This window comes from Rhinoraja longicauda, chromosome 32, assembly GCF_053455715.1.
Source record: "Rhinoraja longicauda isolate Sanriku21f chromosome 32, sRhiLon1.1, whole genome shotgun sequence".
Classification (NCBI taxonomy): Eukaryota; Metazoa; Chordata; class Chondrichthyes; order Rajiformes; family Arhynchobatidae; genus Rhinoraja; species Rhinoraja longicauda.
Genome location: NC_135984.1, coordinates 38,612 through 110,700, shown reverse-complemented (window position 1 = coordinate 110,700; position 72,089 = coordinate 38,612). Strand labels below are relative to the sequence as shown.

At 43.2% G+C, this 72,089-nt stretch overlaps 1 protein-coding gene and 1 non-coding gene across 3 annotated transcripts; one reads left to right on the top strand and one right to left on the bottom strand.

Moving 5' to 3' along the window:
* The first annotated feature begins 17,001 nt into the window (after positions 1–17,001).
* Positions 17,002–17,106, top strand: LOC144608843 (U6 spliceosomal RNA). The gene has a single exon (XR_013549242.1). It is a non-coding gene; the product is annotated as a U6 spliceosomal RNA (small nuclear RNA).
* A 13,756-nt stretch (positions 17,107–30,862) lies between these two features.
* zw10 (zw10 kinetochore protein) lies at positions 30,863–61,459 on the bottom strand. Of its 2 annotated transcripts, none has more exons than XM_078426715.1 (16): positions 61,323–61,459; positions 60,087–60,221; positions 56,990–57,091; positions 53,824–53,901; positions 52,890–53,061; positions 48,023–48,172; positions 46,650–46,841; positions 46,317–46,480; positions 45,205–45,387; positions 43,441–43,679; positions 41,173–41,244; positions 40,063–40,232; positions 37,546–37,676; positions 35,326–35,457; positions 34,631–34,833; positions 30,863–33,660 (listed from the first exon to the last, which is right to left on the bottom strand). In XM_078426715.1, exons 1-16 carry the CDS (start codon positions 61,440–61,442, stop codon positions 33,540–33,542), a joined length of 2,364 nt encoding a protein of 787 aa, XP_078282841.1. In that variant the 5' UTR covers positions 61,443–61,459; the 3' UTR covers positions 30,863–33,539. The 2 variants fall into 2 exon arrangements, with proteins under 2 accessions (XP_078282841.1, XP_078282842.1); XM_078426716.1 differs by having other exon boundaries at positions 30,865–33,660; positions 61,338–61,459.
* Between the last annotated feature and the right edge of the window lie 10,630 nt (positions 61,460–72,089).

The window sequence follows — 72,089 nt, the reverse complement described above, 5'->3', positions numbered from 1 at the left end:
CAGCTTTCCAGCAGCTGCTGTTCTGCTTTATTTTGAAAATCTTCTGCTTGGTTTGCATCAGAAATAAAGGCACATAGCTTCTCCCATCTAGGCTGTTGGCTAGAAATTGGGGAACCTGAACATCAGGTTCATTTTCATGGCTTCATCATTCCAGCTCTGAAAATAAAGTCATTCTCTTCTGTTAATCACTATCTGCATCATCTCCAAGCTCAATGTTTTCAATATCATTCCTTCATCAGCAACCAGCAACCTGCACTGATAGAGCACCTCGGACATAGTGAAATGTCTGATAATGCTTGAGAGGTTGTGATGACAGCTGAACAAAAGCTTTGGAAGCATTAAAGGCTCTTAAAGGATGAAAGAGAGGCAAAGAGAATCCAGAGTTTGTAGACAATAGACAATAGGTGCAGGAGGAGGCCATTCGGCCCTTCGAACCAGCATCGCCATTCACTGTGATCATGGCTGATCATCCACAATCAGTACCCCGTTCCTGCCTTCTCTCCTTATCCCTTGACTCCGCTACCTTTAAGAGCTTTATCTAACTCTCTCTTGAAAGCATCCAGAGTATTGGCCTCCACTGCCTTCCGAGGCAGAGAATTCCACAGATTCACAACTGTCTGGGTGAAAAGGTTTTTCCTCATCTCTCTTCTAAATAGCCTACCACTTATTCTTAAACTGTGGCCCCTGGTTCTGGACTCCCCCAACATCGGGAACATGTTTCCTGCCTCAAGCGTGTCCAATCCCTTAATAATCTTATATGATTCAATAAGATCCCCTCTCATCCTTCTAAATTCCAGTGTATACAAGCCCAGTTGCTCCATTCTTTCAACATATGACAGTCCAGCCATCCAGGGAATTAAGGGTGCAGAAAATGACTGCCAGTGGTAGAGTATTGAAAACAGCTACGTAGCTGGAGTTGGAGAATAATGTCAGGAGAGTTATACATCTGCAAGAGGTTACATAAATAGCAAAGAGAAAAAGCCTTTGAAAATAAAAACTATTAAAAAAATATAATGATATGATCTCAAACAAAAGTCAATCAGAGGTCATTCTGGCTGAGATTTCTGAGTTGTTGTTAAATATAAGTGAGGTGTCAGAAGAGAGGCAAATGTTGTGCCTCTATTCAAGAAGAGCTGCAGGCAAAAGCCTGAGAATCCCGATACGAATCATCATCTATCCATGTCCTCCAGAGGTGATTGCGTATCCCACCAAGTTATTCCAGCACTTTGTGTTCTAGTGAGTGTTGGAAGAAGAAATCATTCAGAGTTGAAGTAAATAGGCTTCACAAGCATTAGAAGTGTCAGATCTGAACTAAATATTCTCTTAGCCTCTCAAAATGTAAACATCTGCTGAGGGCTGGAGATTGTGTTTTTTTCCTGCTGTTATTTATTTCCTTAGTCTTTCGGGCAGTGGTGGGGGGGTTGGAAATCATTGCATTATTACATGACTTCAACATAAATCAAAAAGAAATCTTTCATTTTATGTGCAAATGAACAGAAAACCATTTTGACAACACGATTTATCCATTTTCTGTTGCTTCTGGAAGCATCAAAATGATAAATTGCTCATCATTCCCAATACGGGTACACCTGGCTTTGTAAGACAGAGATGCTAATGTGTCTCTCTGATAATTTCAAAAGCTGACCTGCTGCGGAAGGACCTTTATCCTTACATATGTAACTTGGGGAGGGGAGGGGGGGGAGGGGGAGAGAGGAGTGGAGGGAGAGATGTGTGGGGGGGGTGAGAGGTGTGGGGGGGAGAGAGTGGGGGAGGTGCTGTACCAATACAGGAGAGGCAACCCTGGGGGGAAGGGGAGTGGGGAAAGAGGGGGGAGGGGGGAGAGGGAGGGGCAGGGGGAGGGGTGGGGGCAGGGGAGGGTGAGGGGGAGAGAGGAGTGGGGGGGGGAGAGTGGGGGAGGTGCTGTACCAATACAGGAGAGGCAACCCTGGGGGGAAGGGGGAGTGGGTAAAGAGGGGGGAGGGGGAGAGGGAGGGGCAGGGGGAGGGGTAGGGGGTGGGGGGGAGGGGAGGAAGAGGGGGAGGGGAGAGAGGAGTGGGGGGGGAGAGTGGGGGAGGTGTTGTACCAATACAGGAGAGGCAACCCTAGAGAGGAGGGGGGAGGGGGGAAAGAGGGGGGAGGGGGAGAGGGAGGGGCAGGGGAGGGGGTGGGGGGGAGGGGAGGAAGAGGGGGAGTGGGAGGGGGAGGGGAGGGGAGGGGGAGGGGGGAAGGAGAGGGCGGAGGGAGGAGAGGGGAGGGGGGAGTGTGGGAGGAGAGAGTGGTTTGGGCCCAACGGGTCCACTTGGTCTAGTATTAAATAAATATACAAATGTAGAAGTAGTTACCACACAGCCAATAAGGATAATGTTGCCCATGTTGCTCAGAACTGTGGAGAACCACTCTGTAATCATGTTTTGAGGTTACCAGCAGAGAAATCCTCATCATAGATGTCTTCTGCCTTCTATTCTCTACCTTACAATATTCCTTATTTCTCAATAAAATTGCTCATTGCTTCCCACATTACAACAAATACCCTTCAGATGTTGGCTTTAGTATACAATGGGGAATTCCTACGTTGTGAAAATCCATGTAAATGCAAATCTTGCCATTTTTTCCCCAAGCTCGAGGCAGATACAATACTGGCGCTTACCAAGCTTTGCAATAAGTGCATGGATATGCAGGGAATGGAAGCATATAGAACACTTGCAGGTAGAGGAGATTGGTTTAACTTGACATCCTGTTCAACACTGACATTATGGGTCGAAGGGCCTGTTCCTGTGCTGCACTATTTTATGAATGAACTATCTAATAGTTTTTTCCCCATGTCCTTAATGTGCGGGGATCAAGGTTGGTCCCAGCCTGTTCATAAGACTTCAGGCATATGGTCCTCCTCACTTCTCTCCATTTCAAAATTTAAGTGGGATGAAACGGAGGCATCCAAAGGATACCCACGGGGTCACATGGAGAATGTTTAAACTTCCCACAGACAGCGCCTGAGGTCAGGGTCAAACCAGGGTGTCTGGTGCTGTGAGGGAGCAGCTCGACCAGCAGCACCCTGAATCATGAGGCTTGCAGTTTATAATGCAGATGTGTACCATCCAACAATCACTCCTCAACGTCACACCTCTTCTCAGCTTTGCCCTGTGGAATTCAGCCAAAATAGACTACAGTAAAGATTAAGATAATAACAACCAACTTAAGTGCTATAATCTTTCCGTTTTCCTCCTACACTCCCAGATTCAAGGAGCAAAATACATTGTGAATTATATTATTCAGAATCTTTTATGCCAAATAAAAAACACAAAATGACTTAATAAAAGCCAAAAGATGTGACTTCAGATGACTTATCGTGTGATCAAGGTCGGCTCAAAGTTCACTCCCACCGCTTAACCCTGAAATATGATGACAGAGATGTCATTGTAAAGTTGAGGTGCAGTCACTGTGGACGCAGGGCAGTTGATCTAGACCCAACATGGTCACAGCAGGAACACAGTGACATCTATCATTTAATTTGAAGCACTAATGTTGACTGACAGACAAATATTGGCCTGGAAACTGGTACCCTGCTCTTTGAAATGTTGTCATGAGAATACATATACTCACCTGAGAGGGCAGGCAGGGACTGTAAACATACTTTCCAAAATTACATCTTAATAGTATGACAGAGATTGATATTAGTGCCCTGTCAGATCATTCAGCATCATGTCAGACCCCATTGTCTGCATTGAATTACATTGAAAATCAGTGATTCTTATGAAGACAAAAATATCCATCCACAATCCGAAGATAGACACAAAAAGCTGAAGTAACTCAACGGGACTGGCAGAATCTCCAGAGAGTAGGAATGGATGACTTTTTGGGTCCAGACCCTTCTTCAGACCGTCCTCAAACCACTTTCTGCTGGCCAGATGGTACAGAAGCCCATAATCCCCACAATACCAGGTTCAGGAGCAGCTACTTTCCTACAACCATCAGTTTCTTGAACTGACATGCACAACTCTAATCCTATTTCCTCTCCCCCCCCCCCCCCCCCCTCCCTCCCTTCTACCTATTTCTCCCCTCCCCCTCCACCTACATTCCTTCCTGTAGCTTCACAATTTAAAACATTTAAATTATTTTCACACCTTCTGTCTTTTCATCTCTGGCCTTTGCAAAACCATCTGCCTATCAATAACCTCCCTCACCTGCATCGACATATTACCTGCCCCTCCTCTCTTCCAACTTTCTACCTCCACCTCCCCTCCAGGCCAACAATCTGTCTGAAGAAGGATCCTAATTCGAAACATCACCTATCCATGTTCTCCGAAGATGCTGCCTGACCCATTGACTTATCCAGCCTTTTTTTGTAAATAAACATCTGCAGTACCTTAGATAGACACAAAATGCTGGAGTAACAGCAGGACAGGCAGCATCTCTGGGGAGAAGGAATGGGTGACGTTTCTTCGATCTGAAGAAGGGTCTCAACCTGAAACGTCAGAGATGCTGCCTCCTGTTGAGTTACTCCAGAATTTTGTGTCTATCTTCGATTTAAACCAGCATCTGCAGATCTTTCCTACACATCTGCAGTATCTTGTTTGTACTCTAATTCCATCTTGGCAATTGAACTGCAGACCTGTTTTTGCACTAACATGGACTTCTTTTTTTCTAATTGTATTTTGCACTCATGTCTTGCTTTTATGTAATTTGTTTTTTATTTTTACTGTCTTGCAGAATTTGTGTGATTTATCTATAATTTATGTGTTTGTATGTTGAGTCTATGTGCCTTTGGTGTTGTTGCAAGCACATTTTTAATTGTACCTGTACCTCACTGTACTTGTGCACATGACAATAAACACGACTTAACCAGAATCAAAATAGTCATGACGTCACATAGCATAGAAACAGGTCCTTCAGCATAACTTTCCCATGCCAACAAAGATGCCCCATGTGCATTAGTCCTTCCTGCCAGTGTGTGGCCTATATCCTACTAAACCTTTCTTATACATGTACCCATCCAAATGTCGTTTAATTGTTGTTATATGACCTGCCTCAACTACCTTCCCTGGCAGCTCGTTCCATATACCCACCAGTTCTCTACGATACAGAGAAACATAGAAAATAGGTGCAGGAGTAGGTCATTTGGCCCTTCGAGCCAGCATCGCCATTCAATATGATCATGGCTGATCATCCAAAATCTGTACCTCGTTCCGGCTTTTTCCCTATATCCCTTGATTCCGTTACCCCGAAGAGCTAAATCTAACTCGCTCTTGAAAGCATCCAGAGAATTGGCCTCCACTGCCTTCTGAGGCAGAGAATTCCACAGATTCACAACTCTCTGTGTGAAAAAGTTTTTCCTCATCTCAGTACTAAATGGCCGACTCCTTATTCTTAAACTGTGACCCCTGGTTCTGGACTCCCCCAACATCGGGAACATGTTTCCTGCATCTAGCCTGTCCAATCCCTTAAGAATGTTATATGTTTCAATAAGATCTCCTCTCATCCTTCCAAATTCCAGTGAATACAAGCCCAGTCGGCCCATTCTTTCCTCCTATGAAAAAGTTGCTCCTCAAGTTCCAACCAAATCTTTATGCTCTAAATTTAAACCTTTGCCCTCTGGTTCTTAATTCCCCTACCCTGGATAAAAAGATGGTGCATTTATCCTATCTCTATACAACTCATGATTTTATACACCTCTATAAGATCAACTCTCAGCCTCCTGTGCTCCAAGGAATGAAGTTCTAGCCTGCTCAACCTCCCCTTATAGCCCTGGCCATGAATGTCCTGGCAACATCTATGTAAATCTTCTCTGCACTCTTTCCAGCTTAATGGCATCCTCCATGAGTGACCAGTTAAGCTGTTTTGGGTAGTCATAGTCATACAGTGTTGAAACAGGCCCAACGGCCCAACACAATAAATCTTTCAATACTTTCACCCAAACTTCTGTTGTTATTTTCTATTAGAAAGTAAAGTGTCCTCTATTGCTCTTGTTTCCAAGAACAAACGTTAAAGCTCATTTATTTCACTAATCCACAATTTAGTTGGAACCAGGAATTTTAGCTGTCATAGAGATCGACCAACTGAGGATTAGAGGGAAATGGCAGAGAAATGAAACCTCAGCTCCCTCTACAGACAATTCAAGACGCTGCAGGCATGAATAGGAACGAACAGAAGTAAAGAGTACAGGCATGAATAGGAACAAACAGAAGTAAAGAGGATGGAGAAAGTTCTGTGTTTTCATTTATAATATAATACATGAATGTAGAGAATAAAAATTAATGAATCAAAATCTGCAAAGTTTTAAACAGAGTGAAAGTTAAAATGTGCGTAAAATTGGGGGGTATTGCATTCCAGCTAGGAAGGACTGAATCAACTGCCTCAAGTTTCCCACCAGATTTATATTGGGCGGTAACTACCTCTCTATCCCTGATAAATCCTAAAGGAATTGTCACTTGGTGTTGGTTCCAAAAATGGCTGTTATAATGCTGAAGAACACTTGCATGTCATCGCTGTTAGTGAGTTATCAAGCCTTCTGCATTCTCTTGGTCCTCTGCTTTTAGGTACCTCCTAGAAAAGGGTGGACCCATTGGGCCCAAACCTCTCCTGCATTGGACTAGCACCCTCCCCTCCCTCACTCCCACCTCCGTCCCCTTCCCCTCCCCCCCATCCCCCCCTCCCGTCCCCCTCCCCCTCACTCACCCATTCCATCCCTCCTCAATCCCCCTTATCCCCTCCTCCTCCTCCCCCCCCACCCCATCGCAAAGTCGAAACATCGTACGTTGGTCCCCAACTGCGCAGGCACGGACCTGTTGGGTCCCCATTGTGACATTATGACGTCGAACACGGAGGTATTACTGCACAGGCGTGGCTGACAGGCAGGGCAAGTGGGAAAGGGGTTTATTAAAGTTTAAAACGTGATTATTAAAGTTTAAAAAGTGAATAACTTAAAATATAACAACCATTTGAACCGCAGGCCAATGGTGAGTAAGGTGAGCCAAAAATTGTTGCGCTGCTGTGTACCGTTGTGACTGTATTTTGGTTATAAATATATTTACGAATGAACAAACACACAAACAAGCAAGATGATAGTTTTAGTAATATACTAGACAAAGTGGACCCGTTGGGCCCAAACCTCTCCTGCATTGGTGCAGCTCCCTCTCCTCGCCCCCCTCCCCTCTCGCTCCCTCCCTCCTACCCCTCCCCCCCTCCCTCCACCACCCCTCTCCTCCCCTCCTCCTCCCCCTTTCCCTCCCCCCACTCCACCCCCCCCTTATCCTCCCTCCTCCCCCCCTCCCTTCATCCCCCCTCACTCCCTCCCTCCTCCCTCCCTCCCTAGGAAATAGATTTAAACTTTAAAATGTGAATAACTTTAAAAATGTATCAATTTCAATAAAACTACTTCAATTACCAATAAAGTGACGACTGTGAGTAAGGTGGGCCTAAAATTGTCGCGCTATCGTGTACCGTTTTGGCTGTAGTTCGATTACAAACAAACGAGAGTTTTAGTATATAGATATGCTAGACCAAGTGGACCGTTGGGTCCAAACCTCTCCTGCATTGGTGCAGCACCCCCTCCTTCCCTCCCCTTCACCCCCCCATCGCTCTCCCCAATCCCCTTCCTCCCCTCTCCCCCCACCCACTCCCCATCCCCTTCACCCGTTCCCCTCCCTCCCCTCATCCCCCCGACCCTCTCCCCATCCCCTTCACCCCTCCCCCATCCCTGCCGCCCCACCTCCCTCCCCTCTCCCCCCTCCCTACCCTTCTTCCCCCCTCCTCCCCCCCCCTCGGCCCAACCCTGGACCCGTTGCCGGTCGGGGAGTGCCCCCGAGGCTGCGTGCGGGCAAGGGGGGAGAGGGAAAAGGCACTGACCTCGTCCCTGTTTCTCCTGCGGGCCTCTCCTTTGTGGAGCCGAAGCGTTTCCTGCAGCTCGGCTGCAATCTATGGCAGCAAACGCTGACGATGGCATGGAGCCATAGCCGGGCGGGGTCGTGGGTGGGTGGGCAAGAGTGGATAGGGAGAAGGGACTGACCATTTCTCCTGCTGGCCGGGCGTGGAGCCGAAGCCTCTCCTGCTGCTCGGCTGCGATTGGCGGGGAATGGATGGGACAGCCATCTAGAGATAGAGGAGAGGTGGAACTTCCAATCCAAATGTACCTTCTATTTGCAGTTAATTGGCCTCCTGGTTGGTGAGAGTTAGATGTAACTCTTAGGGCTAACGAAATCAAGGGATATGGGGGAAAAAGCAGGAACGGTGCTGACTCAAAGGGCCGAATGGCTAACTCCTGCAACTATTTTTATGTTTCATCATACTAATGATGCTTCTCCTTGTTAGGGAAGCCAAGAGTGTCTTCACGTGTTAATTATGCCTATTTTCAGGCCAGCCAATAAGCATTGCACCTCCTCTGGGCCGCTTCAAATGGGGGATTGTACGGAAAGAGTCACATTTATGGGTCCTTCAGAGGTCCAGCATTAGTCTTCATACCAATTGGTTTTGTAATATGGTGAGAATCTGTATTCTAACTAGTTATCAATACCACAAAGGAAGGATTTCCATAGGAGTTTGTTGCTCTCTTGTCCTTGATTAGAGCTGCAGATTATTTGATTCGGAAGATAGAGCCAAAATGCTGGAGTAACTCAGCGGGGCAGGCAGCATCTTTGGAGAGAAGGAATGGGTGTTTCGGGTATTACTTGATACCACCAAATCTCTGGTGTTAATGCTATTATCAAAAAATATTAAAAATTTGACATGACCGAACTACGCCTCAAATCAATTTACCAAACTTTTTTCATATTGTGATTCTGATTCTTTGATTCCTTTTATCTCATGTGTTATAGAAATTAATGACAAAAGTGTATTTCATAGACCTGTTCTGAAGACCTCATCTGAAAAACCCACACCACAACTTGACAACCCCAGCTCAGACAATCGATAGAGCTGCATTTATTGCTCATTTGTGGTTGTCCACTATTTATAAGTGAATGGTTTACCAGACAAATTGAGAATGTGTCCGTGGCACTGGAGTCATGGTCAGAGAAAGGACAATAGCTTTCTTTTCCCATAAAGAAAATCAGTTTTTATTGCCAATCCAAAAATAAAGTGATTTTTACTGATAGTTCAGATTTATTTTCAAAGCTAATTCCTAGTTTTAAAATAGTGGAGTTTAAACCTGCTCCCTGGATGATTGGTCTCAGATTACTTTGTGATTAATTATACAAATATACACCAGTATGCAATGTGAATGCAGCCCAGTCCATCACACAAACTAGGCTCTCCCACATTGACTCAGTCTACATTTCACATTGCCTCGGGAAAGCAGCCGACACTATCAAGGATAAACTACACCCCGGCCATTCCTTCTTCATCCTTTTCCCATTGGGCAGATGATACAGAAGCTTGGAAACATGTACCACCAGATTCAGGAACAGCTTCATCCCCGTTGTCATCAGACTACCGAATAAACTTCTCAACTGCTCAAACTGCATTCCCAATCTCCCAACTTATCTAAGGCAGGCATAGAGTCATAGAGTCATGCAACGTGGAAACAGGTCTTTCGGCTGAACTTGCCCATACTGACCAACATGCCCAGCTACATTAGTCCCACCCACCTGCATTTGTCCCATATCCCTCCAAACCTGTCCCTATCCATGTAGTCCTCACACTTTTTTAAACTGCAGTTTCTCTGTGACTGTAACGCTATAATCCTGTAACACCATTTTCTGCACTCTGGTACATTGTCTCTTTGCACTGTCTGTTGTCCGAGTTAGGGTTGATTCTATTTATGTATAGTATGATTTAACTAGATAGCATACAAACAAGTTGTTCACGGTAAATGAGTACAGTTGACAATAATAAACCAAAACCAATACCAATACAATTTATGGAGCTCAGGTTAGCACAGCCACCTCACCATTTTAATCCACTTCCATTTAACCCGAGATAAGAAAAAACTGCTCATTAATATTCTAGCATTTGAGCATCTTCCAGTGCTCGGAGTGGCTCCAGAAACCTGAAGGTAAGTAGTCCGTACAATGCAATTTTCACCAAATCTTGGCTGGTGTGGCGATCTAAATAATAGCAAAGAAGAGGTGCTATTTACTTTCTTGTACTTTAGCACCTCTAAAGGTGCTGCACTCTTCCTGCACTTTACATTCCACCAGCCCTGATCTTCTCTGTATCCTCTTCTATCAGAGGACCACTGGCAAATGTCTTAACTCCAAACTTTGCGGTTGTCTTTCTAAACCTCCTCCTTTCATACTCCTTTTGATTTAAGTGCTTTGTTTCCTTTCTCCTCCTTTCAGTTTAACATCCATTTTGAAAATTTGCCCTTCTTTGATGCTCTTTTAGGTATTTTTCTTAAAGATATATAAAGGCAAACTCTTGCACTAAATTGCAGATAAAAATATGAATAATGTTCATGCACTGGATACTAATTAAAATTCAGGAAATTATAATCTTTCTAAAACGTGCAATAGGAACACTGACCTTAATATCATGTTGACAAATGACTTTTATCTACTTTAATATGGGTATGTTAATGAATGTTAAGCAAATAACTGTTGTGATTGACTGATAGATTTATCTTAATAAGCCTGGCTGGTGTGAGTAATGTAGATATTTGTGCTTGTAGTCAGGTTCAATTGTTGACAAGAGAATCTCTGTCTAATGTAATACCATTGAATTGGCACTCGTGACATACAATACAATACAAACTTTATTGTCATTGTGCAGTGTACAAGTACAGAGACAACGAAATGCAGTTAGCATCTTAACCAGAGTGCATGCGATGGAATAGTAAAACATATAATATATACAGTAATTCAGTAGCGGTAGTGGAAATTCCGGTGAGCGAGATCAGTCACTGATGGGAGGAGTGTCCGAGGGGGGGTTGGGGGGGGGGGGGGGGGGATGGCAGCAATCACCGAAGGCACAGGCACGATGGAGGTGGTTTTAAGACTCGTAGGGACAGCTGCTTGGGCAAGTGACAAGTTGAAGATGTCAGTCCAAACATCTGTCAGCTGCGCAGCACAGACCCTGAGGACGCACCCGGGGATACCATCAGGGCCAGCAGCTTTCCGTGCATTAATCCTGCTCAATGCCGTACACACGTCGGTGGGGGTGAGTGTGAGGTGCTGATGATCAGCAGGGAGCACAGCCTTGATGGCCACCTCTTGATTGTCCCTGTCAAAGCGGCCATAAAAGTGATTAAGCTCCTCAAGGAAAGAGGCGTCGCTGGATGTGGGGATCGAGTTGGTGGGTTTGTAATCCGTGATGGCCTAGATGCCTTGCCACACACGTCAGGAGTCGGAGTTGTTCTTGAAGTGCTCCTCGATCTTTAGCTTGTAGCTGTGCTTGGCCTTCTTGATGCCCCTCTTCAGGTTAGCCCTGGAAGAACTGTAGGCCCGAGCCTCACCTGACCTGTAAGCGGTGTCACGTGCTTTCAGCAGTAGTCTGACCTCACTATTCATCCATGGCTTCTGATTCGGGAATATGGTCATCCGTTTGAGGGTGGTGACACTGTTAATGGTGGAATTGATAAAATCCAGAACGGAGGAGGTATAAGAGTCAATGTCCGTGTGGGAGTCGAGGGTGGCCTGAGCTGCAAACACACTCCAGTCAGCGTTGACATGCCACTGATTTTATGAAAACTCGGATGGTATCCTGCACCACCTCTTCTTGCACAATGTGCAAGGAGGGTACAAGGGAGGATGATAATTGTGGTCTCTGCACTTGAGGAAGAATGTGATGGCACCATAGAGGGTGCAGAGAAAACCATCATGGGTTGGGCTGTATAATTATGGTTACGAGGGGAGACTTGTTCAGATGGACAAGTCTACAGAGATCCGAACTATTTATCTAGAGATATGTGTTCAAATACCCTACACAGTTGGGAATTTTAACTCAATTAATAACACGCTGTGATTATCAATATTATGAGAATGCTATTCACTAATGCCCTTCAGAGGAGGGAATCAGACAACCTTGCTGAAGTCTAGTCAGGCTGATCCTAGTTCTGTACTGGTTTGTATACACCTGAGTGGTTTGTATACACCTGAGTGGTTTGTATACACCTGAGTGGTTTGTATACACCTGAGTGGTTTGTATACACCTGAGCACACACAACAGTGAGAAACTATAATAGAGAAGATGTCCTCCATAGTTAAGTTTCAAGCAGGTTTGTTAAAACTGATATAACAGTGTCAATTGGCTTTTGGAGTGGAAAGAAAACTGTAATTTTTCCCTTCTTGAAAGCCACTTTAATATATTACAATTGAATCTCAAGTAGGTCATATTTAATTGATTTAATTTCAATTCCTCTACTTTCTTCAAAGTTTAAAGAGATTTGGCATGTCTCTGAATAATCTAACATACTTCTACAGATGTAGTATAGCAAATATCTTGACTAGATGCATCACTGCCTGGGATAGCAATTCCAACCCATAGCAATACAAGAGGTCACAGAGAGTGAGGGACTCAGTCAGGTCCCTCATGACAAATCCCTCTTCACCATTGAAAGCATCAATGTGAGACGCTGCCTGTAGAAGGGAGCATCTACGATCATACTCCTACGTACTCATCCAGCCCATGCCTTCACCTCAGGGCTGCCATTGGGCAGGTGTTACAAAAGCCTGAAGTCGCACACCCAGGTTAATATGCAACAATATTTGTCTCGCCCCCTCCCCTGACATCAGTCTGAAGAAGGGTCTTCAGAAACGTCACCCATTCCTTCTCTCCTGAGATGCTGCCTGACCCGCTGAGTTACTTCAGCTTTTTGTGATACCTTCGATTTGTACTTCCTCGACCACTGAACCAGCCAATCTCCATCCACTAACACTCTCCTCCACCTAGCAGAGCTGGTTCTTACCCTGAACAACTTCTTCTTTGACTCCTCCCACTTCCTCCAAACCCGAGGCGTAGCTATGGGCACGAGCTATGTCTGCCTCTTTGTCGGGTACATCGAACAATCCCTGTTCCAGCCGTACACTGGCCCCATCCCCGAACTCTACCTTCGCTACATTGACGACTGCATTGGTGCTACCTCTTGTACCCATGCAGAACGCACTGACCATACATTTCACCACTAATTTCCATCTTGCTCTTAAATATACTTGGATCGTCTTCAACATCTCCCTACCGTTTCTGAATCTCACCATCTCCATCACAGGAGACAGACTAGTGACTGACATCTACTACAAACCCACTGACTCGCACAGCTCTCTGAACTACACTTCTTCCCACCCTGTGTCCTGCAAAAAGTCTATCCCCTACTCCCAATTCCTCCGACTACGCCGCATCTGCGCCCAGGATGAGGTGTTTCGCACTAGGGCATCAGAGATGTCCTCATTCTTTAGGAAACGGGGCTTCCCCTCTTCCATTATAGATGAGGCTCTCACTAGGGCCTCCTCTATATCCCGCAGCTCCGCTCTTGCTCCCCCTTCCCCCCCCCCACTCGCAACAAGGACAGAATCCCCCTCGTTCTCACCTTCCACCCCATCAGCCAGCTTTTACAACAAATTATCCTCCAACATTTCCGTCACCTCCAATGGGTCCCCACCACTGGCCACACCTTCCCATCTCCTCCCCTTTCTGTGTTCCGCAAAGACCGTTCCCTCTGTAACTCCCTGGTCCACTCGTCCCTTCCTACCCAAACCACCCCATCACCAGGCACTTTCCCCTGCAACCGCAGGAGATGCAACACCTGTCCCTTTACCTCCCCCCTCGACTCCATCCAAAGACCCAAACAGTCTTTCCTGGTGAGGCAGAGGTTCACCTGCACTTCCTCCAACCTCATCTATTGTATCCGCTGTTCCAGATGTCAACTTCTCTACGTTGGCGAGACCAAACGCAGGCTCGGCAATCGCTTTGCTCAACACCTTCGCTCAGTCCACCTTAACCAACCTGATCTCCCGGTGGCTGAGCACTTCATCTCCCCCTCGCACTCCCAGTCTGACCTTTCTGTCATGGGCCTCCTCCATTGTCATAGTGAGGCCCACGGCAAATTGGAGGAACAGCACCTCATATTTCGCTTGGGCAGCTTACACCCCAGAGGTATGAACATTGACTTCTCTAACTTTAGATAGCTCCTCTGTTCCTCTTTTTCCCCTCCCCCTTCCCAGTTCTCCCACTGTCTTCCTGTCTCCAACTACATCCTTTTTTGTCCGCCCCCTCCCCTGACATCAGTCTGAAGAAGGGTCTCGACCTGAAATGTCACCCATTCCTTCTCTCCTGAGATGCTGGCTGACCCGCTGAGTTACTCCAGCTTTTTGTGATATCTTCAATTATTATTTTTGCATAGTATTTTTCTTTTCACCATCCTGTATAACTTATGTGAAATTTATACTTTGTGTGTTGTGTGAGTGACTGTGTGTGTGATGCTGCTGCAAACAAGATTTTAGTTTAGTTTTGCAACACAACAGGGAAACAGGCCCTTCGGCTCACTGAGTTCATGCCGACCATCAGTCGGACATTCACACTGGTTCTATATTATACCACTTTCTCATCCACTCCCTACACAGTGGGGGCAATTTACAGAGACCAATTAACCTACAAATCTGCACATCTTTGGGATGTGGGAGGAAACCAAAGCACCCAGAAGAAACCAAAGCCATCACAGGGTAACATGCAAACTCCACACAAAGAGAACCCATGTCAAGATGGAACCCAGGACTCCAGTGGTGTGAGCCAGCAACTCTGCCAACTGCGCTAGTCCGACACCCTACAATTTTTGTTTTGCTATCACCCACTGTATTTGTGCAGATGACAATAAACTGGACTTGACTCTGCTTGGCATGACTTGGGTTGTTGTTTCTGTGAAGTTAGCAGATGAAAGGGGCTCACGTTGTCAACCTCCCCATGGTGAGCCCTGTCAACTGACCTCAGTCAGGCGAACGACAATAAACAGAGACAGCAGAAGCAGAAGCAGCTTCAGAACTTTTGCTGCCTCAAACGCAAGAAGAAGCAGATGAAAACCAACAATAACTTGGCATTGGTTTACAGAATAGGCCTGGCCAGGAATACTGGTGAACTATCTTCTCTCCATACTATGTATATCATCCTTTAAGTCTATCTTAGCTTGGGACATAAGTGTAATTGCTCGGTTACATCGGCGCATTCATTCCTCAGCATGATATCAGCGAACATAAATTCACTGTTCAAAATCCATGGCACATTGCATCAGGCCAGGGTAGGAACAGAATTCCATGTATAATCCATTAGATTCTAGCGATGGCTTGACATAAAGGCCAGTTCCTCTTCCAAACCAGAGGCCTCAGGTATTCAGCCTAATACCCTTGCACACTCCAACTGTCACAGCTCCTGAACCTTGCCGCAGATGAAAACATTGTTTAATATTAGACCATGTGGACCTGTTGGGCCCAAACCTCTCTTGTATTGGTGCAGCACCCTCTCCTCCCCCACTCCTCTCCCCCCTCCCCTCTCTCCCACTCAGGGAGTTTAACTCAGTCACTAAACTGCAATATTACTCACAAGCAATGCAACAGAATGAAAAATCAAAAGAGACCATCAACTCCACTACAAACTTGTAATGGTCTGCTGCCAACTGGCCTAGGACAATGAAATAACAGAATACAGCATTTAATTTCAACAACGGGTCATTTTTTAATCTGCAGAATAGTCCGTTCAATCATTTGTGAGGTTTCAATAAAACCAGTTGGATTGGAAGACCATAACGCAAAAAAAAAAATAATATGGGGAAATCAGTCAGAAAGTCAGATCAGATACAAGCAAGGATAATGAATCACACTTAATTAAACAGGAAATTTAATGTAGGGACCTGGTGTGGAAGAGATAAAGGTGGAATAATCTTCCTCTATTCTCCTTGTCACCCAATAACTAACTGGGCATATCCAACACAGTTTTCAAACAGGCAATGGCATTCGCTCAACAAGTTAACTGAGTGCACTTTACACAATATTCCCCACAGATGTTGCTCATCACGCTGAATTCTTCCAGCACTTTGTTATATAATTCTCCATTTAGTTCAGTCAGAAGAGAGCACCTCTCATGTTTTCACACAGAGTGTAGTTGATATATGGAATGAGTTGACAAGTACAATAATACCATTTAAAAGACACTTGTAGAGGGTACATGGATGGAATAGGTTTAGTGGGATATGGTCCAAACTTGGGCAAATAGAACTAGCACAGTTGGGAGTTTTGCTCAACCGACTTCGGGAGCTCTAACCGCAGGAGCTTCGACCACCCCGAAGCGGGAGTTGGGCCAAAGGGCCTGTTTCTGTGCTGTTTGACTATAACCTTTGGTAAAAGTCCCACACAGCTGTCTGAAAAAAGGCGGGGACATTTCTGTTAACAATCATCAGACCTATAAAAGTTGAATGATCTGCAAAGTCCCAACCAGCAGAAGAATGGATGTGAATCATCTTGCATGTGGCCTGCTGGGCGGAAACTAACACCCAAATAGTCCTGTCAACATTAAAGAAGTTTGTAGTTCAAGTCAAGACACATTGAGTTCATTGTCATATGCACAAGTATAGTAAGGTACAGGTACAATGAAAATCTTGCTGCAGCAGCACACAGGCACAGACTCAGGCCAACACACAAAAACACAAATTAAATGAGTTCTGCATAAAACAAGACGTTCATACGAATCAGAATGTGAAGAGCTGGCCCATGGTAGTACAAGAGGTTCTATTGTTTAAATAGGATTAGGATGGTTCAGGTTGGTTCAAGTACATGATAGTTATAGGAAAGTAGGTGTTTGTGAGCCTCCACACTAGGGACAATTTACAATTTTACCAAAAAGTTAATTAACTTACAAACCTGCATGTCTTTGGAGTGTGGGAGGAAACTGGAGCACCTGGAGAAAACCCATGTGGTCAAAGGTCAGTTTATTGTCACGGGTGCCAATTAAGGTACAGTGAAACTCAAATTACCATACAGCCATACTAAAAAAAAGCACCAACACACACAACTACATAATAGTTAACATAAACATCGACCACTGTGGATTCCCCACATTCCTCACTGTGATGGAAGGCAATAAAGTCTAATCGTGCTCGCTCCGGCAACACATATACTAAAAATTGGAACGATACAGAGATTAGCATGGCCCCTGAGCAAGGATGACACACAAATTCGTGAAGCATTCCATATTTTAAAAAAAAAGTCTAAGCTTCTTCCTCTTTATTCCCCCGCATCTGGGTAGTCGAAACTCCTGTGGTTAGAGCTCTCGAAGTCGGTCCCTAACCAGGGACCATGAGCTCCATGATGTTAAGTCCGCAGGCGCCCACGGTTGGTCTCCAGCAGAGGCTGCCAATTCCACGATGTTAGGCCGCATTGCGGACGGAGATACAATACGGAAAAAAATTGCATCTCCGTCAAGGTAAGAGATTTTAAAAAGTTTCCCCCACTCCCCTCCCCCACATAACACAAGCTAAAGAACACTAAAACATACATTTAACACATACTAAAAAACATCAAAGCAGGAAGGGACGAGACGGACTGTTAGTGAGGCAACCATTATGGGCGCCACCCGGTGGTCAGTTGGTCAGAAGGAGAACATATAAACTCCATTTAGACAACACCCATAGTCAGGATAGATCCCGGGTCTCTGGTGCTGATAGGCAGCAACTCTACCGCTGCGTCACCGTGCCGCCCTGAGTTGTAGCTGGAAGCACACAATGTATGGTCTTCTGGTCTGCCTGCTGTTCATGGATCCACATTCTGGCTGACTTCAACTCACCAACCTTGCCTTGCCTTCTCATTATTATTGTGGAATCCCTCAACAACCTCACTCCTTCCTTTTCGCTGTCATCTTCTGATGTCCTCCATACTTCTGAGGAATCTACGATCTCTGAGTTCTGGCCTCTTGATCAGACCCTGAATTCACTTATTTCACCATTGGTGGCTGTGCATTCTGATCCTGATCCTGGATTTCTCTCTCCTTACATTTCCTTTCTCTCTCAACATGCTCTTTAAAAGCACTCTCTAATACTGAGCATCTCTCCTGATAGTCCAAAGTAGCTCAAATTGTATTTGTTAATGCTTCTGTCAAGTGACTTGAAACATTTAGCAATGTTAAAGGTGCTCCATAAACACGTTGTTATACATTTGCTATTCTAACCACCTTGAACATGACACTGATGGAGCGTGACTGTTAATTGACAATGTCTAAAATTGCTTCCGTTTAAAATTTTTGTTTTTCCTCATTTTTAAAAATTTACTGCCCTATTTTAAATGTCACTGTTGCTCTGGTGTCATATCTTTGTGGATAATTTATATTGGCAATAAACACTTTCAATTTCTGCTACTGTCTTTGGCATTTAGCACTTCCCTTGACTAAGGCCACTGTTGAATTCTGACAGGCATCTGTTATGTTGCAAGCAGAGACCAGTCCTGAATGTAAAGGGTGAGTGAGCAGACATACAGTGGTGTCAAAATTTGACCTTTGTTGTTTGGGCTAAGTGTTCAGTGCAGTAACATATGCACATTCAGCACCACTCCTGAAAATGGATTTCAATTGACTTGCATGTCCCAATGTGCATTTTAAAACATTCTGTTCATATTAGTGATTTTATGTCATAGTGATATTTCAATTTGTTTCTGTTTCATTTTTTCCTCTATTTCTTAAAGGTGCAAGATGTACTCGATGGCAGCACAGTGGCACAGCTGGTAGAACTGCTGTCTCACAACGCCAGAGATCCGGATTTGATCCTGACCTTGGGAGTTGTCTGTGTGGAGTTTGCACATTCTCCCTGTGACCATGTGGGTTTCCTCCAGGTGCTTCACTTTCCTCCATCATTCAAAAGACGGCAGGTTTGCAGGTTAATTGGCCTCTGTAAATTGCCCCGATGTGTAGGTAATGGATGTGAAAGTGGGATCACATAGGAGTATAATTGAATAAATTATATTCAGAATGGGAGAAGTTTCTTTCATTCTAAATAGTTCTCAATGTTGTAGATCTAATTAGGAAATAAAGTGCCAGTTGCACTAACATGGACACATTTTCTCTTTGAATTCTAAAGAATCACACTACAAAAGATTCAAGAGTTGGATGCGTACATTAAACAGTAAAAAGAGACACATCACATTATCCAGCCAGAAATGGGTTATTCCCCCATCAGTCAACATTAATCTGCTGTGTGACTGGAATTAATATTCCAAAAATACCCTACATTTTCTGACCATGCTTCACTAATTATGTCTTGCTGCCATGAAACTGAAAACACAAAAGACTGTAGATGCTGGATTTAGCAACAAAAACTGCTGGAGGAACTCAGCAGGCCAGGTACCATCTGTGGAGTCAACGTTTCGAGGCAAGACCATTCTTCTGGACTGAGGAGCTGTCCATTTCTTTACATAGATGCTGGCTGACTGGCTGAGTTCCACCAACAGTTTGTTTTTGCTTGTAATGATTATGCTCTGCAGCACCTGTAATCTGGCTTGGGTGCCAAGTGGGATGTCTGGAACCGGAGTTAGACTCCCCGAGGTAGACGATAGAGGCACAGGCAAGCACTGAGAAAGAGCGGCAGATCGACTGTCGGTGCCTGTAATCCGGTTTCCTTTTCACCAGAGGGGCTGCCTGTCCTGCTGACTTATTCCAACATTGGTCTATCTTTGGTTTAAACCAACATCTGCAGTTCCTTCCGACACATGAATATGCCCCGTTTGTTTCTTAAACACTTCCTGTTACAGTCATATAGCATGGAAGCAGGGCCTTCGGTCCAACTTGCCCATGCCAACCAAGATGCCTCACCTACACCAGTCCCACCTGCCCAAATTCAGCCCACATCCCTCTAAACCTTTACTAACCATGTAGTTGTCCAAATGTATTTTAAATGTTGTTATCGAACCTGTCTCAACTACACCCTCTGGCAGCTTGTTCCATAGACCCACCACCCTGAGTGTGAAAAAGTTGACCCTCAGGTTCCTATTAAATCTTTCCTCTCTCATCTTAAACCTATGTCCCCTTGTTCATTATTCCCTTAGTCTGGGTAAAAGACTGCATATTTATCCAATCTATTCTCCGCATGACATTACGCATCTCTATAAGGTTCTGCCAGCTAATTGACTGAAATGATTGTAATATATTCAGAAACATTAAAACACTGTGTGCATACATCAAAAACAGTATTAGTCGGTAAGCAAGAAATGGCATTGACTTGTGTGCATGTTGACTCTTCACACTCCAGCCTTGTCTTGTAAACTACATGGGTCTCCTGCCCAACTGGAATATAACATGTTCGCACACTGAGTGCAGAGCACAGAGTTGCCATGCTTATTCAATCTTTGTAATTCTAGTATTAATATTCACTCTCTATAAAGTATACTCGAGCTATATTCGCTTTCCCGAATCAAATTTGTTAAGTTTAGTTTAGAGATTCAGTGCGGAAACAGGTCCTTCGCCACCACGATTCTGAGCCGACCAGCAATCCCCGTACACTAGCACTATCCTACACACAAGGGATAACTTTACAATTTTTTTTACTGAAGCCAATTAACCTACAAGATTGTTCCCGATGTTGGGGAAGTCCAGAACAAGGGGTCACAGTTTAAGGATAAGGGGGAAGTCTTTTAGGACCGAGATGAGAACGTTTTTTTTCACACAGAGAGTGGTGAATCTGTGGAATTCTCTGCCACAGAGGGTAGTTGAGGCCAGTTCATTGGTTATATTTAAGAGGGAGTTAGATGTGGCCCTTGTGGCTAAAGGGATCAGGGGGTATGGAGAGAAGGCAGGTACAGGATACTGAGTTGGATGATCAGCCATGATCATATTGAATGGCGGTGCAGGCTCGAAGGGCCGAATGGCCTACTCCTGCACCTATTTTCTATGTTTCTATGTTCTAAATGAATGAAAGATATCCGAAAAGTGACGATGATCCCTGTACTGACTGACATGTGGAAGAAATATATATTTTTAAGTCTACATTGGTCCCATAGCAGAAGCGTCCACGTCACAAGGCTGGAAACTGGAAGTGTCCTGAGCTAATTCTGTTACTACCATCCACTGATTGTCGCTGGAAGCTTGCGCCCTTTTCAGGACGGACAATGATAGTGATGCAACATTTCAATGATGGACACGAAAGAAGAAGTCTACATTGCACCCTAGGAATGAATGACATTACAGTGGCGAGGGAGTTTTACTGTTTCTTACCTATACGACATGTGTGATAGGCCAGATCAGAGGAACTTCACTCTCAATGTTGGTGTGATTTTTCTTTTAGACCATTGTAGGAGCTCGATGCCATGCAATTCGTGATGCCCAGATCCTGGAGAAGGAACAGATAACAAAGGGAGGAACTGAAGGGAATCCACATTAGTCAGAAAATGGTGTTAGGTAAACTGTTGGGACTGAAGGCAGATAAATCCCCAGGGCCTGATGGTTGGCACCCCAGAGTAGTCAAGGAGGTGGCCCTAGAAATCGTGGAGGCATTGCTGATCATTTTCCAATGTTCTCTCGACTCTGGATCATTTCCTGTGGACTGGAGGGTAGCCAATATAACTCCACTTTTTAAGAAAGGGGGAGAGAAAACGGGGAATTATAGAGCAGTTAGCCTTAGATCAGTAGTGGGGAAGATGATGGAGTCAATTATTAAAGATGTTATAGCAGCGCATTTGGAAAGCAGTGACGGGATCAATCAGTCAGCATGGATTTATGAAGGGGAAATCATGCTTGTTTAATCTTTTGGAATTTTTTGAGCATGTAACAAGTAGAATGGATAAGGGAGAGCCAGTGGATGTGGTGCATCTGGACTTACAAAAAGCTTTTAACAAGGTCCCACACAAGAGTTGGGGATAGTGTATTGACATGAATAGAGAACTGGTTAGCAGATAGGAAGCAAAGAGTAGGAATTAACAGGTCCTTTTCAGAATGGCAGGCAGTGACTAGTGGGGTGATGCAAGGCTCGGTGCTGGGACCCCAGTTGTTTACAATATATATTAACAATTTAGACGAAGGAATTAAATGAAACATCTCTAAGTTTGCGGATGACACAGAGCTGGGAGGCAGTGTGAGCTGCGAGGAGGATGCTGTGAGACTGCAGAGTGACTTGGATAGGTTGGATGAGTAGGCAGAAGCATGGTAGATGCAGTATAATAATGTGGATAAATGTGGCGTTATCCACTTTGGTGGCAAGAACAGGAAGGCAGATTATTTTCTGAATGATGTCAGATTAAGAGAAGGGGAGGTGCAATGAAACCTGGGTGTGCTTGTACATCAATCACTGAAAATAAGCACACAGGTACAGCAGGCAGTGAAGAAAGCCAATGGCATGTTTGCTTTCATTGCGAGAGGATCTGAGTTAAGGAGCGAGGAGGTCCTACTGCAGTTGTACAGGACCCTGATACTACACCTGGAGTATTGTGTGCAATGTTGGTCTCCTAATTTGAGGAAGGACATTATTGCTATTGAGGGAGTGCAGTGTAGGATCACCAGGTTAATTCCCGATATGGTGGGACTGACATATGATGAAAGAATGGGTTGACTGGGCGTGTATTTAGAAGGATGAATGGGGATCTTATAGAAGCATATAAAATTCTTAGAGGATTGGACAGGGTAGATGCAGGAAAAATGTTCCCAAAGTTGGGGGAGTCCAGAACTGGGGTCACAATTTAAGAATAAGGGATAGGCCAATTAGGACTGAGATGAGGAAAAACTTTTTCACCCAGAGTTGTGAATCTGTGGAATTCACTTCCACAGAAGGCAGTGGAGGGCAATTCACTGGATGTTTTCAAGAGAGTAGATTTAGCTCTGAGGGCTAAGAGAATCAAGGGATATGGGGAAAAAGCCGGAACGGGGTACTGATCAGCCATGATCATATTGAATGAAGGTGCAGTCTCGAGGGGCCGAATGGCCTACTCCTGCACCTATTTTCTATGTTTCTGTTTCTATATGATCCAAGTCAAATTAATCATCTCTGCCTGGACATGACCCATATCCCCATATTTCTTGCATATCCATGTGCTTATCCTGAAAGCATGTTGGATACTTTCATTTCTTCCTTATATGAAGGAAGAGTTTCTAAGTTTCTATCTTTTCATTTGTTTGTTTCAATCGGGTTGGCTTGGAAGGAGAATAGATCACACTCACATGTCGTATAAATCTGGGATTGATCTCAGTTTGAAGTCAACAAATGATTCATTCTCCAAATACCATTGGCCTTTCATGGATAGTTGCCTTGTGTGGTGGAAAATTACTTGGTGAATTTCTTCAATGAGGAGTCTGTGGTTTTACCTCATCATATAAGAAATGCTGCCTGACTCGCTGAGCTACTCCAGTACTTTGTGTTGCTTGCTCAAGTATCTTAATCATCTCTGGTCATAACCACCCTGGTAAGCTTAGTCATCATTAGGCATCCTAGGGCTAATGAATTAATATGCTGGAGCCCAATTAATAAGAATATTTAAATGTTCTGGAGCTGTGACAGTATTTTAAGGGCACTTTACAGGATTACTTACTGCTTTACAAGGAAATTAATTTGTGCTGATATCTGCAATGTAGACTTAGCCTCAGAGGACATTTTGATCCCTTTCAGAATCCGTGGATAGCTGCAATCCAAGCATTATAATTCCATTTGCACCACAGGCCACATTGTGATTGAATTCCTTGCAGACAGAACTTAATTCCTAAACTGCTGGAAATGATCTCTGAGAATCTGCCAGTAGCTTTAAACTCTGATTTAAATATTCCGTGACACAAATATGAGTTGGTATTGACTGACAATGAGCAACAAGCTGTAATCTTGTCTTTCCAGCTGTAATTCCAGCTGTGCATTCTCCACTTGCTTTGCAGACGAATGAGTGTGTGTAATGCTCATTGGTGTCTTGATAGTTGCATCTTAGTTTTAGTTTAGTTTAGAGATGCAGCGCGGAAACAGACCCTTCGGCCCACCTTGTCAGCACCGACTAGCGATCCCCGCATATCAACACTATCCTACACACACGAGGGACAATTTTTACATTTACCAAGCCAATTAACCTACATACCTGTACATCTTTGGAGTGTGGATGGAAACCGAATATCTCAGAGAAACCCCACACAGGTCACGGGGAGAACGTGCAAACTCTGTACAGACAGCACCCATAGATGCGATCGAACCTGGGTCTCCGGCGTTGTATTCACTGTAAGGCAGCAACTCTCCTCTGTGCTACCGTGCCGCCCTGTTGCATTGATATTTACCCAGCCCATAACCACTAACTGATATGCCGGGGAGATGATGCATTAGATCTCATCTTCTGCAGCAGCAAGGGATTGCCAAGTGGAGAGGGGGGCAGTTCAGGAATGTTCCTGAGTTCTCCTTGGAAAGCTGTAACATTCCTACTGGCTCATGATAATCCCCCTTGTATTTGGAATGGAAAGGTGGCATTCAGAATGGTACTGAGGATCCAGTATCCCTTCTCCGGGACTGCACAAGAGCCCAATGTCATACGTGGAGCGACCACAACACCTCTCAGTCTGCCTGCCTGCCCCCTCAAGCACCTTCTGTCCTCGCTGTAGTAAACCTTAGGGATCCCACATTAAACCTCATTGACCCACAGATTGAGTGGAAGCATTGATGCACAACTTAAAATTCCTCTGAGTCAATATCACTAACAACTTCTCCTGGACCATCCATATTGAAGCAATGACCAAGCTGGCACACCAATTCCTCTACTTCCTGAGAAAGCGTAGGAGGTTTGGCATGTCCCCTACAACTCTCACCAACTTCTACAGATGAACCATTGAAAGCATTTTATCAGGATGCATCACAGCCTGGTTTGGGAACAGCTCCATCCAGGACTGTAAGAAATTGCAGTGAATTGTGGACGCAGCCCAGACCATCACAGATAAAGGAATATATTGGACAGACAGGAGAGAAAAACAGAATTAATGTCCGTTGAACACCTCCGCTCAGTCTGCCTAAACCTACATGATCTCCTGGTTGCTCAACACTTTAACTCCCCCTCCCATTCCCACACTGACCTTTTGTTTGTCCTGGGCCTCCTCCACCGTCAGAGGCCCAGCGCAAATTGGAGGAACAACACCTCATATTTTGCTTGCGCAGCTTACACCCCAGTGGAAGAGACATTTACCTCAAACTTCAAGTAACCCTTTCATTCCGTCTCTGTCCATCCCTCCCCCTTCCTAGTTCTCTGACCAGTCTGATTAAATTTTATCTGTGTGCTTCATTGTCACCTTTTCCTAGCTAACAATGATCTATTCTACATTTTCCTTGAACCCCGCCCCATTTGTTGTCTCGTTTTCGCACCTTACATTTCCTTATCTGTGTCTCCCTCTCCCCGACTCCCAATCTGAAGAAGGGTCTCGACCTGAAACGTCACCTATTCCTTCTATCCAGAGATGCTGTTTGTCCCGCTGTCACTCCAGGAAGCCAAATACAAAGCTCAAAATGGGAATGGGATGGAGAATTAAACACACAGGTGACTGGATCCTCAGAGCCACTTTTGTGGACAGACAGGAGGTGGTGTACAAAGTTTTGTGGTTCCTGTTTATTTTTGTTTTCTCATGAATGTCAAATATGGCACATTAACATGGAAGAACTACAAGAAAATCGTTGCTTCACCTGATAGGAGAATTCGAGCCCCTGGATGGTGGGAAGGGTAGAGGTAAAAGTGCAGAGGTTGTATTCTCTGCAATTGAATGGGAAAGTGCCATGAGAAAGGAAATGGATATTGGTGGAGATGGAACAGTGAACCAGGAAAGCATGAAGGAACCAGTCCTTTGGGAATGATAAAAGGTGCAAAGATGTGCATGGTGGTGGAATCTTTCTGAAGGTGCAGGAAATTTCTTCCAATAAAACCATGTGATCTTGTTGACTGAGCACTCTTTCTGACTAACCAAGTAGCATAGCAAACCAAATTAGAGTTTAAGCTTTGATTCCTTAAATAAAACAAACTTAGAGGAAGGGATTACTAAATACATTCCAGTTGACATGCTTTAATATAGTAATCCAATACTTGCCATGATATCCCACACACTTCCTACTAAGTATTAGTCATACAGCCATGGGGCTTGTATGCTTTCAACATAATGCAGTACCTGATGTATTTTGGGGAGTTTAAGTACTGTGAGATGACTGATTCCTTTCAATTTAGATTTGAAAGAATCTCCACACATTTCTCATTTAGTTTTCCATCAGCCACAGAGCAACCTGGACACCATTCAAAATTATGCTGTCAGGAACAATAATTCTTGAAGTTTCTTCAATTTGATTCAACTTGCTACGTGGTGGAAATTTCTGTAAATCAATTTGATTTGCTTCGATCAATTTTCCAGAAAAATCACAGTATTAAGATTCATACAAAATTGCTTCTGCCAATGCTTCTTAATGACTGATATGACTTCGTTCAAATATTAAGTCTTCAGTATTCAAAGTAGAAATATAATTGCAGGGCTTTAAATTTTAATGGTGAGTTTTTTTAAAGGAATTTAAAGATACCGTTTGAAAGATATTACAACACAATCCTCTTTATGACTCTTTTTTGATATCAACCTTGTCTGTAAATTGTCCCCAGTCTGCAGAGAACTAGAGTTTTCACACCGTGACTGTCCCGAAATTAAACTGATGTTCTTACCTCAAAAAAAATCTTCTCAGATGAAATAATTGAACCGAATACTTTTGCAGATATTTACCAGTCTTCTCGTTTATTTGTTTGCTCCTGAATATCAATATTAGCCCCCACAGTGCGCCTTCCTCGGGAACACGGCCCGACGGGCGGCAGGGCGGCGCGACATGGTGGCGCAGCGCTAGAGTTGCTGCCTTCCAGCCAATGTGGCGCCAGAGACCCGAGTTCGATCCCGACAGCAGGTGATGTCTGCGCTGAGTTTGTACGTAGGTTTTCTCCCACACTATAGATTTGTTAGGTTAATTGGCTTGATGTATGTGTAAAATTGTCCCTAGTGTGTGCAGGAGAGCGTTAATGTGCGAGGATCGCTGGTCGGTGCAGAAGGTGGGCCCAAGGGCCTGTTTCCGCGCTGTATCTCTAAACTAAATTAAACTCCAGTGATCAACAAGTAGCCAATTCACTGGATGTATTCAAGAGAGAGTTTGATATAGCTCGGGGCGAATGGAATCAAGGGATGTGGGGAGAAGCCAGGAATGGGGATGATCGGCCAAGATCATATTGAATAGTGGTGCTGGCCTGCACCTATTTTCTATGTTTCTATACTGGAATATCCCTTCTGCCCACAAAGTCACTGACTATTTCCAGTGATCAGGCAGTGGCCAAAGTTGGGAAAGTGGAGAGCATTATTTGGCCACAGAAGTGCCACCTAAGATACAAGAGACATACACATATATAAACATATATGTATATATGTATATATGTTTGGCCACATGCCAGCACAGGCAGTGTATTTGGCCAGTTGACTGTGTCTTGTTCTACAGATGTTCCCTGACTTTGTGAGTTTTCCAAACATTGTTGTTTCCTAACATTTTCTGTTATTGTTTCACATCAAGTATCAGGTTTTTTTAAATTGCCTCTCCTTCATTGTTGCTCGCATATTAGCCAATGGTCCTTCAATACACAGATGCATCAGGACAGCTAGGGATGAGCACTCAAAGCTAGTTTTGGCATTAGTGTTTGGACCTACATATTCATTTTTTTAAATCATTTTACTTTACCAGAATGATGAATTGGTGAAGGACAATCTTGAAGCAAAACTTCCTAACACTGAAACTTATACATGGGTGCTTAGTGTTTCCAAGGCTTTTCACAAATGACATTCAAATCTAAAAAGTAACCAGCTGAAGCCATGACTAAAAGCATTCAAAGTTAGAAAAAGGGTGGAGAGACTAGAACAGGATTAATTTAGTAAGGTCAGTATAAAGGATCAATTACAAATATTTTGATTTACAAAAGAGTTGCATTGCTAGAAAGCATTTTGCTTTAACCAAAAACTCAAATAAAAAATGTTCCCCATGAGCTTCAATACGCAGAGCTCCTGGATTTTGTCAAAAATATCTAAACATTAAAAAATACATCACATATTTGAAAATTAAAAAAATTGCAATGAAACATTTACGTTATAATAAAAACATACATAACACACCTCTTCAGGGTAACTGAGTGAAACATACAAGACCAAGAAGAGTCTTAACGGTGGCTCTGGACAAGATATTTCTCCTTATGGGAGAATCTGGAACAAAGGGATCAAATGAGTGAAAAAAAGTCAGTCATTTAAAGGTGAAAGGGGTATTTTTCTCATGAATCTTTGACACCATTGTTCTCAATGATGGAAGCAGATTCTTCAGAAGGGGTTGAAAGGTTACTGTGACAGGCTGAGTTGAGTTTGCGAACAGAGCAGAAGATTGAATGGACCAACAGGCTCCAGAGGCTGTGGCCTCTCTGCTCCTAATACATATCTTGTTCGTGGTGGCTATACTGATTGAAGTGGCAATAGGGAAAGGTGAGAAGCAGTTTTCGGTGGTTTTCAGATGATGATCATGATTTCAAACATAGACTTTGCTATTGGTAGTGTGGGATCATTAGGAAAGGTGTCAATGGAAATCTGGACAGCCTTATTCATCCAAAAGCCTTCTTGAAGGGAGCCATTTTAGTGGTGGTGTAATGCCAGTGTCTTGTTCCTCTTGTGATCGCAATTGCTCAAGCTCTAACAGATTTTCATTTGCAAATTCTGTCAAATGATTCTAGTAACTCTGCCACAATCTCAGCATCATTTGTCAATATCTTTAGTTTAAAGATACAGCATGGAAAAACGGCCTTCAGCCCATTGAGTACACACCAACCACTGATTACTAGTTCCCACGTTCTATATTATCCCATTTTCTCATCCACCCCTTACACATTAGGGACAATTTACAGAATCAGATTTGTCATTGCCATTTGACTCTAAAATAACAAACCTTTATCTACACTTTCATGCAAGCCTTGAATGCAGCAGGTCCATGGGCAGTAAGAATGGTGTCAGGAGCAAAAAGCTACTAGGATAGTTAATGAAGTTATCAGCAGTAACCAGATATCCAAAAACAATGTCAACAATGATTAAAAACCCTTTGGTTAATCCTGGCACGCCTGCCACAAAAAGGATATATAATTCTGGGAGGCACGATGGCACAGCGGTAGAATTGTTGCCTTACAGCAAATGCAGCGGAGACATGGGTTAGAATCCCGACTACGGGTGCTGAAGGGACTGTTACCACGCTGTTTCTCTAAACTATACTAAAATGCCATCTGAAATATTCAAGGCAGCCATGGTGGTCTGAATCTATTGGCAGTTTTGTTTCACCAGCATCCTCACATTCCATCAAGTCTCTTCATAATGACTTCACTTTTGGCCGGATCATCAACTTAGGGGCATGTACTGTTGATTCGGATCTAACTACAGTTAATCCAGTATTCTGACTGTTAATTCTGCCCATTATATCATTAAATATGTGTCCAGAGGTACCATTCTGGGTAGGAACCTTTGTTGTGTCTGCAGAGTTTAGGCCTGTTGATGCTGCAGGATTTAATGCGCAGCACAACCTCAACTTTTGCATCAAAACAATTGCTCTCAGCTTAATATTAATGCTTAGAGCTTGTCATGATTTCTTAGCACAGGAGCAATCCTCATAAGTACTGGAACTTTTTAAATGCCATTGCGCACACAATTATAGACAATTGGTGCAGGAGGCCATTCGGCCCTTCGAGCCAGCACCGCCATTCAATGTGATCATGGCTGATCATTCTCAATCAGTACCCCGTTCCTGCCTTCTCTTCATACCCCCTGACTCCACTATCCTTAAGAGCTCTATCTAGCTCTCTCTTGAATGCATTCAGAGAATTGGCCTCCACTGCCTTCTGAGGCAGAATTCCACAGATTTAATAATAATAATAATAATAATGCATTTTATTTATATAGCGCTTTTCATATACTCAAAGACGCTTTACAGAGATTTTGAGAACATAGGGAAATGAATAAATAGATAAATAAGTAAATAAATAAATGAACAGAGAAAGGAGACAGAAGGTGAGGTGACCTTCAGTGGTTGAAGGCAGTACTGAACAGGTGAGACTTCAGCGATGTTTTGAATGTGGTGAGTGTGGAGGAGTCTCTAACGGTTTGGGGTAGTGAGTTCCATAGGGTGGGAGCAGCGATGGAGAAAGCCCTGTCCCCCCAGGATCTGAGTTTGGTCCGGATGTGGGGGGATAGGAGATTGCCAGCGGCAGAGCGGAGGGTGCAGGTGGGAGTGTGCCTGTGGAGGAGGTCGGTCAGGTAGGATGGGGCCAGGTTATGGAGGGCTTTGTGGGGTTATGAGGAGGATTTTGTACTGGATTCTCTGGGGGATGGGGAGCCAGTGGAGTTTATAAAGGACGGGGGTGATATGGTCACGGATCGAGGTGTGTGTGAGTAGACGGGCAGCGGAGTTTTGAATGTATTGAAGTTTATTGATGATTTTTGAGGGTGCGCCATAGAGGAGGCTGTTGCAGTAGTCCAGACGGGAGGTGATGAAGGCGTGGATGAGGGTTTCTGCAGCTGTGGAGGAGAGGGATGGACGGAGACGGGCAATGTTTTTGAGGTGGAAGAAGGCTGTCTTTGTGATGTGTTTGATGTGTTTGTCGAAGGAGAGGGTTTGATTGAGGATGAAGTTTTGGGTGGATTTGGTGAGCGTTTTTGGACCAATGATGATGATTTCAGATTTGTTGCAATTGAGTTTGAGGAAGTTTGATTGAAGCCAAGATTTTATTTCAGTGATGCAGTTTGTCAGTGTAGAGTGTGTGGTGGGGGAGATTGACTTGGTGGAGATGAGGAGCTGGATATCATCGGCGAAGCAGTGGAAGTTGAGACCATGACGGCGGATTAATTGACCAAGGGGGAACAGGTAGAGGATGAAGAGGAGGGGGCCAAGGACTGAGCCTTGGGGGACACCTTGGGGGAGGGGAGCGGTGGGGGATTTACAGTTGTTAATGGAGATGAACTGGTGTCTGTCAGAGAGGTAAGATTTGAACCAGGATAGGGCTGTGCCGGTGATGTTAAGGGAGGTTTCAAGTCGGGTGAGGAGAATGGAGTGATTTATGGTGTCAAAGGCGGCGCTGAGGTCAAGTAGGATGAGGATGTTGAGGTTGCCAGCGTCGGAGGAGAGGAGAATGTCGTTTACAACTCTCTGACTGAAAAAGTTTTTCCTCATCTCAGTTCTAATTGGCCTACCCCTTATTCTTAAACTGTGGCCCCTTGTTCTGGACTACCCCAACATTGGGAACATGTTTCCTGCCTCTAACATGTCCAACCCCTTAATAATCTTATACGTTTCGATAAGATCCCCTCTCATCCTTCTAAATTCCGGTGTATACAAGCCTAGTCGATACAGTCTTTCAACATACGACAGTCCCGCCATTCCGGGAATTAACCTAGTAAACCTACGCTGCATGCCCTCAATAGCAAGAATATCCTTCCTCAAATTTGGAGACCAAAACTGCACACAGTACTCCAGGTGCGGTCTCACTAGGGCCCTGTACAACTGCAGAAGGACCTCTTTGCTCCTCTTGTTATGAAGGCCAACATTCCATTGGCTTTCTTCACTGCCTGCTGTACCTGCATGCTTCCTTTCAGTGACTGATGCACTAGGACACCCAGATCTCGTTGTATGTCCCCTTTTCCTAACTTGACACCATTCAGATAATAATCTGCCTTCCTATTCTTATCAACAAAGTGGATAACCTCACACTTATCCACATTAAACTGCATCTGCCATGCATCCGCCCACTCACACAACCTGTCCAAGTCACCCTGCAACCTCATAGCATCTTCCTCACAGTTCACACTACCACCCAGCTTTGTATCATCTGCAAATTTGCTAATGGTACTTTTAATCCCTTCATCTAAGTCATTAATGTATATTGCGGTCCCAGCACCGAGCCTTGCGGTACCCCACTAGTTACTGCCTGCCATTCTGAAAGGGACCCATTTATCCCCACTCTTTGCTTTCTATCTGTCAACCAATTTTCTATCCATGTCAGTACCCTACCTCCAATACCATGTGCTCTAATTTTGCCCACTAATCTCCTATGTGGAACCTTGTCAAAGGCTTTCTGAAAGTCAAGGTACACCACATCCACCGGCTCTCCCCTGTCAATTTTCCTAGTTACATCCTCAAAGAATTCCAGAAGATGCACCTATTGTGATTTCCCCTTCGTAAATCCATGCTGACTCGGAACGATCCTGTTACTACTATCCAAATGCTCCGCAATTTCATCTTTTATAATTGACTCCAGCGTCTTCCCCACCACTGATGTAAGACTAACTTGTCTATAATTTCCCGTTTTCTCTCTCCCTCCTTTCTTAAAAAGTGGGACATTAGCTACCCTCCAATCCACAGGAACTGATCCTGAATCTATAGAACATTGGAAAATGATCACCAATGCGTCCACAATTTCTAGCGCCACCTCCTTAAGTACTCTGGGATGCAGACCGTCCGGCCCTCGGGATTTATCAGCCTTCAGTCCCATCAGTCTACCCAACACCATTTCCTGCCTAACGTGGATTTCCTGCAGTTCCTCCGTCACCCTAGTCAAGTCAAGTCAAGTCAATTTTATTTGTATAGCACATTTAAAAACAACCCACGTTGACCAAAGTGCTGTACATCTGATTAGGTTCCAATGGAAAAAAAATGAAACATACAGTAGGATCTCTTGCCACTAGAACATCTGGGAGATTGCTTGTATCTACCTTAGTGAAGACAGATCCAAAGTACCGGTTCCACTCGTCTGCCATTATTTAGGATGTCTTCCAAATACAAATGGAACAATGCAATCTCAATCTATGTGGTATGGGAGAGAGCAAAACATCCATATACCGAGATTAGCATTCTTTACATTATAGTAAAAATACTTGGCATAGAAAAGGTAAAGAGACAGAATGTTTTTTCTCCCCAGGGGGGAAATATCAAAAGCGACAGGGCAGGGATTTAATGGGAAAGGATGAAAGTTTAAAGTAGCTGCGCAGGGTAACATTTATTTAACACAATGGTTGTTGCCTGGAACGAGGTGTCAGGGGTAGAGGTGGAGGCAGATACAATAGTAGCATTTCAGAAGCTTTTGGATAGACTCATGAATGTGCAAGGAATGGAGGGATATGAATCATGTATAGGCAAAAAGGATTAGTTTAATTTGACATCATGTTCGGCTCACACATCATGGGCTGAAGGACCTGTTCTATGTTTTATGTATTAATTATTGTATAAAACAAAAAGTATCAATTAAGGAAGAGGCATTGGAAGCAACAGACAGGAGGTGGAATAAAAGTTGGCATTAGCACTTTAGAACAAGAGACAAAAAGGTTTCAGCAAGATTGATGTGTTTCTGGAATGTGAGAATAAATCCCACCAATCTAATTATACAAAGAAATCCCAAAAAGTTAAAATATTCAAAGTCAACGAATGGTAAACCTCTTGTTGCAATAAATTACTTGTTCTGATAACGATCGGATACCTACGTGGAGTATGATTTGAAAAGTATTTATTTTTTAATTCCATAAAATAAGGTTTTCTGAACATATTGCTGCAATATTCTACAAATGTATTCAACCTCAGTAGATCAAAAAGGTATTGCCTACTAGATAAATATATATTTCTTGAATGCAGGAGACATTAATCATTTAATTTTCGCCAGCGCTGCTGCTCTTCGCTCCGTGTTCTGAAACAAAGCTCGGATCAAATTCTTTGCCTCAATTGGAGAAAATCCTGCTGCAAATGGTCCTTTCCCATCGGTCCATCTAAACACAAGATTAAAGGAAGTTAAAAAATGTCCGAACTTCGAATGTGCTACAAGCTTAAAATTAAGAGTGTCATCAAATTGGCTTTAAATTTAATTCCAGTTGCTGTATTTTTAACCTGGATGCCAGAATGAGTTAAAATATACTTCTGTCACAATGTTACAATCTGGCATATCAATATTTCAAAGATCGACACAAAAAGCTGGAGTAACTCAGCGAAACAGGCAGTATCTCTGGAGAGAAGGAATGGGTGACCCGAAACGTTACCCATTCCTTCTCTCCAGAGATGCTGCCTGTCCCGTTGAGTTACTCCAGCTTTTTGTGTCTATCTGCGGTTTAAACCAGCGTCTGCAATTCCCTCTTACACATATCAATATTTCATCTGTTACAAAATATTAAAGCAAGATCCCATCTAACTTTCACGAACAGAAGCCATAATCCCCACAGCAATGTTGAGGACATGAGCCCAATTCTTCATGAGCCTTGCATGTTGTCAATATTAATATCCAAGAGGACCAATGTCATATGCCTTTGTCAAAGGCCTTATGTGCCTTTGTCAAACCATCTTCCTATTAAAAAACGCCTTCACCTATATCCACCTATTACTTGCCAGGCTTTATCATGCAAATCCTCTCTTCCAGCTCCCCCCCACAACAATCAGCCTGAAGTAGGGTCCCGACCAAAAACACCACCCATCCATGTTCTCAAGAGATACTGCCTGACCCACTCGGTTACTTCAGCACTTGGTGTATTTTTTAATGCTGCCAAGGAAAATATCTGGACTTGATGAAATGACCAAATGCTAATTTGGCAAATTGAATTTATCTAAAGAACCAACTTTTACTTAGGTGTTCGTGAAGAATAACCTCAGTATTGATTTAATGAGACTCAACAAAATCTAATACCATATCCTTTCCTAAAGGAATGATTTGACTTTATCCTGTGGCCTGCTTGTAGTCCAGGATCATACCTGTCCACCAGCTCCTGCAGACTAGCCTGAAGAACTTTCATCAGCTCTTTGAATTTCAGCCATTTTGGCACATAAATTGGTATCTCTTCCTGAAAATTTTTGTTCTTGCTTTCTTCAAGTAATGGTTGAAAAATTCCAGGCCCCTCTTCAAGTATAGTTCTGCATAATGCATAAAGGCCATCAGCACTTTCCGAGGTGATGTCCTACAAGACACAAGGGACAGACTATAAAGAAAAGCAGTCAATAGAAAACTAATTGTAGAAAATCTGTGTTCACATGACATTCAGATCAAAATCTGTTTGAGTGCGATATTATTTTTGCAATCATAAAACAAATCGTCTCAAGAGCATGATTTGTATCTAATCTAAAGGCAAACAAAGTGACATGTCCACACCACGGTTGCACAAAATGTGGTGCATTTAAATTCCATACGATTGCATCAATCTGGAATTTAAATACTAGCAACAGCAATGATAACCACTGAAGTATTAAATTTGGCAAAGACCATCTAGTTTGTTTATGTCTTTCATGGAAGGAAACCTGCCTTGCTTTCCCAATTTGGCCTTGTGTAACTCAACCCACCAACATGGTCATTCTTAATGGAAATTGGAGGCAATAAATGCCACCATACCAGCAACATCCACAGTCTTTGATTGGTATCACAAAAAAACTCTCCCCATTTCATTTTCCATTACCTCCAGCATTGTGATTTTGTTCACAATATCTGTAATTGCTGTATTAAGCAAAGTTCCCAAAGCTTTGCAGTATATGTGAACTGGAAGTACATCTTGCCAAACTTTGCCCAGCCGCTTTAACTGATGAATCACCTGTCGGAACAAAAAAAACTCTGTTAATGGTTAGAATAGAACAATCTGAGTCAATTATCAGGTTAGGTTAATGGAACAGTGTGAATAATAGCATCACTCCTTAACTGAATAATTGCAAACTGAACAATTGTTGAAATCCAACAACGCTTCTGATACTAATCCTGGGGTGAAGTACAAAAGAGGGAATGAGACATACAGGAGGAAACAAATCGGGCACATGAAGCAGAGATGTCATGTAGAACTGTGACTTTGTCGGTAGTAGATCAAGGCATCCAATTTTATGCACATATTTGAGTGTCCTTCTAATAAGTGGGGTAGGCTTACACTATAACCATGTCCAACAACGTAATTTCAAGCCAAGAATAAATGTATACAACAAAACTCAATGCACAGAACTCCCTTGTTCATCTGACCTTGTGTTGCAATAAACAGTGGCCAGAATGTTGTACTCCACTTACAACCCATGGGTCTGGATAAATTTTAAACTATGCTTAGTCAATGCTGCATTGTGCACTTATGTGCATGCAACCAAGAACAAATCTGTTTCCATAACAATTATAATTAATTAGAATCAGGGTGCCCTATTTTGTGCTGTCTAATGCTTGAAATAAAATTTTCTGCAGGGCAATACAAGTAAACTCAATTGAGTGGTAACCGAGTAGTTTACAGTAATAAAAAAATGAAAATCTAATTCTGAACTAAATGAAGAAAACACCAACAGTTAAGTTGCTTTAAAGCACTCACACTACCCAGCTCCAAATTCATATTCTAAACATACACCGGGCTGAAACCTGTAATCAAATACCAAAACTTTGGATGCGTAATGAAAGTGGTTGGAATTTCTTTTTATAATCTTCAAATACATTCTTATCCAATGCCATAGAAAGGTTTGAAGTACTTCCTCAAATGAAAATTCATTTAAAAAAGGTGACATTATAAACAGGAAATGCTGATGTCAAATAGGCAGCTTTCTTTTTAATAGATCAACGGATTGGACCATGAAATTCAGATGGACCTACACTGTAAGCCCAGAATTTCCTGATATTACTCTACACGTCTGCATTATCCTCACCCTTTACCCATTGACCACGGTCATGCAGGCTCAGTAGAATAATAGTTAAACTCAGTCAAAAATAAATTAAATCAAAATATAATTAAATATGATGCATGCCATTTTTAAAAAAAGTATAATCCTCAAAAACCACAATTTAAGCCAAGTTATGTATTTCAAATGTCTGTTTTCAGGTGCAGTCAGATTTACAGTTTTTCCAAATAGAATTTGCAGCACATAGAGGCCATTTGGCCCAAATGATCTATGTCATTCTTATGTTTACATGAAACTCCCTTCCACCTTCCTCAGCCAGCAGCATATCCTTCTATTCTACATCCCCAAATATCATTATTTAATTTCTCCTTAGATGTAGCTAAATTGACATCCTTACAATCTCCTTGTGGTAGAATATTTATTGGTGCCAAATTTACATGTATTTTGATACAAAGGATGCACTAAAATCGCTGCAAAGATCCAGTCAAAGTGAAGAAACTACTTCCACTGGCATTAGTTAAGAGCAAATTAACCCAGATTTAATGGGATTGTTAAAAACATAGGAAATAGGAGGAAAACGTTTTTCAAGCAAGCAGTGACAATATGGAATTTGCTGCCTGAAATGTGGGTGGAAGCAGATTTAACCATGCCTTTCAAAAAGAGGTGGACAAAAAGGAAAGTGAGTGCAGGAATAGAGCCATGGAAAATAAATAATTAGATTGCTATTTACCAGACGTCAGCTCAGGTTCCAAGTAACAAATGGCTACTACCAAACCCCACTAATGTTAAATCTAAATTTACAATTCGGTCACATCTTGTACATTTGTTTTCTGGAGTAAAAGAACACCCACTTTCACAGCCCTTTCTGATTAGTAAAAGTTACGTTTCTCTTTTTTTGCACCAAATCTAACTGTTTTTTGTAGCCGATGGACTAAAACCTTCCTTGGTATATAGGCATTTCATTTTTTCCAGAGTTGTAACTGCAATGATGTCAGTAAGCTCTCTGGCAACTTGCAAATGGAGAAAAAGCAGTTATGTCTAACCTGTCGGACAGCTTTGCTTGCAGCTGAGTAATTATCAGCATCTTCCAGACTTGAAAGATTTCTCGCAGTTGATAACCTTTCCAACAACTCATCTCTCTGCGTGCGCAACTGTGCCAAAAAACATTCCGTTCCTGGCAAAGAAAAGTAATGCTGCTTAAATGCAGGTTTAAAAAAATATTTTATAAAGATGGTCAGAATTTCAACAATACATCACTGTTCTTCAATTTATATGCATTTTATAGACTGTTACAATATACCAGCTTCAAATTTATAACAATAATTCCAAATTGATTTAATTTTGATATCACACCTTACATTCATTGTGCCAATTGGCATGTACTTTCACATGATGAAAGTAGATTATAATTCATTCAACCAGTGTACAGGTTACTTTGCAATTTAAAAGATTTACTTCAGGTCTTTAGACAATAATAGAAGTTTAATTACATGCCAAAAAATTGAGCAGTAGGACTAACATTAATCAATATTTACAACACATCCAATTTTTTCCTCTGCTGCAGCAATCCAATTCCTTTGCTTCCATTTATCTCCTCATACTCATAACATAGAATCTTCAACAAAAAAAATCACCCAAATGAGAGCACTGCATCAACATGTGGCAAAGTCACAAATACAAGACAGGCCAAGTAGAAAAAAAGGAGAGATTTCAAAGGAGACAGCAAAAACATACCAAACCAGGCAGCTGTTACCCATTCACCAATATTTGGTGTGCAGAACTGTACCCTGAGAGTTCCAGTCTTAAAGAATGAATGAATATGCAGTTGCACATCACTTCTGATCAATTTTTTGGGGGTCAATTTGTTGTACAAGCACTCAATTACCTCCTCTGGCAGCTTGTTCCATGCTCCCACCACCACTTGTGTGAAAAAGTTACCATTCAGATTCCTATTAAATCTTTTCCCCTTCATCATAACCTACATCCTCTGGCCCTTGATTCCCCGACTCTGGGGAAGAGACTGTGTGTCCATCCGATCTATTCCTCATGATTTTATACACCTCTAAGATCACCCCTCATCCCCCAGCCTGCTCAACCTCTCCCTTTAGCTCAGACCCTCAAGTCCTGGCAACATCCTCATAAATCATCTCTGCACCCTTTCCAACTTGACATCTTTCCTATAATATGGTTCCCAGAACTGAACACAATACTCTAAATGCGGCATTACAAACGTCTTATATAGTTGCAACATGACTTCCCAACTTTTATACTCAATACTCTGACTGATGATGGTCAATGTGCCAAAAGCCTTTTTGACAACCCGTATCAACCTTTGATGCCACCTTCATGAAAATATGTACCTGCACTCCTCGATCCCTCTGCTCTACAACACTCCCCCAAGCCCTACCATTCACTGTGTAGGTTATATTTGCTTGTACGGTAGTGCAAGAATTGCTGATTAGTAATAATATCGTTAACTTTCCAAAATGCAACACCACACATTTCTCTGCATTACATTCTATCAACCACTCCACAGCCCACCTGGCCAACTATTTTCACCATCTACAATACCACCCATTTTCGTGTCATCTGCAAACTTGCTAATCATGCCCAGCACTGAACCCTGAGGCACATTACCAGTCACAGGCCTCGGGTCCGAGAAGCAACCTTCCACCATCACCCACTGCTTCCTTCCAATTTTCTATCCATTCAGCTATCTCTCCTTCGATCCCATGCAATCTAACCTTCCAGAGCAGCCTACTGTGTGGAACCTAGTCGCTTTGATATAGTCAATATATACAACATTTACAGCTCTGCCCTCAACCTTTTTGATCCCATCTTCAAAAAACTCAATTAGGATGGACTCTGAGCAGAACACTTTTCCTTAAACTAGCAATGCTTTAACCGACAGCTGCATATAACAACAATTCAGGACACAGCTAAACATCATAAATCCATACAACCATCACATTACGTTAATGAGATGTCTTGGGGTTATCTTTTATAATATACAAAATACCTTCCAAATACAGTCTAATAGACTATGGTCACCACTCAGTTACAGAAATATACATAAAACCACCATCCACAGCTAAATGAATTTGGCGAGACCCTGAGAATAATCAAATCAAAGCAAGAATACAGGTTAAATTGATGTCACCTACTGTTTAGAAGGTGCTCAGTTCACACGTGTTTCTTCCAGATCTTTTAAGCACATTAGAAACCCAAAAATGTTGGTGAAGTTAAAGATTACATGTCTATATCCTCCTCTATATCAAAAGTAACCACCTCAGAATTAGAATCAATTGAAATTCCCATAAGCAAGGCAAGAAAATTCAACCCGACACAGAAACAGCTGTGATTTTAAAATATGGTTCTAATTCACATTTAACCGAATTAAGTCACCATGACAAATTATATTGAAGGCTGGAGATATGGAACAGTCTCCAATTGTTTTAAACATAGTAGAGAATTGATCATAATTGCTGGATAAGCAAATGTTTTAAAAATCTTTGACATGCTATTCCAATGAATAAGTGAAGCAACATCTAGTTACACACCTAATCGCCTAAAACTTGGCACAAAGTCTACGAAGGTTGCAGCTCCATGGCACAAAGGACTTGGAAGCCTATACTGGAATTGGTGTCCAAGCGTGATCAAATGGTGAGCAATGTACATGCAATTGTTGTGGTGGATCGCAGCCAGCTGGGGCAACTTCTGCAGCGTCTCCCTATTTGAAAATAAGAATGGATGGGTTAGAATCTACCATAATGTAGTATCTTCCTGAAACTACACAACTATGTATGTATTTAATAAATACAAAGTCATTTTGAAATAACAGTGAAGGTTAAAAAGATCAAGTGCAGTTCCGATCCGAAATACCACCTATCCATGTTCTGCAGGAATGCTGCCTGACTCCGAGTTTTGTGTCTATCTTAGTGCAAATCAGGTTTTGTTACTGCTGATATTAACACAACAGCAACAAGCAGCAAAAAAAACCATGTTTTACCCAACTAATTGTCAAGATTAGGGAAGATAAATCCTACCCATAAGAGAACTTTCCTCGAGTTTCGAAAAAATAGGTGACTTCATTAAAGCAAAATATTTGACAGGATAAATGCATGCAGAACATTTCTCCTGGCTGCCATGTCTGGGGTTGAAACTGTAATTGGGTCAATATCTTTCATTTAATCCTTGAAATGCTTCAGCACAGATGTGTGGGTATTTGGTGCAAGGAAGAGACTGGCAGATTTCTGGGCACTAAAGGCATCAATAATACAGGTTGATGGAGTTGAGGTCAATTGGCCACAATCTTATTGTGGTCGTACAGAACACATTAAATAATTTATATAAGAAGATAACTGCAGATGCTGGTACAAATCGAAGGTATTTATTCACAAAATGTTGGAGTAACTCAGCAGGTCAGGCAGCATCTCGGGAGAGAAGGAATGGGTGACGTTTCGGGTCAAGACCCTTCTTCAGACCCTTCTTCAGACATTAAATAATTTATTATTTCTTGCATTCAACAGTGAATGATTTGATGACCTAGCCAAATAGGTGGAATATGTTATTACTAATCAGCAACTCTTGCACTACCGTACAAGCAAATATAATGAATCCATTAAAAACGGTAATGGAATTAAAAACAAACTTAAAAATTTCAAACTTACTTGTGATATGTCGGAACAACATCGTAGAACAAGTGGAACATGTTTCTAACAGTGTAGAACAACTGCACAGCACTGAAAAAGCAAATAAAGTAGAAATCAGCTGCTCAAAGATGTAATTCAAAAAGTTATTGAAACAGTGCATTGGCTGCCTAAATCATCCTGGTATTTCCTTGAGTGAACAAAATTGAAGAGTGAACTTGAGCCTGGGTGCTTAGTCAGAGCCCAAATCTGACCATGCCAAGGATCAGGTTGGCGATCAAAAAAATCCTAAACTCTGGTCAGATTTCACTGAGCCAGAACTTAACACAAAATCACTTCATTGTTTGGTGTTACCATAGAAAGTTTACAACATAAACAGCCATTTAGACAATCATGCATAGGATAGTCAAACAAAACGAATCCAACCTAAGCTCATCTTCCAGTCGCCTTGCTGATCATTGTTCGAGTACTATAAAGATCAAATAGTGTAAATATGAATATTTACCTACTTCTCAGAGTAAGTTCCAAACATCTACTAATCTCTGGGTAACAATTTTCTGCACCCCTTTAATCCATTGTTTAAAATCAATTTTCTGACTTCTGCCTAGGGAAACACACCCTTCTTGTGATACAGGAGGCCACATTATTGGGTTATGTTTTTTGATATTATAAAAAGCAGTTACTTTACATCTTCCCCATACAACAAAATGATAAGGAATAATCATAATATCAGGGCTGTATCATGTAGGAGTGACATCAGAAAATACTATTCCCCCAAAGAGAGCAACAAAAACCTAAACTTTTCGCCATGAAGCCACGAGTTTGAAGGTCAGTTGAAATATTAAAATGCAACATAAAATAATCCAACATTTTGCTAACCAGTCAGTTCCTTCCTGTTCAGTACTGCCTTCAACCACTGAAGGTCACCTCACCTTCTGTCTCCTTTCTCTGTTCGTTTACTTATTTATCTATTTATTCACTTCCCTATGTTCTCTAAATCCCTGTAAAGCGTCTTTGAGTATATGAAAAGCGCTATATAAATGTAATGCATTATTATTATTATTATTATTATTATTATATGTTGCCCACTCCAGTGCGAAATCTCCTCAAGGTATGACTACTTTGAAGTTCTTCTCCTCTCTCCAAAGAGAGTTCTGCATCTCTCTACATCACTGTCTATATCTCTCGTTTCCCTTTCCCCTAACTAGACTGAAGAAGGGTCTCGAGCCAAAAAGTCACCCATTCTTCTCTCCAGAGATGCTGCCTGTCCCACTGAGTTACTCCAGCATTTTGTGTCTATCAAAAATTGGGAAAAAGATTTGAAGTGCAGAGCATCTATGACCTAACAAAATGCTGGAACATCCTTGAGGAACTCAAATCCTGCAAAATTTACTGGATGCGATGAAGTTGACCTTAAATTTCATGATCACATCAATTTCATTGGCTGCTTGATTACACTACTTTTGAAGTCTGAAAACCAGATTTTCTTAGATTAATTTTACCCAATTTTTAACCTGCAACAAACCCCTGGGTTTTGAGCATCTTATGAACAGAAATTTGAATCAAACATCTTGGATCCAAATGGTAAGAATTTATTGGAAAACACCACAGTACTTTAAACTGGAGCCTTGTGGCCAACAATGTAGCAAGTGGACCAATTTTCCAAGAGTTCAAAATCTCTAATTGTCTTTCTGAACCACAGGTTTAAGACGCCAAACAAAGATACTTTCACAGGTAACATTTACCAAGGCTATAAATGGTTAATACTTAATTAATCTATCCTTTGAAGCGACATTAACTAGTTTAATTGAATTAATATCACAACCCTCTTCGGTTCTATTTTGCCGTCCCCTTTTATTTTGTAATCTATCAAATATTCATCCACACTTCATTTTAAGGAGCTTTATGTGATTCATGAATAAAAACAGATCCCTCTTTACTTCACCCACTTTCAGTCTCTCCATTTGGCAAATCTGCCTTTTGATTTCTCTTCAGCAAGTGTATGAGCTCACACTTCCCTAAATTAAACTCCACTTGCCAGACCTTTGCCCACTCATTCACCAATAATCCCATGGTCGATTTACAATATTACATGCCCTTCTGCTTATTTTCGTTTCATCAGTAAATTTGGAAGCCTTATATACCGTTCCTGCCAGCAGGTTATTAACCCTATCGCCGACGAGCCAGGTGTACATTTCTGTGTTTGAACGTAACCAGGAAATGGTAATGGGCAACACGAGCTCCATTCACTCCAGAATCCATTATGCAACAAAACACAGAATTACTTGCCATTCAGGTGTGGCACTTATAGCCTCAGAAAGTGTCTGATAAGCTAGTTCCACCAGTTTCTGGACGGATTCACTGATGCGGCAGGTAGGCAAACACATTGTTCGACTGCTGAGTTGCTTCCCGCTGCCCAGGTTCACCATGTCACTCAGAACAATGTTGGAAGTCATGGGTACTTTTACTTTGCTGACTAATCCCAGACTGGGAAGCTTTGGAATGGAGATCATGGAATCAGCTGTAATCTGAAGGTAGAGCAACCAGTTAGGATTTTTTTTTAACCTTTTCACAAAATTTGTACCAAATTTAAACTTAGTTATAAATAAAAATGTAGGCAAGCAAAAACTGGAACCACGGGGGCACATCCACAGGACAAAGCACTTTATTCAGTCAAATTTATAACAGTTTGGAACTTCCTAGTCGATCCATAAATTGTTCCCAACAGGCTCAAATTAATTTGTAAATGTCCCTTACAGAACATTTTTCATCTATTAATTTACACTGTTCTAAAATAATAACAAAATTATTAGTAGCCAATTCTGCTCATCAGGTCTGGAAGAACCTCCTTTCAGCCTAACTGATCTCTCTATATATCCACTTCTCTCTTTGAATGGTGCATTTGCTTTGCTTTTACAAAACAAGGACATTCATAAATTAGGATTGAGCATTCTCAAAAGCATCAAGCATGCCAATGTTGTCCACAAATAACTAACTTAAATCCTGCACATAATTACACAACAAATATTACTTGCCAAGTTTGGTTTAGTTAAATTTGAACCTCTTGTTCATTTATCTCTACTTAGAATTAATCGTGAAGTATTACAGGAGTAGAATGTGGGGAACAACATTACACATGTTGCACAATATACACTTAAATTATGGAAAGGTCCAAATAGACAAATATGTTAGCTCTAAACCTAGTTTGTGAAGTAGTATTTGGATTATGCTGCATTAGTGCAATAAAAAGAGAAATTAAGAATAACATACAAGATTAAAAAGTGTAGTCAAATTTCAAAGCTTCATCTATCGTCACACTGTCTATCGACAGATATTAAGAGTGCAGAACATACTGCAGAATAAAATGTGCCAAAGTAAATTGGTGTTTATTAAATTAACTGACCCACTTCAAGCATTTTCCAACATTTACTCAGTTAAGCCAAAAACTAAACTGCAGGAATACAAATACTTAATCAAGCCAAATCACAAACTCTCGCGTGGAAGTATTGCCAGTGATGCTTGCCACCCTGGCCATTCCATTTTCTTTTGTCTATTTTCTGGGAGAAAACACAGCAGCTAAAAAAGCCTGGACTTACAGACCTGGTACATGGATAGGAAAGATTTGGAGAGATATGGGGGCCAAACATGCAGATGGGACATGGGGCATTGTGGCCAGCATGGGCAAGTTGGCCCAAAGGGCCAGTTGCCATGCTGTATGACAATGACCATTTACGTACCACCTTCCACGAGGTGCTTCTGCATATTCTTAACACTACCACATTTGGTTATTCCATTACTGTATTTTAATTTTTTTACCACTACTTTGGATTGCACTACAATATTGCACCATTCTGCTGTCTTGCATTCATATTTATGAATCATTACTATATGAATGTTCTATTGTTCTATTGAATAACGTTCTAATATGAACAATTGTCTATTGTCATCTGTGAACAAGGAATTTCTTTGCACCCTCTCCCTGGTGTATATGACAATAAACCGATCTGATCACTCCCATATGTGCTGGGGCTTTGCAAGCATTTACTAATTCACCTTAACGGTGTTATGGATCTCAGACGTCATCAGGTTTCTGGCAGTCACAATCACATCTTGACATTTCTTACTGGCAAAATGAACATTAACATTTCTTGCATATTTCAATAGGTCCGTGGAATGGCTCTGCAAAAACTGCATCTCTTTGAGTTTTTCCTCAAATTTATCTGTTGCTTTTATCACCTGGAAGGGAAAACCAAAAACAGAATGTTAGTCTTGATCTGCATAACAAGATTCTGTTCCTCATTTTCATCCCTGTAAACAATCACCATTCAATCACAAACTCAATTTTTGTAAGAAATGGCAGGCAAGAGTGCATAAGAGACATGGCCGTCGTTCAAGCTAATCTAGCATGCACAACCCTGGCCGATAATTTCACCATTTTTTTTTACACACTCCACTTTCCGCAATTCAGCTTTTGATCCATCTGTCAAAGGAAATAGGTCCTTCCCATTTTGTCTAACTGCCTTATAATCTTGTACACCCCAATTAATTTTCCCCTCTGCCTCAAGAAGAAATTAACCCTATCATGGATAACCTTTCCGCACTGGGCATATTTTTCATAGACCTGGAAAAACCATGTAAAAATTCCTCTGTAAGCTCTCCAGTGCAATGACATCTTTCCAGCAATGTAATAATCAGAGCCACATGGTGGACAAGCTGCATCATAAAGCTCCAATATTATCACCCTATTATTATATTGTATGGTTCAGGTAATAAAGGGAGTCATCCATCAAGCCTTATTGTTCTATTCTGGTGCTTTTTAAGGATGGTTGAGCACACATCCCTAGGTTCCTCTTCTTCAGCACCTGACCGATGATGTACAATTTTCTTTGTGCACCCGACTTTCTGGATTAAATTACATTTTACAACCCAACAGTCCAATTCATTTGTTTCTATCCTGCAATCTAAAGTCATCATCCAAATCGGCAATCACTATCCCAATTTTGTGACAGAAAAGGCCATAGAAACTTGTTCCACAGAGTATACAATTATATTAAAAAGTCAGCAATGAAAACTGAATGCTAATTAGGAATGTGCAATGGAAAATACACCTGGTTCGGCAATTAAAGGTCCTCGTTCGCACACATGTTATGGTAAAGTGTCCATACCTCTTCATACAGCTCTAACTGGCAGCTGTTTGCTGGTATAGAAAATACCAAACAGTTCTTAATAATGATTTCTGATAATTCTTCCCAGATCATGCCTCCCAGCAACTCTGGTAGATTTATATCCTGCTTTTCTTTACAATCCACGGCGTCCCAGAGCGGAATATCTACCATAACACCAAAAAGGAAAGCCAATTAAATTCTACATACTCAGCTACGTATCTTTCTCTTAATTATGCTATGAATCTAATTTCAGAACGGCATAATTACAAGACAAAAATAAATAACCTACCCACAATGCAGCGAGCGAAAGGGACAAAAGAAAAGTCTACATACGAAGCAAATGTTGGTACAGGAACTCCAAGACGATTGTGATCTTCTGGTAAACCTTTGCTGGTAACTCATGTTCAGATTTGCTTTTAACTGCGCTGAATCTTAATAAGGCATCATTAGCCCGAAGTTCAATCTCAACATCAAGGGATGGCTCGATAACCAGTGGTTTCAAAATATATTTCAACAAGATCTGACCTGCAGAGTTTGGACATTGCTATTAAGCAGTAAAGATGACCGAGAGCAAAACAAGTAAAGACAATCATTTTGTTTAAAAATGTCATTTGTGTACGATCAATTCCTCCCAAAGTTGCACTCAAAGACACAATTAATTGATTAATATGTCAACCTCTTCTCGTAGAAACAGCTCCTGTGACCTAATCGGTATAAAAACAATGCCAGTAAAAATTGATTCGCTGAACTTTTTTTTAAACCAGCACATAAAACCAAGTTTTAGAATAAAATGTAAAAGTTCAGAAGTCATTAAGCAAGATTATCAGCCATGCTAAACGTATGCAGGCTGCGTTAAAAGTAATACAACCTCATTGGAACATGCTGCTATGACAAAGGAGGTAGAGCAGTGAAATACATAATTTACTGTGTTCCAAAATTCAAACTTTCCTCAGAAGAAACTGGGGAGAGGGGGTATAACAGTTTAGTGACCAATGCCTTGAGTAGCTTTTAGGTCAGATATTGAGAAATTTATTTCTCAACAATGATTATGAACCTTTGTAAGTTTCTACACAAGGGTGCCATGCATGTCAGCAGCAGAACAATTTAAGGCTGTTCAATAGGTCTTTGGACTCTAAAGGAACTGAGAATTGCAATGCTCTCAAATTAAGCTCTGTGGCCAGCCTCTGTTATTTGTTGTGATCTTGGTGCAGAATTAATAGCTTTTGAATATTGAACATTAAAGTCTTTGAAGGTTAGACATGCCAATTGCTAAAGACTCTTCAGACAGTTGAAGATTAAAGTTGCAGGGCTGAGGACTAATTAAAAGTGGTTAAAATGTGTAGGAAAGAACTGAAGATGTTGGTTTAAGTCAAAGGTAGACATAAAATGCAGGAGTAACTGACAGGCAGCATCTCTGGAGAGGAGGAATAAGTAAAGTTTCGGGTCGAGACCCTTGGGTTCAATATTTAAAATCTGGAGAAAATACAATTTATACTAAGTGAAATTTAAGTTTCTAATTTTAATTTTATTCTTCTCATTGTGAAAGACACAAAAATCATGTTCTACCAATACACGCTGCAATACCTTTAAAGATATTCATCCAGTTGAGAAAATAAAATATTATAGTGACTTGCTGTAGAAACTTGATGATGCTCACCAAGTCAGGGCAACAGAAAATCTGTAGTAATTAAGTGTAAATTGCTTACTAAAGAATTTCAGTTTTCTGTTCAGTTCACCAAGAATAGCAAAGCCTTGAAGTATTGATATAAGCAGTGGCTCAAGATCACTCTTCCTCCTTGATGTCACGTTGCATAAGCGTAGCTCAGTTTTCAAAGTCCATCCAAACAAATCCTCAGCTGCAGGAAAACAAGCGATTAGTTCTTACACCTGTGTCACCTATTCTCTAGGATTCAACACCAGGAATTACTTCTTCAGTGGAGACACACAAGAAAAGTAATGGAATTGGTGTACAAGCTCCCTCTAATGCATTAACTGAGTACAATATATTGCAACTTTCCCCTGCAACCGCAGGAGATGCAACACCCGTCCCTTTACCTCCCCTCTCGACTCCATCCAAGGACCTCAACAGTCTTTTCAGGTGAGGCAGAGGTTCACTTGAACCTCCTCCAACATCATCTTCTGTATCCGCTGTTCCAGGTGTTAACTTCTGTACATCGGCAAGACCAAGCGCAGGCTCGGCAATCGTTTCGCTGAACGTTTCCGCTCAGTCCGTCTTAGCCTACTTGATCTCCCGGTTGCTCAGCACTTTAACTCCTCCTCCCATTCCCAATGTGACCTTTCTGTCCTGGGCCTCTCCATTGTCAGAGTGAGGCCCAGCGCAAATTGGAGGAACAGCACCTCATATTTCGATTGGGTAGCATACATCCCAGCGGTATGAACATTAACTTCTCTAACTTCAAATAGCCCGTGCTTTCCCTCTCTCTCCATCCCCTCCCCCTTCCGTTTTTCCCCCAGTCTTACTGTCTCCAACAACATTCTATCTCTGTCCCGCTCATTCCCCTGACATAGAAATATAGAAACATAGAAAATAGGTGCAGAAGTAGGCCATTCGGCCCTTCGAGCCTGCACCGCCATTCAATATGATCATGGCTGATCATCCAGCTCAGTAGCCTGTACCTGCCTTCTCTCCATACCCCCTGATCCCTTTAGCAAAAAGGGCCACATCTAACTCCCTCTTAAATATAGCCAATGAACTGGCCTCAACTACCTTCTGTGGCAGAGAATTCCACAGACTCACCACTCTCTGTGTGAAGAAATGTTTTCTCATCTCGGTCCTAAAAGACTTCCCCCTTATCCTTAAGCTGTGACCCCTGGTTCTGGACTCCCCCAACATCGGGAACAATCTTCCCGCATCTAGCCTCTCCAACCCCTTAAGAATTTTATATGTTTCTATAAGATCCCCCCTCAGTCTTCTAAATTCCAGCGAGTACAAGCCCAGTCTATCCAGTCTTTCCTCATATGTAAGTCCCGCCATCCTAGGGATCAATCTGGTGAACCTTCTCTGTACTCCCTCTAAGGCAAGAACGTCTTTCCTCAGGTTAGGAGACCAAAACTGCACACAATACTCCAGGTGCGGTCTCACCAAGGCCCTGTACAACTGCAGCAGAACCTCCCTGCTCCTAAACTCAAATCCTCTTGCTATGAATGCCAGCATACCATTCGCTTTCTTCACTGCCTGCTGCACCTGCATGCTTGCTTTCAATAATAATAATAATAATAATAATAATACATTACATTTATATAGCGCTTTTCATATACTCAAAGACGCTTTACAGGGATTTAGAGAACATAGGGAAGTGAATAAATAGATAAATAAGTAAACGAACAGAGAAAGGAGACAGAAGGTGGGGTGACCTTCAGTGGTTGAAGGCAGTACTGAATAGGTGAGACTTCAGTGATGTTTTGAATGTGGTGAGTGTGGAGGAGTCTCTGACGGTTTGAGGTAGTGAGTTCCATAGGGTGGGAGCAGCGATGGAGAAAGTCCTGTCCCCCCAGGATCTGAGTTTGGTCCGGATGTGGGGGGATAGGAGATTGGCAGTGGCAGAGCGGAGAGTGCAGGTGGGAGTGTGCCTGTGGAGGAGGTCGGCCAGGTAGGATGGGGCCATGTTATGGAGGGCTTTGTAGGTCATGAGGAGGATTTTGTACTGGATTCTCTGGGGGATGGGGAGCCAGTGGAGTTTGTAAAGGACGGGGGTGATATGGTCACGGATCGGGGTGTGGGTGAGTAGACGGGCAGCGGAGTTTTGAATGTATTGAAGTTTACTGATGATTTTTGAGCGTGCGCCATAGAGGAGGCTGTTGCAGTAGTCCAGACGGGAGGTGATGAAGGCGTGGATGAGGGTTTCTGCAGCTGTGGAGGAGAGGCATGGACGGAGACGGGCAATGTTTTTGAGGTGTAAGAAGGCTGTCTTTGTGATGTGTTTGTCGAAGGAGAGGGTTTGATCAAAGATGATACCAAGATTCCGGATGTGAGGGGAGGTGGATACTGGGAGACCATCAATATTGAGGATGAAGTTTTGGGTGGATTTGGTGAGCGTTTTTGGACCAATGATGATGATTTCAGATTTGTTGCAGTTGAGTTTGAGGAAATTTGATTGAAGCCAAGATTTTATTTCAGTGATGCAGTTTGTCAGTGTAGAGTGTGTGGTGGTGGAGATCGACTTGGTGGAGATGAGGAGCTGGATATCATCGGCGAAGCAGTGGAAGTTGAGACCATGACGGCGGATTAATTGACCAAGGGGGAACAGGTAGAGGATGAAGAGGAGGGGGCCAAGGACTGAGCCTTGGGGACACCTTGGGGGAGGGGAGCGGTGGGGGATTTACAGTTGTTAATGGAGATGAACTGGTGCCTGTCAGAGAGGTAAGATTTGAACCAGGATAGGGCTGTGCCGGTGATGTTAAAGGAGGTTTCAAGTCGGGTGAGGAGAATGGAGTGAGGTCAAGTAGGATGAGGATGTTGAGGTTGCCAGCGTCGGAGGAGAGGAGAAGGTCATTTGTGATTTTGAGGAGCGCAGTTTCAGTACAGTGGTTTGAGTGGAATCCGGATTGGAAAGTTTCATACAGGTTATTGGTAGAGAGGTGATATTTGAGTTGGGAAGCTACAGCACGTTCCAAAACTTTGGACAGAAAGGGTAGGTTGGAGATTGGTCTGAAGTTGTTTGGGGTGTCAGGGTTGAGACCAGGTTTTTTCAGAATGGGGGTGACAGCAGCGATTTTGAGGGATGGCGGGACGATGCCAGTGGACAGGGAGGAGTTTATTGTTGCAGTGATAAGTGGAGAGAGAGCAGGAAGGCAGGCCTTGACAAAGCTGGAGGGGATGGGGTCCAGAGAGCAGGTGGCAGTTTTTATTCCTGTGAAGAGGTCAGAGAGGTCGGTGGTGGAGACTGGGGAGAACTGAGGCAGGGGTTGACAGGATAAGGGGGGGCAGGTGGTTTGAGGTGGAGCAGGTGTGTTGGTGGTTAAGGTGCTGTAGATGTTGTCTATTTTGCTTTGGAAGAATGAAAGGAAAGTGGTGCATTTGTCAACTGTGAATGATTGGGTGATGGTGTCCAGGGGGCTGAGGAGTTTGTTTATTGTAGAGAAGAGTGTTTTTGGGTTTCCGGAGCCAGAGTGAATTATTTGAGAGTAGTAGGTGGAGTGGGCACGGGAGAGGGCATCTTTGTAGTGCTGCAGGTGGTCTTTGTAGGCTTGGGAGTGAATTGTGAGACCTGTTTTGTTGCGGAGTCTTTCAAGTTGGCGAGCATGAGTTTTCATCATGTGGAGTTCAGGGGTAAACCAGGGAGCAGAGTGGGTGAAGGAAACAGTTTTTGTTTTTATAGGTGCAAGCTGGTCGAGGCAGGAGGAGAGAGTGCGGTTGTAGTAGTCAGTGAGGTCAGAGGGGCTGTGGAGGTCAACGAAGGGAGAGGCGGACATTATTTCAGAGAGGGAGGATGAGAGCGAGGTAGGTGAATGACTGGTGCACCATGACACCCAGGTCACGTTGCATCTCCCCTTCTCCCAATCGGTCACCATTCAGGTAATACTCTGCTTTCCTGTTCTTGCCGCCAAAGTGGATAACCTCACATTTATCCACATTATATTGCATCTGCCATGCATTTGCCCACTCGCCTAATCTATCCAAGTCCCTCTGCAGCCTCCTAGCATCCTCCTCGCAGCTAACACTGCCACCCAGCTTCGTGTCAGTCTGAAGAAGGGTCTCGACCCAAAACGTCACCTATTCCTTCTCTCCAAAGATGCTGCCTGTCCCGCTTAGTTACTCCATCATTTTGTGTCTACCTTCAATTTAAACCAGCATCTGCAGTTCTTTCCTATTCATACATGGCAACCTTCTGTTTCCCCAGATCCATAAATGGTATTGTGACCAATGAACTTTTATGCAAAGGAGAGAAAAACAAGGTTTAAAAAAGTTATTTAAATTCTGACAACCCCAATGTCAAGACATTAGGATGAAAAGGGAGGTAAAATAGAACATTGATCCTTTGTCAAGTGTTCATTACATTTATTAATGGTGCATGTGGCAGGTATTGTGCATCAGAAAACCATGCTGTTTTATTCCAGCAGGCTGTTAAAGTTGTGATATCAGGATATGACACACGCTAGAAAATCTGAGGCCCGTGCACCTGGGAAAGCCCAACAATATCTTTCATCTTAAGTAAGATTGGGAATTTTCAACCAAAATGCAAAAATCCAAAATCGTTCAGCAACTTCCATGAAGTCATACATTCTATCATTTCTACAACAGCAGATGCATGATTTAATAATTACATGTGTAATTATTAAATGTATTACAAGGGTAATTATTGATGCAGTGTAAACCCATCACACCTTTTCACAGTGATGGTGTTGCTGCATTTCCTTATTAAGAATTGTAGTTAAAATACACAATGAAATAACACAAAGTTGTATCATATGATCTTTAAATCAAAATAACCTTTTCCTTTAATACATAAAGACTGATGGAACTAAATATTGAATTACTCCTAACTAATCTGGATATTCACACCTTAATGCTTGACTTCAGTATTTCCCCAGAAGTAAAATGTGGTAATTCACCTTTTGTTGGTGCTGGTGAAGGGGGAAGGTTCCATACTGCCAGCTGTTTCCACTCTTCCCCTAAATGATACAATAATGTCTCCTTCTGCACAATGAGCTCTGTGCCAAGTACTTGCAACATCTTCAGCTCAACACCCTTCCTTGATTTTAGTAGGGTAAGATTGTGCTGTGCCTTGCAAATAGAAGCAGAAATGTAAGACATGGTAAGACACTTTACAAACTGTAATTGAATTTAGCAACCAGGAACTTCTTCAAACTCCACATTTTAAACTTGCCACAAGTGTCAGTTAAAACTTCAGATGCAGAAACAAGCAGTATCTTAACAGAATGCAGCACATTATCCCTCAAAAATATTAAAATTTTGATCAAATACATTGTGGGATATTTCTGAGCACAAAAGCTTGAAATGTGCCTTTGGTAACATTCATCACACGTCAAGGTTACTGTTGTGCAAATATTATCTCAACATGTTTAAAAAATGTGATGATCCCCATTTAAAAGCAAATTTCTCTTAGTCATCAGCCACCCACCCACCCCATCCATCTCCAATTTCCTCTATCCCTTTTCACCTATCCTCAATCCCATTATCTGTATTTTTGTCCATCGCCAGACTTAAATTAATTCTCCATTAGTAGTCTGGCCTTCAGCTGCCTAGGCCCTTAAACTCTGAAATAGTCTTCATAAGGTGCTTTATTTTCCTTTGAAACACTTCTCCATATTTAACTTAATCAAAACCTTCGAGGTAGGTTTTTTTTCCCTTCAGTAATCAAATATTATAACATTGGGTCTGTTATACAAATGTAAGTGGCTTATGTTGTTTTAACAGAACTAATTCAGCGCCACAAGAATTTTTCCTAAATGTTTAATTAACTTTTATAATACCCGAGCAGCAAGATTGATGGCTCCAAAGCCAGATGTTGATAGACATACTAACCTTATTGAGATGCTCTGCAGATTTGGTATAATTTTGTTCTAACAAAGCTTGCTGATGTGTTTCTAGCGCTGTATCAAACTGGAAAAAATAACAAATATTTTTAAAATAGTCACACAAACTAATGGGGGTATGGGGAGAAGGCAGGAACAGGGTACTGATTGTCAATGATCAGCCATGATCAGATTGAATGGTGGTGCTGGCTCGAAGGGCTGAATGGCCTACTCCTGCACCTATTGTCTATTAATTTTAGCAGTCCCAAATATCTGCAAGTCAAACAGAAATACTTCAAAGCTTATTACTAAGACAAATAATTACATGGCAAGAGGTCTTTTTAGTGACATTCCTGTTCTCATGTAATGTCTTACATGCATAATGTTATAAATGCTTTCTGACGGTACGTGCAGTATATTCTGCTTTTACCACTGGAGAAATATTGGTTTTACAACATATGAAACAATATTTTACATAACTTTAATACTGCATACTTTAATAATGATCATTGCAAGTTGACTTTCTGAAGGAGAGGTAGAACAGTGCTTATTTCCCAGCCTGTCTGTAACCTTGTAGATTAATGAATTTTAAATGAATAATCCAATTATGGCTGGTATTGACGCAATAGGTGATGGCCACTCCTACACTCTCAATAACAATGATCCCTGCTTCTATTTGCAAAGCACAGCATTTCCCAGTACCCCACAGAATCAACTGTGTTAACAAAAAAAAATTCAAATTAAAAATTCAAATCTAAATTGTACCTATAGGTTTATAATGCTCCCATCATCCATACGTACAGCCAATGTTAATTATACTGAACCTATAGAGTCAGGAAAATGTAATACTGTAAACTCATTCACATGATGTGAGCATTGACAGTGCCATTTGTCTATCCTGAAATGAAACTGGGAAAGCCCACAGTGAGTTGCCTTCTTGAAATGCTGCAGCATGGCAGAAGTATTCGCCAGTACTGTTAGTTGGAATATTCCGGTATTTAAACAGAGGGCAATAAAAGAACAGTGATATTTTGGAAGTTAGAGCATTCAAATTGGAGAGGAACTCACAGATGGTTGCATATCCTTGCATAGGCTAGCTTTTTGCAAGTTCGGAGGGCGCTGTCAAAGATGCAGCAGTTGCTTTAGGGCATTGTGGAGATAGTGTGGGACTGGTTGAGGGAGGTAATTCAAGGCCTTATCCTCGTGTACTGGATGCCAATCAAGCAAGGTGCTGTATCCTAATTGGCATTGAAGGAGCAGCACCCATCAAGGAGCATTCTAACACACCTATGCTTATATCTTGTGGAAAGGTAATTAGTTGTGAAGCCTTTTCAGAAAAATATCAATATAGTTCTCTGATTATCTCAGAATACAAGGGCCGACTCATTACAAAACCTATTCATAAGTTCACAAGATCACAAGAGATAGGAGCAGAATTCGGCCATTCGACTCATCAAGTCTACTCCGCCATTCAATCATAGCTGATCTATCTCTCCCTCCGAACCACATTCTCCTGCCTTCTCCCCATAACCTCTGACACCCGTACTAATTAATAATCTATCTATCTCTGCATTAAATATATCCACTGACATTGCCTCCACAGCATTCTGTGGCAAAGAATTCCAGATTCACCACCCTCTGACTAAAGAAATTCCTCCTCATCTGCATCCTAAAATAACGTCCTTTTATCCTGGGGCTATGACCTCTAGTCCAAGACTCTCCCACTAGTGGAAACATCCTCTCCATATCAACTCTATCCAAGCCTTTCACTATTCTGTACGTTTCAATTAGGTCTTCCCTCATTCTTCTAAACTCCAGCGAGCATAGGCCCAGTGCCATCATGCAGTCAAATGTTAACCTACTCATTCCTCGGATCATTCTTGTAAACCTCTTCTAGACCCTCTCCAGAAACAGCATATACTTCCTCAGGTATGATGCTCAAAATTGCTCCCAATATTCCAAATCTGGCCTTACCAGCGCCTAAAAGAGCCTCAGCATTACATCCCTGTTTTTGTTTACAAGCCCTCTCGAAATAAACACTAGATTGCGTTTGCTTTCTTTACTACCGATTCGACTTGCAGATTACTTTTAGGGAATCCTGCACCAACACTCTCTCCCTTCTCTCCCCATTTAGAAAATAATCTATGCCTTTATTCTTACAACCAAAATGCATGACTCCACACTGTTACACTATATCCCATTTTCCACTTCGCTACCCACTCTCCCAACCTATCTCAGTCCTTCTGCAGTCCCTGTTATTGAAAGGTTATTGAACAGAGATACTTTTTGCAACAAAGAAAAATTTGTGTTTTATTTTTTCTATTTTGCTTTTTCCTTACACATCCCAATTCTATTGGTATTGAATAAAAGAACAATGGTCAGAAAATATATGACTAAGTTATGAAGAAAGAGTTGATATATGCGACTCGACTAAGCATACGGAAGTACTTGTTGAAGTAAATCCACACCTTAATTGATAATCAGCCCAAAAAGGTGGTAATTGGCTTTTCTGCTGTGTTTTATATTTTAACCCTGTCTTAATTAATTAATATATAGTTATATAATCTTGCACTTAAATTTAATATCTACTCATTACAGTTCCACCACTGATTTTCTGGCACTCTTGGTTCCAGAGCTTTGCTGGTTTATCCAGCTGGCCAAGGAAGTCAGCTATGGGGATAGATGTGCTGGCTCCAGCTGGGCTGGAGTTCCAGAGCCCCGGCTGCAGGTTGCAAATTCAACCCACCAATCGGCCATGGAAGTCCCAATGAGGTCGAGATTGGCTGCCTTGCCCAGCCCAGGTGCCACATTTTCGGGGAGACTTCCAGGGTGGGGGGGATTTCTCGCGGAACCCCTGGCGACCTCTAGTGGTCGAATTGACAAATTGCAATTACCGAACGTTTTGCGGAAAAATGTGAGGCGAAATCGGAATGGCAGAAATGAAATAAGAAAGCGGAAACTTTCCGCCAAATTCAGAAGGGTTGGGAGGGGTGCATCCCTTCTCTCCATAACCCCTGACACCCGTACCAATCAAGTATCTATCTATCTGTCTTTAAAATATCCATTGCCTTGGCCTCCACAGCCTTCTGCAGCAATGAATTCAAGGGAGAATTTATAGTTGAGAACCAAATAAAATTCCAGAATGGAGAAAATAAGGAATCCTTAAATATATTTACCTCATGTAATTGTGTTAACACACTCAATAAAACTGTACTTTTTTCCAACTGTTGTTTCAGTTCACTGAACTCAGTAACAGCAACACAGAGGTCTTTCTGCACCTGTTTAAAAAAAACATGCAAGATAATCACTGAAAACTCTGTACCTTAAATCTAAAGGCAGTACATATTTCATATCTCGATTTTTAGCTAAAAATAAAAAATCATCATGATTTCGTACGAATGCAAGGCAAGCTATGTAAACAAGAGACAAAATGATGTTTTTCCTAAATATTTTGGTCAAGGAGCCTAGATAGAACCTGGCATGATCAGTGAATGCAAGAAAATCCAGAGAAAGTTTTAAACTCATGTTTCCAATGCTTTTACATTTATTTATAAGGTAATTACATCGTGAAAAATCTATTTAAAACTTTGAGGAAAAATAAATAGCACCAAAATTTTAGCAGCCATTTGGCAGACTTGGTTTCTTTACATGCATTATGTTGGCACACATAATTAAGTTTAATAAAAATAACATGGAATGATCCACAAGATTTGAATATTTTAAATGAATAAACATTATTTAAATAAAGTCAGTCATACTGTGCGGAAACAGGCCCTTAGGCCCAACATGTCCCATCTACACCAGTGCCACCTGCCTGCGACTGGCCCATATCCCTCCAAACCTGTCATCTCCATGCACCTGTCTAATTGCATCTTAAACATTACGATAGTCCGTACCTCAACTACCTCCTCCGGCAGCCCATTCCATACACCCACTGTCCTTTCCATGAAAAAGTCACCCCTCAGATTCCTATAAAATCTTTCCCCCTTCAACTTAGCCCAATGCCCTCTGGTTCTCAATTTTCCCACTCTGGGCAAGAGACTGTGTGTCCACCCGATCTATTCCTCTCGTGATTTTTTACACCTCTGTAAGATCAACCCTTATCCTCCTGCGCTCCAGGGAATAGAGTCCCAGCCTGCTCAGCCTCTTCCTATACCTCAGACCTCTAGTCCTGGCAATATCCTTGTAAATCTTCTCTGCACCCTTTCCAACTTATCACCATCTTTCCTATAACATGATGCCCAGAACTGAACTCAATACTCTAAAAGCGGCCTCATCAACATCTTGTATAACTGCTACATGACCTCCCAACTTCTATACTCAATATTCTGATGCAGACCACTACCTATTGTCACACATTAATACTTAACAATATTACAGCTCTGTACATGCATCCATGTGCTGTCTTCCTCAATGCCCGAGCTCAATAGACTTTAGGAGAGCTCCCCCTCCCCCCACTCACCATCAACAATACCACAATCGCATCTGTGGAGTAATTTAAGTTCCTTGGAACCATCATCTCCAGGGACCTTAAATGGGAGGCCACCATCGACTCCAGTCAAAAAGGCCCAGAGGATGTACTTGCTGCGGCTGCTGAATACACAATCTGCCATGGACAATGATGGTCCAGTTTTCTACTGCCATCATAGAGACTGTCCTCACCTCCATCATGGTCTGGTTTGGCTCAGCCACCAAACATGACATCCGGAGGCTGCAGCGCATCGTTCGATCAGCCGAGAAGATTTTTAGCTGCAACCTTCCCCCCCATCGATGAACTGTACACTGCAAGGGCCAGGAAACGAGCGGGTAAGATCATCTCCGACCCCTCTCACCCTGGCCACAAACTTATTGAAGCATTTCCCTCTGGAAGGCGACTCCGGACTGTCAAAGCCACCACAGCCAGACATAAAAACAGTTTTTTTCCACAAGTAGTAGCTCTACTCAACAACCAAAAGTCAGTAGCCTCATTTTGCTCTGGTATTTTATTTCATTCTTCACGTTTAAATTATAATGTTTATTCTTAATTGTTTACTGTATATCATGTTGTTACTTGTGAACAAAGCACCAAGGCAAATTCTTTGTATGTATAAAGCAGAAGGCAGGAACGGGGTACTGATTGAGAGTGAGAGTGATCAGCCATGATCGCATTGAATGGCGGTGCTGGCTCGAAGGGCTGAATGGCCTACTCCTGCACCTATTGTCTATTGTCTATTGTCATACTTGGCTAATAAAATTTATTCAATTCAGTATGACTTGCAACATGCCAGTACAATTATGTCAGGAGCACCCCCGAGACCAAACATACATCCGGTTTGCAATCCCTCGACTTAATCAATGAGGACTTGTCACAATCTGAACTTGTCACTGTGGAAGTGGCGGCGCCTAACGGCTGCGGCTCGCTAGCAGTCTGTTTGTCTTTTTTCCTTTTTTTTTGTTGTGTGTCGGTGTTGGGATGTTTTTTTGGTTTTTTTTTGGTTGTGTATGTGTGGGGGGTGGTGGTGTGGGTGGGTGGTGGTGTGGGTGGGTGGGGGAAACCTTTCTCTTTTAGGTCTCTTCCTCACGGCGCGGGGTGCGGCTCGGCCGCGGGGCCTTCCATCGTCCGGTGCGGCTCGGCCGCGGGGCCTAACATCGCTGGTGCGGCTCGGCCGCTGGACTTAACAGTGCCCGGTGCGGCTCGGCCGCCGGGCCTAACATCGCTGGTGCGGCTCGGCCGCTGGACTTAACAGTGCCCGGGCCGCGGGGCCTAACATCGCCCGGCGCGGCTCGGCCGCGGGACTTTTCATCGCTGGTGCGGCTCGGCCGCTGGACTTAACATCGCCCGGTGCGGCTTGGCCGCGGGGCCTTCCATCGCCCGGTGCAGCTCGGCCGCGGGGCCCAACATCGCCTGGTGCAGCTCGGCCGCGGGACTTAGCTGCGCACGGCTCGGTCGCGGGGTCTTCCATCGCCCGGTTCGGCCGCGAGACGTCTCAGCGCCCGGTGCGACTCGACCGCGGGGACTTCCATCCCCTTGCGGGGACTGTGCGGGTCAGTCGGGGACGAGCTGTCTGTCCGTGGGCGTGGGGAAGAGTGGAAGTTTTGTTGCCTCCATCACAGTGAGGGGGTGTTTGGAGTCACTGTGATGGACGTTTGTGTTGGGGTCATGTGTCTTGTGTTCTTTTTTGTGTGTGACTGCTATGTAGTTTCGTTCGGTACCTTGGTACCGAATGACAAATAAAGCTCTGTTGAACTGTTGTTGAACATTCCGTTCAGCTGGATTGGTTTTTTTTCAGTTACCTCATTTTCAATTTGTGACTTAAGGACATCAATCTCCATCGATATTTCAACCACCTGATTTACCAAATCCTCTCCATTTTTGAAACTTGGGATGAACTCCTCATACTTCTTGTTTATTGTGTTGCACACTTCACCCTGGGAAAAAATATACAATTCAGTTGAAAGTTTCTGTTATAACTTAATCCTCTTCAAAGCTCAACTCCACCATGGCTTCAAACTGAAAAATACAAGCTTCATTTTGTCATCTTTGAAAAATGATAAATCCAGTTAGTTAGTGCTATTATCTATATCTATATGCATAAGAATATAACTGCAGATGCTGGTACAAATCGATTTATTCACAAAATGCTGGAGTAACTCAGGTCAGGCAGCATCTTGGGAGAGAAGGAATGGGTGACGTTTCGGGTCGAGACCCTTCTTCAGTCTCGACTCGGAACGTCACCCATTCCTTCTCTCCCGAGATGCTGCCTGACCTGCTGAGTTACTCCAGCATTTTGTGAATATATCTATATGCAATTAGACACAGCACAATGGCCCACCTCTTGCATTAGTAGACGTTCCTTTTTCCTCAAGATCTTGTTTTATCCATATAGTTTCTGTGTTTGAGTCTATACAGCTGCAATGCTGCTGGAGGCAGGGTTTTGTGGCTGGACCTCACCATTCTTGTGTATATCAATAAACTCAATTTGAACTTGATTTCAATCCAACAATAATCCCCACTACTCCCCTTCCCTCCTCACCTACCCCATCCTCACACTCCCCCTCCCCCACCACTCTCCCTCCCCTACCCCTCACCTCTCTCGCCAACCCCTCACCTCCCCTCCCCCACCCTCTCCTCTCTCCCTCCCTCATACCCTCTACCCCTCACCTCTCTCCCTCACCCTCCCCCACCTTTCTCCCTCCCTCATACCCCCTACCCCTCACCTCTCTCCCTCCACTACCCTCACGTCTCTCTCCCTCCCTCATACCCCCTTACCCCTCACCTCTCCCTCCCACCCCCTACCCCTCACCTCTCCCTCCCTCATACCCCCTTACCCCTCCCTCATACCCCCCTACCCTCACCACTCCCTCCCTCATACCCCCCTACCCCTCACCACTCCCTCCCTCATACCCCCCTACACCTCACCACTCCCTCCCTCATACCCCCTACCCCTCATCTTCCTCCCTCCCCTCCTTTCCCCACATCTCTCTCTCCCTCCGCATTTCCAGATACGTTTGGACGCGGGCCGCCAGGACCTTTATTGTTTTCACCTTGACTTCCTCCACACGACGAGCCAGGCGGCCGATCTTGGTGCCGATGTCGTCCTTCTCCAGCTTTCCCGCCGACGCCAGGACCTCGGCCACGAAGGACGACATCTTCCCCGCTCCACCGCGCGCCTGCGCAGATGGCCGCTGTGCCGCAAGGCGCGGTGGGGAATGTAGTCCACCCTGCCGTCTGGCCACAACTCCCGTGAGCCTCCGGGCGCGCCGGCATAAGGCGCGGTGGGAAATATAGTCCTAACTGTCGTCTGGCCACAACTCCCGTGAGACTCAGTCTGAAGAAGGGTCTCGACCCGAAACGTCACCCATTCAGCGCAAGGCGCGGCGGGAAATGTAGTCCACATCACCGCAATTCCGAATTTTTTTGAGACTGCAACAAGTAAAATGGACAAGTGGATGTAGTGTACCTGGACTTTCAGAAAGCCTTTGATAAGGTTCCACACAGGTGAATAGTGGGCAAAATAATAGCACATGGTATTGGGGGTAGGGTATTGACATGGATAGAAATTGGTTGGAAAACAGAAAACAAAGAGTAGGAATAAACGGGTCCTTCAGAATGCCAGGCAGTAACTCGTGGAGCACCACAAAGCTCGGTGCTGGAACCGCAGATATTTACATATACATAAATGATTTAGAAGAAGGGATTAAAAATAAAGTTAGCAAATTTGCAGATTTGCAAACCTGGGTGGCAGTGTGAACTGAGGAGAATGCTGTGAGGATGCAGGGTGACTTGGGCATGTTGGGTGAGTGCGCAGATACATGGCAGATGCAGTTTAATGTGGATAAATGTGAGGTTATCCACTTTGGTGGCAAGAACAGGAAGGCAGATTATTATCTGAATGGTGTCAATTTAGGAAAAAGGGAAGTGCAACGAGATCTGGGTGCCCTAGTTCATCAGTCACTGAAAGTAAGCATGCAGCTGGCAGTGAAGAAGGCTAATGGCATATTGGCCTTCATAACTAGAGGAGTTGAGTATATGAGCAAAGAGGTCCTTCTGCAGTTGTACAAGGCCCTGGTGAGACCGCACCTGGAGTATTGTGTGCTGTTTTGGTCTCCAAATTTGAGGAACGACATTCTTGCTATTGAGGGAGTGCAGCATAGGTTCACGAGGTTAATTCCCGGGATGGTGGGACTGTCATATATATTGAAAGAATGGAGCGACTGGGCTTGTATATACTGGAATTTAGAAGGATGAGAGGGGATCTTATTGAAACAGAAAGATTATTAAGGGATTGGACATGCCACAGGCAGGAAACATGTTCCCGATGTTGGGGGAGTCCAGAACCAGGGACCACAGTTTAAGAATAAGGGATCGGCCAGTTAGAATGGAGATGAGGGAAAAAAAATTCATCCAGAGAGTTGTGAATCTGTGGAATTCTCTGCCTCAGAAGGCTGGGGAGGCCAATTGACTGGGTGATTTCAAGAGAGAGCTAGATAGAGCTCTTAAAGATAATAATAATAATAATAATACATTACATTTATATAGCGCTTTTCATATACTCAAGGACGCTTTACAGGGATTTAGAGAACATAGGGAAGTGAATAAATAGATAAATAAGTAAACGAACAGAGAAAGGAGACAGAAGGTGGGGTGACCTTCAGTGGTTGAAGGCAGTACTGAACAGGTGAGACTTCAGTGATGTTTTGAATGTGGTGAGTGTGGAGGAGTCTCTGACGGTTTGAGGTAGTGAGTTCCATAGGGTGGGAGCAGCGATGGAGAAAGATAGCGGAGTCAAGGGATATGGGGCGAAGGCAGGAACGGGGTACTGATTATGAATGATCATCCAGGATTACAGTGAATGGCGGTGCTGGCTCGAAGGGCTGAATGGCCTACTCCTGCACCTATTGTCTATTGAAATGTAGTCCATCTACACCGCCCACAACTCCCATGAGCCCCCGGGCGCTGCTCATTCAAACCCTAGGTGGGAATTCCAGGAATATGAATCAGGAAGGCTGGCTCCGTCCTGGGAGTGGAGTTGGATTCATTGGAGATGGTCTTGGTGGGGAGGATGCTCCTCAAACTGCAGAGCATCTTGGACAATACAGCTCACACCCTCCATGACACACTGGTCAACCTGAGGCGCACCTTCAGCAACAGACTGGCTCCGCCAAGATGCAGCACAGAACGCCACAGGAGATCCTTCTTCCCTGTGGCTATCAAACTGTACAATTCCTCCCCCTTCTGTTGGTGTTAAAGTTCGTTTCTTAAAACAGACAACAACACAAACAGTTAAAGGTAAACCAAGCAAAGCTTTAATTATCGTCAGACGGGAGTGGGGGACTAGTGTAGAGGGTGTACAACCATACTCAGCACTCCCCGTGCTTCCACTCAAAGATACTGCGGCATTTTCGCAGCATTTTTATACAGAATTTGCGGCAAGAATGTTTAACACAACATTTCCTTCAAATCAATCACAAATTGTATCGAACACAATATACTTGTCACCACACAGTCATAAAATATTCCACGCAATAAGTCATTAGTCGAAGGATCCTTATCATACCACAGAAAGTCTTGTTTACACACTCCCACAAGTAGTCAACAGTTAACCGCATCCTAATTTTAGCAAGAGCATTATCCATCGTTTTTCCCAGGCATTCTTCCCAGGCGTAACAGGATATACTATCAGAGCCTGGCATCACATAGTTGCATCCTGCCTGGTGCAAACATCAGCTATTCAGGACCCAAAGTTCAGGCTGATCCTGTTTATTCATTCTACCATTTTATTATTTCTGTGGTTTCCAAGGATTGTAAGTTTCGGCTATCAGACACATCTTTATAAGCAATTAGCATTCCTCCACTTTCATCAATATAGAAGCTCCAAAAGCATACAAGCAGGTTTGCAGACAATGGTCAAGCATCTCATCATGCAAAGTTAATAGCCATTAGCTCTTTCATTGGGGGGTAGACTGATTCCTCCCCCCCCCCTATCTTTGAGCATCCCTCATCCTGGAATTTTCCACGAATACATATAACATTCCATATTACATATGTGTTGTGCAATAACTGATTAGTTAAATATAATTATAAATGTACATGACACTTTCAGTGCCCTGCAACTGTTTCTTTTGACTGGTGGCAGACCAATTTCCCTACCAATAAAGTGTTGTATGAATCAACACTGGCAATAATTGATTATCAATTAATTTGATTAAATAATAGGAACTTGGTACTGAACTGAGTTCATATTATTACAGTGTAATAGTGTATCAATAATGATATTGTGTATTATAGTGTCTTAAAGTGTATTAAAGGTATTATAGTGTGTTGTGTATTATATAGTGTTATTGTAAATCAAGGGTGTTATAGTGTGTTATATTGTATTGTAGTATATTAAGGGTTTTTTAGTGTGTTATAGTGTAGCATATTAAGGGTTTTATATTGTATTATAGAGTGTTAGAGTGTATTATATGGTATAATGGTGTCTTATGGTGTCTGAAGGGTATTATGGTGTATTATACTGTATTATAGTGTATAATAGTAAATTGGCTTCATGGAAGGAAACAGAGATTGATTGTTATGGTATGGTGTGTTTTAGTGTATGAAGGGCATCATAGTGTATTATATTTTATTTTTGTGTGTTATAGTGTGCAAAAGTGTATTATAATGTATGAAGGGCATTAAACTGTATTATATTTTATTACAGTGTGTTATAGTGAATTAAGTGTTATAGTGCATTAAGGGTGTTAAGGTGTATTATAAAGTATTGTAGTATGTTATAGTGTATTAGCAACATCTTTCCTATAACAGGGTGACCAAAACTGAACACGATACTCCATATGTGACCTCACTAATATCTTGTACAGATGTAACATAACATCCCAACGTCTATACTCAAACTCTGGCTGATGAAGGGAAATGTACCAAAAGACTTCTTGACTACTCTATCAACCTATGACGTTGCTTTCAAGGAACTATGTACCTGCACTCCAAGATCCCTCTGCTCTACACCACTCGCCAGAGCCCTGCCATTCACTGTGAAGGTCTTGCCCTGGAATAATTACCAAAAGTGCAACACCTCGCACTTATTTGTATTAAACTTCATTAACCATTCCTCAGCCCACATGCCCAACTGACATCAACATACTGCTGCAATTTTTGACAATCTATGCCATCTACAATAACATGCACTTTTGTGAAATCTGCAAATTTACTGATCATGCCATGGGTGTTCTCATCCACATCATTGATATAGATGACAAGCAGCATTGGTCCCGGCACCCAGCCCTGAGCCACACCACTAGACACAGCCCGCCAGTCCGAAAAACAACCTTCTACAGTCTCAAGAAGGGTCTCGACCCAAAACGTCACCCATTCCTTCTCTCCAGAGATGCTGCCTGTCCCACTGTGTTACTCCAGCATTTTGTGTCTATCTTCACCATGAAGAGATACCCTCCTTTCTTGCACCAGCCCTTGGGTAATGACTAAATAACACACCATTCTGGATTATCATTCTTATCAGAATATACTATCTTTTCCCATAATTGTAGCATCCCCTATCACCAGCTTGAAATGCACCATTATAATAAACAACTTTCTGTATTAGTTGACAGTGTGCTTGTAAACTGATTGGAAAATTGCATTTCAGTTGACTACTTTAAGAAATGGGAATACTCCACTTTAATAAATTAATCAGAAAAAAAAAGATTTTTAGATTGCTGGACTGCTGTAAATGAAGGTTGTAGAGGCACAAAAAGCTGGAGTAACTCAGCGGGACAAGCAACATCTCTGAAGAGAAGGAATGGGTGACCTTTTGGGTCGAGACCCTTCAGACTGGTTAGGGGTAAAGGAATCGAGAGATATAGACGGTGATGCGGAGAAACATAGAAACAGGTGCAGGAGTAGGCCATTCGACACTTCGAGCCAGCACCGTCATTCAATATGATCACGGGTGATGATCTAAAATCAGTCCCCTATACTCTTGCATTTTCCCCATATCCCTTGATTCCTTTAGCCCAAAGAGCTAAATCTCACCCTCTTGAAATATAGAGCAATGAACGAAAGATATGGAAAAATGTAACAATGATAAAGGAACCAGGCTATTGTAATGCTGGCACTCCCACCAAGAGGTGCACTACCATAACTACAGGCTGGCCCAATTTGTGGCTGACACTCCCACCTGTGGTTTTTATTTATTCTTGTCATCACACAACTGTTTGCCAATAGCGAGCAAATTTTAGTGCCACGTCGTTGGCCTCTGCAAGATCCTTTACAGTGCGTGTGTCATGCAGCATGTCACAGCTCAGGAGATGTTCCATAGCCTGGAGGCCCCGTCCACATTCGCAGTCTGCTGCATCTTCAGTACATCCCCACTTCAGCATGTTCCATTTGCTCCTCCCCATGCCTGTCCGCAGTCTGTTGAGACTGCACCGGGTTATCCACGGTTGGTCAGAACCTGGTGGGAATTTCTCAGAGGGATCGATTGCCATGTGAATGTCTTCCGGAGATTTCTCTAGTCTCTCTTCCCAGAGTTTGAGCCTTCTGGACGATGCACTACAGTCCAGGGGATGTTCAGAAGAGAGGAAACTTCTGCGTGATTTCAAACGTTGAGGTAGCAAAGGGTGGTCATGTAGGGGGTGTCTTTCATCCTCTGATTGTCTGAGGCAATCTTTTTTGACTGGCTACAGCTCTTTTGATTCCAGGAGGTGCAATGCCAGAGCGTAGGTAGATGTGTCAGTCTTGGTAGGTTTCATGCATCCACTGATGCAGCGACAGCTTGTGTTTAGCACAGGATCAATCTTCCTTGCATGAGCTGAGTGCTCCCATACTGAACAGGCATACTCGGCAGTGGAGAAGCAGAGAGCCAGAGCTGTTGATCAAATGGTTTTAGAATTTGCTCTCCATTTTGAGGTACTCAGATTGGAAAAAGAGTATTTCTGGAAATGACTTTGGACCCCCCTGGTTGGCCAACTACCCTCACTAGAACCCCCTCCTCTTGGACCCCCCCTGTTGGCCAACTACCCTCACTAGAACCCCCTCCTCTTGGACCCCCCCTGTTGGCCAACTACCCTCACTAGAACCCCCTCCTCTTGGACCCCCCCTGTTGACCAACTACCCTCACTAGAAACCCCCTCCTCTTGGACCTCCCCTGTTGGCTAACTACCCTCACTAGAAACCCCCTCCTCTTGGACCCCCCCGGTTGGCCAACTACCCTCACTAGAACCCACTCCTCTTGGACCCTCTGATTGGCCAACTACCCTCACTAGAAACCCCCTCCTCTTGGACCCCCCGGTTGGCCAACTACCCTCACTAGAAACCCCCTCCTCTTGGACCCCCCGGTTGGCCAACTACCCTCACTAGAACTTTTCATCTCCAACTGCCGGCGTGACATTAGCCACCTCAAATTCTCCACTCCCCTGACTAACTCTAACCTCTCCCCTCCTGAACGTGCAGCCCTCCACTCACTCTGCAACAACCCTGACTTAGTCATCAAACCCGCTGACAAGGGAGGTGCTGCGGTAGTCTGGCGTGCTGACCTCTACCGGACCGAGCCCAGACGACAACTCTCAGACACCTCTTCCTACTTATCCTTGGACCATGACCCCACCGACAAACACCAGATCTTTATCATCAGCATCATCACGGACCTCACCATTTTCGGCGATCTACCCTCCAATGCCTCCAAACTTATAGTTCCCCAGCCCCGCTCGGCCCGATTTTACCTCCTACCTAAAATCCATAAACAGAACTGTCCCGGCAGACCCATTGTCTCTGCCTGCTCATGTCCCACCGAACTTATTTCCACCTACTTCGACTCCATCCTATCCCCCCTGTTCAAATCCCTCCCCACCTACGTCCAAGACACCTCACATGCTCTCCATCTCCTCGATAACTTCCGGTTCCCAGGCCCCCACTCCCTCATCTTTACCATGGATGTCCAGTCACTCTACACTTCCATCCCCCACAAGGATGGTCTCGAAGCCCTCCGTTTCCTCCTCAACCGTAGAACCAGCCAATCCCCATCCAGCAACACTCTCCTCCGCCAAGCAGAGCTGGTTCTTACCCTCAACAACTTCTCCTTTGACTCCTCCCACTTCCCTTCAAACCGGAGGCGTAGCTATGGGCACTCGCATGGGCCCTAGCAATGCTTGCCTCTTTGTCGGGTACATCGAACAATCCCTGTTCCGGGCATACACCGGCCCCATCCCCGAACTCTACCTCCGCTACATTGACGACCCCACCACTGGCCACATCTTCCCATCCCCTCCACTTTCTGCATTCTGCAGAGACCATTCCCTACATAACTCCCTGGTCCACTCGTCCCTTCCTACCTAAACCACCCCATTCCCGGGCACTTTCCCCTGCAACTGCAGGAGATGCAACACCTGTCCCTTTACATCCCCCCTCAACTCCATCCAAGGACCCAAACAGTCTTTCCAGGTGAGACAGAGGTTCACCTACACCTCCTCCAACCTCATCTATTGCATCTGCTGCTCGAGATGTCAATTTCTTTACATCGGCGAAACCAAACACAGGCTCGGCGATCGTTTCGCTCAACACCTTCGCTCAGTCCACCTTAACCAACCTGGTCTCCCGGTGGCTGAGCACTTCAACAACTCCCCCTCCCACTCCCAGTCTGACCTTTCTGTCATGGGCCTCCTCCAGTGCCATAGTGAGGCCCACCGGAAATTGGAGGAACAGCACCTCATATTTCGCCTGGGCAGCTTGCAGCCCAGTGGTATGAACATTGACTTCTCCAACTTTAGTTCTTCTGTCCCTCTCTTCCCCTCCCCCTTCCAAGATCTCCCACTGTCTTCCTGTCTCCACCTATATCCTTCCTTTGTCCCGCCCCCCAACATCAGTCTGAAGAAGGGTCTCGACCCGAAACGCCGCCCATTCCTTCTCTCCTGAGATGCTGCCTGGCCTGTTGAGTTACTCCAGCATTTTGTGAATAAATTTCCTTTAAGCTTGGTGATATGTGCTTTGTAGGTCGGAGATCGATCAAGAGTCACAGCGAGATAGACTGGACTTCCAATTTCCAATCTGACTCCATTCCATATGATCTTCAACGTTCGATTTGCACACTTGTTCTTCAAGTGGAAGGCTTGGGTTTTAGATGGATTGGCTCTCAGGTGATTCTCTTTGTAGTATGAGGACAGGTTGACTAAAGCCTCACACAGAGTAGCTTCTGCCTCAAGGAAGTCAGCACCTTGGGTTGTAATACACAGATCATCTGCATAAATGAAACTCCTGGTGTTGGGGTGGATAGGCTGGTTGTAAACATAATTGAACAATGTGGGTGTCAGAACACTTCCTTGAGGGAGGCCGTTTTTCTGCCTGCACCAGTGACTTTTCTCTCCTGGCAGCTCGACAAAGAAGCATCTGTTTTAGTCCAGTCTTCACCAGATTGGTTAGATGCAAGTTGTGTGTCAAATTAAGTACTTTGTGTAACAGTCGCCGATAGTTTAATAAGCGGCTGAAAGGTCTACAAAAACAGCGCTTGTGATAACACCTTCCTGAAGGCCATCCTGTATAGGTTGGGTGAGATTCAGAAGCTGACCTGTGCAGGACTTCCCAGGCCGGAACCCTGCCCGGTCCTTTATTAGCGATGGCTCTATCACCTGGCTGAGGCCGGTCAAGATGAGTCGCTCAAGCAGCTTGTAGGTGTGGCAACGAAGTGATATTGGCCTGCAGCTCGTTGTTGCTGAAGGATCTTTGCCTGGCTTCAGCAACGCTATGAAACGTGCGCGACACCAGATCTTTGGGATGTGATGAATTGTAACTGCAGCCAGTCCCAATTTGTGGCCGATACTCCCGCCCTGTGATTCACTGCTGTGTCCCAGTACTTAATATGAACAAATTGGGAACCAGCAAGCTGGTGTGCAATAATAAATGAAATCATGGTTAGAAAAAATAAAAGAGCAGGAGAGTTGCTGCCTTACGGTGCCAGAGACTCAGGTTCACCTTAGCATTCATATTAAGGTGGATAAATGGAATGTGCAGTCAGTAGTTAAGGACTATGATATAGTTGGAATTATGGAGACATGAATCCAAGGTGACCCAGGCTGGGAGCTAAACATGCAGGGGTATTCAATATTCAGGAAGGATAGACAGAAAGGAAGAGATGGTGGGATGGCATTGCTGGTTAAAGAGGAGATTACTGCAAAATAGCAAGGAGAGACATTAGCTTCGAGGCTGTAGAATCATTATGGGTAGAACTGCGAAATAACCAAGGGCAGAAAACGCTTGTTGGAGTTGTGTACAGACCACCAAACAGCAGTAGGGAGGTTGGGGAGAGCATCAAGCAGGAAATTAGGGATGTGTGTACCAAAGGTACAGGGGTTATCATGGTTGACTTTAATCTACATATTGATTGAGCAAACCAAATTGGTAGCAGTGCTGAGGAGGAGGATTTCCTGGAATGTATACGGGATGGTTTTTTAAACCAATATGTAGAAGAACCGACTAGAGGGCAGGCCATCCTCGACTGGGTATTGTGAAATGAGAAAGGATTAGTTAGCGATCTTGTGCAAAGCCCCTTGGGCAACAGTGACCATAATATGGTGAAATTCTGCATTAGGATGGAGAGTGACATGGTTAATTCAGAGACTAGAGTCCAGAACTTAAAGGAAGGAGAATTTGAAGGTATGAGATGAGATTTGGCTAGGATAGACTGGCAAATTATACTTAAAGGGTTGACGGTGGAGATGCAATGGCAAAGATTTAAAGACCGCATGGATGAACTCCAAACATTGTTCATCCCTGTGTGGCGAAAAAATAAAATAGGGAAGGCGGCTCAACTGTGGCTGACGAGGGAAGTCAAGGATTGTGTTAAATCCAAAGAAGAGGCATATAAATGGGCCAGAGGAAGCAGCAAACTGGAGGACTGGGAGAAATTTAGAACTCAACAGAGGAGGACTAAAGGGTTAATTGAGAGGGGGGAGAAAAGAGCTTGAAAGAAAGCTTGCGGGGAATATAAAAACTGACTCCAGAAGCTTCTTTGGATATGTAAAAAGGAAAAGATTAGTGAAGACAAATGTAGGTCCCTTACAATCAGAGACAGGTGAATTTATAATGGGAATCAAGGAAATGGCAGAACAGCTAAACAAGTACTTTGGTTCTGTCTTCACTGAGGAAGGCACAAACAATCTCCCGGAAATACTAGGGGGCCGAGGATCTAGTGGGAGGAAGAAACTGAAGGGAATCCACATTAGTCAGGAAATGGTGTAAGCTAAACTGTTGGGACTGAAGGCAGATAAATCCCCAGGGCCTGATGGTCGGCTCCCCAGAGTACTCAAGGAGGTAGCCCTAGAAATTGCTGATCATTTTCCAATATTCTCTCGACTCTGGATCAGTTCCTGTGGACTGGAGGGTAGCCAATGTAACCCCACTTTTTTAAGAAAAGAGGGAGAAAGAAAAAACAAAGAATTATACCAGTTAGCCTTACATCGGTAGTGGGGAAGATGCTTGAGTCAATTGTTAAAGATGTTATAACCGTGTATTTGGAAAGCAGTGACGGGATCGGTCAAAGTCAGCATGGATTTATGAAGAGTAATTTTTGCAGAATGTAACAGGTAGAATGGATAAGGGAGAGCAGTGGATGTGGTGTATCTGGACTTTCGAAAAGCCCTTGACAAGGTCCCACACAAGAGTGTGCAAAATTAGAGCACATAGTACTGGGGGTAGGGTATTGACATGAATAAAGAAATAGTTGGCAGACAGGAAGCAAAGAGTAGGAATTAATGAATCCTTTTCAGAACGGCAGGCAGTGCCTAGTGGGGTTCGCAAAGTCCGATGCTGGG

Bases quoted from the DNA above. Each gene is read 5' to 3' on its own strand.
- zw10 (XM_078426715.1), bottom strand. From the start codon at position 61,442: ATGTCGTCCTTCGTGGCCGAGGTCCTGGCGTCGGCGGGAAAGCTGGAG. The intron at 60,222-61,322 runs GTCCTGGCGGCC...ATTTTTTCCCAG, and splicing joins TCAAGGTGAAAACAATAAAG to GGTGAAGTGTGCAACACAAT. The intron at 53,902-56,989 runs GTAAATATATTT...TATTTTTTCCAG, and splicing joins TGTTAACACAATTACATGAG to TTTGATACAGCGCTAGAAAC.